The sequence below is a fragment of the Vigna unguiculata genome, chromosome 9, assembly GCF_037176805.1.
Source record: "Vigna unguiculata cultivar grain cowpea cultivar isolate G323 ecotype 2 chromosome 9, ASM3717680v1, whole genome shotgun sequence".
NCBI classification, from domain to species: Eukaryota; Viridiplantae; Streptophyta; class Magnoliopsida; order Fabales; family Fabaceae; genus Vigna; species Vigna unguiculata.
In genome coordinates, this window is record NC_140800.1 from 11,566,912 (window position 1) to 11,639,000 (window position 72,089).

A 72,089-nucleotide genomic window follows, 5' to 3' on the forward strand; every position below is an offset into this window, starting at 1 on the left:
GTAAAAACTTAAACCATTTAACTTTAATAAAAGAAGAGGGGGTGCGTGAATGAACTGTGGTGGTGCATGAAGTAGAAACTTAAACCTGCTAACTTTAATAAAAGAAGACGGGGTGCGTGAATGAACTATGGTACTGCAAGAAGTAAAAACTTAAACCTGCTAACACTTCCGAGAATGACAATGTTCACCGCTGAATTTTATTTTCCAGTGGAAAATCCACTCCTTTCTATTTCTTTCTATTTCATTATTTAATTGATTTGCATTGTAGAAAAATAGAGAAGTGTTTTTGTGATATGAAATTGTTTCAATTGTTTTTACCGGCATATAATCAACAATCAAGAGCCTCAACTCAGAATACCATACAAAATTCAAAAGGTTTGAAGATGGAAAAATGCATACCTATTTTGCAACTCTGGTTTTGATTCCAAATACTGTTGGTTTACCGATTGGTTCTCCTTTGTTGCAATTCCGAATTCAATGATTTCAATAAAAAAGTTGCATAGCCATGGTACCAAATAAAATGCAGAGGATATTTGATGATGAATTAACGTGTGTATGTGGTAACCTCCTGGTGTTTGTGTTAACTTAATTAGCAGATGGGGTGGGCAGTAATTGGAAGAAGTTGGGATAGAAGAAAAAAACTGTTCCCTCCAATCCACAGTTTTTATTTTCAATTTTAATTTTTAATTTTTAATTTATGAATTTATTAATTAATAAAACACGAAAATATATTTTTTAATTATACATATATAAAAAAAATATTTATTTAATGCTTAAAAAATTAAAAACTTTTGTTATTTATTTTTTATTTATTAATTTTTTAACAATTTATTATTTTTATCTTTTTTTATGTAACACTTATTTTTGAATATATATATATATATATATATATGTAATTTTATTTTACTTTATTATTTTATTTTATTTTTATTATTATTACTGTTATTTTATTTTATATTTTATATTTTTATATTTTTTATTTTTAAAACAACATGATTTGCCCGGACGAAATTGAGTGTTGACAGCTGCCCCACTTTTCTTAGATCTTACTAGATGATGCGAAAAATTAGTCATTTTCATATCATCAAAGTAAAATATAAGAAAAGACAGAAACACTAATTTCATCTGGGCTCTAGAAAGAAATCATATCAAAGCAAAACATTTAAGAAAAACAATGACCATTCCATCGAAGAGGGTCTTGATATGAAAGATCGATGACCAGTGCATTTGCAGAGGGACTCAATATGAAAGATCGATGACCAGTACCTTTCTAAAGGGCCTCGATATGAAAACATATAAAAGTCAATGACCATTGCTTTTGCTCTTGATATGAAAGATCGATGACCATTGCATTTGCAGGGGGCCTCAATATGAAAGATCGATGACCAATACCTTTGTAGAGGGCCTCGATATGAAAACATATAAAAATCAATGACCATTGCTTTTGCAAAGGGTTTTGATATGAAAGATCGATGACCAGTGCATTTGTAGAGGGCCTCGATATGAAAGATCGATGACCAGTACCTTTGTAGAGGGCCTCATATAAAAATCAATGACCATTGCTTTTGCAGAGGGTCTTGATATGAAAGATCAATGACCATTGCATTTGCAGATGGCCTCAATATGAAAGATCGATGACCAGTACCTTTGTAGAGGGCCTCGATATATATATATATATATATATATATATATATATATATATATATATATATATATATATATATAAAGTAAATTGAGAGTACGATATCCTAATTTACAAAATATGAATGCATGTTATGCATGAATCACCTAGAACCTTTGTCTCTTCATTTTTCTTTTCTTTTCATCCTCAATCATTCATTTTTCATCATCATTTTTCTTTCATTTTTCATTTCATTTTTTCATTTCATTTTTTCATTTTTTTAAGAAGACACATGTCTTTATAATTATTTGCTTTTATAGTCATCAAATTCAGTGCATGCTCATAATTTGTTTTTCTCATTATCAGCTCACACTCTATATCAGAATCACGAGGAATTAGGCAAATCTTTGCACGGAATGAGAGCACCGTATACCTTACATTCCCTTTCTTGATGCACAATACATCTCATGTATGTTTGAACCCATGGATAGGTGTTACACAGCTGATGCAATCTTGTGTCAGTAACATGTTTCAAAAAAACTTGTATCGAAAAAGGATTGCCTCACTTTAAAACTTTTGACTAAATTTAAGAACTGACTGAGTTTTTGCCCTTTTTTCTTTTCTCTCTTTCCTTTTTTCAATATGTGTCATCAACCAAATTTTTGTTTCTAAGTTATTCCCATGAACAAAATCTGACAGATATTTTTCAATCAGTGTGGACTTTAACTAGCTTGTAACGTGGCTCGGGCTTAAGGGTGTTGAAAGAAATAGATATTAAAGGCCCAAATAAAATATTAGTGGCTTTTACATTTTGTAACAAAGATCGTTTTGCAAGATTATCACCTCGGCTATCACCTAGGGTCTTGAACTTTTAAAGTTCTCTTCATTCTTAACTTTTCCTTCTCAAGTTCTTTTTTTCGCCATTACTTTATGATTTTCTTTGAATTTTCAACTTTTGGCTTTTTCTATTGAAATACTTTTTTCACTTTATTGAGTCCCTTTAATAGCCTTGCAATTCTTGACATGTTGATGATCCTTATTCAGGGGTATTTTTGGGAAACAAATTATTATTTTTTGGCTCAAAGAGGGTACAATGGAAACATATTTTTAAATCATTTTTTGGATAAGAAAAAGATGGCCACACATCATTTTAAATCTTGATTGCCCTATCCTCTTCAAAGAGTTAACTCAGTGACAAAAACAAATGGCATCAGACACATATCACTGTTTATTTTTGTTTGCGTGTATAACTCTCTTTTGCTTCTCCCTCTCTCTCTCTCTCTCTCTTTCTCTCTTTCTTTTTACTTTTTTTAACTCAGAACAACCTTTTTAGTCAAACAGGGCTATCAAAAATGTGCTCCAGCATACTATTTATATTCTTTTTTCTTTTGGCAAATCCTTTATCTTAGGGAAATATTCATGAATTGGGGGATTCAAACAACATGAGTGTAAAAAATGCTTCAAAATAGGAAGTATTTGATCCGCTACCCTCAATGCCACAAAACATAGACGAACCATATCTCCTCACTATGATTAACTCTCTCTTCACTTTCTTTCACCTCTTCTAGCGATGCACTATATTTGCAACTGCATAGTCAAACAATTTTGACTTGTGATCTTCTCTATTTATTTTGCTCACTTCCATGACACCCTTCAAGAACCACTTTGGGCTATACTGAATGACTTGTACTTCGTGATTTAAACCCATGGTATTTTATTTCAAAAAGCTCAGTGTGATGACAAAAGACACTTACAAAAGAACGTAAAACAAAATTACAAAGAAATAACAATCCAGTCTTGACTACAATAAAGCATAATACAATGAACCATAAGAACAATGTCAATATTTCCCAATCATTATCAGATCATTACGCATAGAACTTCTTTACCGCATCTGAGTTGACAAGTAGAGGTAACTCTTCCCCATCCATTTTTGTGAGAACTAGCGCACCACCTGAAAATGCCTTCTTCACTACGTATGGGCCTTCATAATTTGGAGTCCATTTCCCTCTGTGGTCTTTTTGTATAGGCAAAATCTTTTTCAAAACTAGATCACCTTTATGAAACTCTCTTGGACGAACCATTTTATCAAATGCCCTTTTCATCCTTCTTTGATACAATTGACCATTACAAGCTGCTGTTAAACTTTTTTCTTCAATTAAGTTAAGTTGGTCAAATCTAGCCTGTACCCATTCTGCTTCTTCTAACTGAGTTTCCACTAACACCCTTAGAGATGGGATTTCTACTTCAAAAGGTCACTAGAGTTATGGCCCACTTCAAGACATTCTCACAACAGTTGGTAAACAACACGATGTGAGAGTATCAAATGAAGCAAACAGACTCTAGCTGGGGTTCTCACAATGACAACTTGGGAAGTACATCCACTATGGCACTGTTACACAATCCCCTTCTAATTCTAAGCTACTCAGACCCGGGTATAGGGCCACGCTCATGTCATGTACAAAATATAAGGTGAGTGTGTGAAGGGAGAGAAAAAAATGCAAACCTAAACCCCCACCTACAAAAGAGATCCATACAAAAACATATTTTCTACCCTAAGGTTCAATATCCACAAATATGTCATAGACCAACAGGAATATATACATAAATCGAGAAAGGGAAAAACAAAACATCTAAATTTAACACATCGCTTTCGCATATTCGATTAAATAGGCTTAACTCTCTGTTGTCCTTAGTGAAGTCGCCATCTGTCGCAACCTAAATCGCGACGGGACGACGAATTAAAAATAAATTGATTTGGAAAAAGAGATTAGAAGTCGCCACCATAGTTTATTCTGGAAAACTATAGAAAACCATAAAAAATATAAAGTCCGCGAAAACTAAATTTAGGGTCCGGGAGTCGGTTACGCGTAGGGAAGGTATTAGCACCCTACAGCACCCGCCCAAAGGCAGTACCTTTAATTAAATTTGCAAAAGAGATATGTTTATTTTAAATATTTATTTTTCCCAAAAGTAAGAACATAAATTGAACAAATATACTTTTGAGTGAAAAGGACCCGACAAGGATTAACCTTGGTCCTACGTATTGTCATTAAAAATGAGAAATCAGGTCTACGTAGTTCTTTATAAAATTGTTTGCTTAAATGATTTAATTTTTGAAAGTTTTTTTTCGACATATTTGAAAAGGAATGTCGTGCGACGCGAGCGGCCGATTAGACATCAAACACATTTTTTTATAACTTATTTATTGATAAGAAAGAGAGTGTCATGTGACGTGAACGGTCAATTAGACACCAAAAACAGTTTTTAATGTTTTTGGATTTTAAAAGAAAGTGTCGTACGATGCGAGCGACGGATTAGACACCAAAACAATTTTTATATTTTTATATTTTTAAAAGAAGTGTCATGTGACGCGAACGGTCAATTAGACACTAAAAGAAAGAATAAAGAAAATATATTTTTATTTTTGAAAATTATTTTAATTTTTATTTCAATTTAAAATATTTTTATTATTTTTGAAAATGACGTGACTGAAATGTGAAATTTACTTAAAAAACGCAGAAACATGATACATAAAGAAAAACGCAGGATGCATAAAGTAAATGCGGGGTGCATTAAAGTAAAACGCGAGGTGCATAAAGTAAAGAAAACACATTATATCTAAGAAGAAAATAAAGGAGTTGGGGTGCGTGTTTATTGAAAATGCAGGTACGTAAAGTAAACTAAACTTAATGTAGGGGTGTGGGGTTATTACATTAGGGAGTGCATGAAGCAAATAAATAAGCAAAATCCAATATTAAAAGTAGGCGTGCATAAACTAAAATCTGGAGGTGTGTGAAGAAACAACTTAAATATGCTAACCTTAATTTAAACAGAGGTGGTGCGTGAATGAATTATGGTGGTGCATGAAGTAAAAACTTAAACCTGCTAACTTTAATAAAAGAAGAGGGGGTGCGTGAATAAACTGTGGTGGTGCATGAAGTAAAAACTTAAACCTGCTAACTTTAATAAAAGAAGAGGGGGTGCGTGAATGAACTATGGTAGTGCAAGAAATAAAAACTTAAACCTGCTAACTTTAATAAAAGAATAGGGGGTGCGTGAATGAACTATGGTGGTGCAAGAAGTAAAAACTTAAACAAACCCTAAAGCCATATATAAAAAACACAACCTCAACTCTTACTTCGTCTCCTACCTCCCGCGGCCACCACCCAAACACCATGATTGTCCCTGTTCGAGACCCACAAGCGGACCACCACCGGCGGTGAACGGCCAACAACGGTGGCAACCCCTAGTGCCATCAATGACGTTACCAACACCAACACCTTCTCACATCGCATCACCCCAGAATCCAACACTGGTTCAACCGTGGCTCACCATCTCTCTTGCCGCGACCACTACAGTAACGCTGGTGACCACCGCAAACCAACACTTACTAAAGCCGACACCAGCATTACACTTCCGAGAATGATAATGTTCACCGCTGAATTTTATTTTCCAGTGGCAAATCCACTCCTTTGTATTTCTTTCTATTTCATTATTTAATTGATTTGCATTGTAAAAAAACAGAGAAGTGTTTTTGTGACATGAAATTGTTTCAATTGTTTTTACCGGCATATAATCAACAATCAAGAGTCTCAACTTAGAATACCATACAACATTCAAAAGGTTTGAAGATGGAAAAATGCATACCTATTTTGCAACTCTGTTTTTGATTCCAAATATTGTTGGTTTACCGATTGGTTCTCCTTTGTTGCAATTCCGAATTCAATGATTTCAATAAAACAGTTGCATAGCCATGGTGCCAAAAAAAATGCAGAGGATATTTGATGATGAATTAACGTGTGTATGTGGTAACCTCCTGGTGTTTGTGTTAACTTAATTAGCAGATGGGGTAGGCAGCAGTTGGAAGAAGTTGGGATAGAGGAAAAAAATCGTTCCCTCCAATCCACAGTTTTTATTTTCAATTTTAATTTTTAATTTTTAATTTATGAATTTATTAATTAATAAAAAACGAAAATATATTTTTTAATTATACATATATAAAAAAATTATTTTACTTAACGCTTAAAAAATTAAAAACTTTTATTATTTAATTTTATTTATTATTTTTTTAACAATTTATTATTTTTATCTTTTTTATGTAACACTTGTTTTTGAATATATATATATATATATATATATTATTTTATTTTACTTTATTATTTTATTTTATTTTTATTATTATTACTGTTATTTTATTTTATACATTTTTTTATTTTTTATTTTTTATATTTTTATATTTTTTATTTTTAAAACAACATTATTTGCCCGGACGAAATTGGGTGTTGACATCTACCATCTCCACTACCAACAACTACTTCTGATGAAGCTCAAGATGAACAATTTGTGCCTCCAAACCAGGGACCAACTTCTGATGAAGGGCAAAATATGTCCAGTCAACAATTTGTGCCTCCAAACCAGGGACCAATTTCTGATGAAGGGCAAAATCTGTCCAGTCAACAATTTGTGCCTCCATCCCAGCCATCTACTTCTGCTCAATATGTGCCTCCAACCCAGCCATCTTCTTCTGCTCAATCTATCCTTGGAACCCAAACATCCATTTCTGATGTAGGTGCAAATGTGCCACCAACCATGATTTGTACATAAGGTTCAACTTCAACTGAACCAACTCCAACACATCCCACTACAACACCAATTCCACCAATTCCACCAATTCCACCATCACGTGGCAGACCTAATATAAGGCCAAAGCTTCAGCATAGGAGAGGTCGTGTTTGGAAACCATGAAAATTTGATGTTATTTGTATTTTGTATTTTGTTAGTGGACAAGAGATAATATGAATATGATGTATTTAGTTTCTTATGGTTGTATTTTGGAGAAACAACACTTGATGTATTTTGGAGCACAATTGTGGTATTTTGGAGAAACTCTGATGTTCTATTTTGGAGAAACTTATTGTGGTTGATATAAATATATATCACAAGTTTCCTTGTTTAATTCAAATCCTTTTCTATGTGATTCATTTGCACTATGTAATAGCCAACAAAAACATATAAATGAACATGTTTATATATAAAAGGCAAATACACAAAGTTCACTAATTTTGGAACTTTATATATCATATGAAAATCAAATACAACTTTGGTGTAGTATACAAAATCACACCATACCAGAACAAAACATACTACAAACAACCCCTTCACAACAATTTAGGGGCTTTTGATCACTACTGAAACTAAGAATACATTGACTACAACAAGAACACAAACAATTCCTATTAACCTCTTTATCCATTTCTCATACAACTTATTACTTTTCTCTAAACTAACAATCTTCCTCCTCTGTCTGATGATAACACCATCTCTGTCATCAACATCATCTTCTCCACACCACTTAAATCTTCACTTCCTCTCTGTGTGCTTTAAAATATGCTTTTGTTGTTGAAGTACAAAACAATATTCCCTTTAGCTTTTGTGAAAAATACCCGAGCAAGTGCAGCTTCTACAGAGGTGGGTTTACTTTTCTTTTATTTAGTTTTTAGCTCAAGAAATTTGACTTCAGTTTCATTTCATTCATGTGGTGCTCCAAGATTTAGTTAGGTTATATCTAGTTTGGAAGTTTTCCCTCCTTAGTTTCCTTTTCATGGATCAATCCATCTCCCTCCCACAGGTTTGACAACCATTAAACAAGTGTGATTCCAATTTTTACCTTAAATTGTCTTGTTACTAAACAAAGTTACTAATACATCAGAAGTGTTGGTGATGGTTGTATGATGATTCTACAAGCAAGTGATCTACCGTATATCTCTATATCAAGATCTGGTTATATAGATGTCTGGAGATTATCAGAACTTAAGGTAAGTTGTCCTATGTCCCTTGTTTTCATTGTCTATGGTATAAATTCGTGATTTATGTAACCAATACGCTTTTTTCTAATAACACTTATTCTTATTCTAATAACACCTAGGATTCGGTAACATATTTTACATTGCTTTTGATCAAATTGGCGAATAAGTTTTGTTTTTTACTTAATTTGAGTTGGATGATCTATATGTTACATGTTTAAATGCTAATTAATCTTGAAAACTAGTTTCTCTTATGATTGTAGCATAGTGTTCCCCACGTGTGTTAGATTTCGTTGCTTTTAATTTTATTTACCTGCAAAGTTTCCCATTAATGAAAACAGGAAGGGCATGACCAAGGGACTCAATATGAAGCACAGTTTCTGAACCAATCTCATCTTCAAGATCAAGATAGTGATATAGTTGGAGGAAGAGACGAGATAGGTGGAGGAACATGGTTGGCTTGTTCAAGAGATGGAAGAGTGGCTTTTCTCACCAATGTTTTGGAACTTCGTTCCCTCCCTGAGGCTAAAACCAGAGGAGATCTACCTGCATCATTTGCACACCTTCCAAATTCGTGGTCTCTGCTAACATAAATTCTACGAAAGTAAACCTTACCAAAGTAGGTGTGTGATAATTGATAATAACTACTCCATACTTAATGAAATATAACACCTTTATTGCGTATATGAAACATATTAAACAACAACAAACTACATGTGGCATAATTCATCCACAACTCCAACATGATATTTTTGTTATCTTTAATCAAATTATATGATGACTCAAGAACAATTAAGTAGTGACCTGGTCCAAAAAATTGGACATAATAACTTTTAGATTTTTAAATGTAGATCAATCATATATTAAGTGTTGACTTGTGAACAACATCTTGCACATAATTACTGATTTGTCATCTGTGTGGTAACCAATATTACTAAATTTTGGACCACATATGTATTCGCTGTTCACCTGTTATAAAATTTAGTTGCACTCAATCAAAATTAAGATGAACAACATCCAACTATCACTTAACATAAACCACTCAGAATTCCATAAATGAATGACTAAACCAAACAAGGAAATTGTCATCAATCACGTCAACAATGTCTAAACATAAAAACCAAATTTAGCAATACAAATCCAAATTACAACAAACATAAAATCTCTAAATCAACTACTTATGGCGCTTCCTCCGACTAAATGTTGCAAAAAGAGTTCTTATTGCCATACTCCTAACACGCAATCGAGTACCATCCCTTCGTCGCATATACATGTTGCTTTGTTCAGATTCTTGTGCTTCCTGATTTGGAAAATGAACTTCTTCCACATTACCCCTGTCACCAGAATTGCCAAATTCAATGCTGCCAGTGGGGTGGTTCGAATTAGGTGTTTGCGAATGAACAACACTTGCTTCACCAAACTCAGAAAACTTCATTTTGCCCTGCTGATGCTGGCGCTGGTTCTTCCTCTCAATCATCATTGCATTCAAGTCTTCAAGTTCTTTTTGCAATTCCCCTAGCACACTTTCTTGTTGTTCAACAGCTTTAATTAAGTCAACTATTTTAGTACCCTTAGTTTGACGTCCATATACTTCAAAACCTTCTTTAACGAAGGGATTGGTCAGCTCTTCTGCAGAGGCAACAACATCTACAACAACCTGAAACAATTCACAACAAACTTCAATCAATATAGATGACAGATTTAGGAAAAAAATCAAACAGATCATCACTTGTGACCAAATAGGTCATCACTTATACATCACACAAGTGTAATCAAGTTGGCAATGAAACCATATCAATTCAGTCATACCACACGCTTCCAAGAAATTCAACACAGATCATCACTTGTGACCAAACAAGTCATCACTCATACATCACACAAGTGTAATCAAGTTGGCAATGAAACCACATCAAAGAGATAATTTCAAATGAAATCACACTATCCATACTAAATCACCCCATAATCAACTATTGAGTGCTATCACATGAAAGATCAAAAAGATTGAGTCAAACCACATGATTGCAAAAAATGCAGCACAGCTCATCACTTGGATGCACACAAGTCATCATCAATAAATCATACAACTTTAATCCACTTGGGTTTGAAACCACATCAAAGAAATAACTACAAATGAACGCATATTACCCATACTACATCACCTGCATATTACCCATACATAATCACCCCATAATCAACTATTGAGTGCTATCACATGAAAGATCACAAAAATTCAGTCATACCACACGCTTCCATAAAATTCAACACAGATCATCACTTGTGACCAAACAGGTCATCACTCATACATCACACAAGTGTAATCAAGTTGGCAATGAAACAACATCTTAGGAATAATTACAAATTAACTCACATTATCCAAACAGAATCACCCAATAATCAATTATGGAATAAAGTAGTATGGAAGATCAAAAAGATTGAGTCAAACCACATGATTGCAAAAAATGCAGCACAACTCATCACTTGGATGCATACAAGTCATCATCAATAAATCATACAAGTTTAACCCACTTGGGTATGAAATCACATCAAAGAAATAACTACAAATGAACGCATATTACCCATACTTAATCACCCCATAATCAACTATTGACTGGTATGAATTCACAAAATTGAGTCAAACCACATTATTGCACAAAATGCAGCACATGTCATCACTTGTGAGCAAACAGGTCATCACAATAAAATAAGACAGATTTCATCAACCTAGTTAGAAAACTAGTATTCATGCACCTATCAAAGCACCAAAATCACAGAAAAGGAAAAATAACACAAACTTACCAACCACCGCCTGAATTGAACAACTGAAAGCACCAAAAACCCTAACTTCTCAAGCTTCGTCTTCGATTACAGTGTTGTGGTCATTCACTTGTACAAGATAGATGTTAAATTTGTCTTTAAACAATAACTAACTCGACTATGCCGGCGAAAACCAAAAAAAAAAAATCTCAGTTCCTTAACCAAAAAACCCACAACGACGACTTCGGAAAAAAATACCACAAACCTGTTGTCGTGGTGGAGAAATGCACAAAAATAAAACATACCTACGAACCACGAAGCTGAATCCAACAATGGAGATGAACAAAAACCCTAACTCTAGGAGGAACGTCTTCTCCCTTCGTCTTCTCTCTTCGTATGGAGTCACGTATTCTCCTTTCTTCCTTTCTCCCTTCGAGTGGGTTTTTCCTTTCTTTCTTTCTTTTCCCTTTTTTCGTTTTTGTTGTCTCTGCGCAACCCAATCTCCACACGAAAACCTAATTTTCAACCCTTTCAATTTTGACGCCCAAACCCACTCCCCAAAACGTGCTTCTGACCCGCTCAATATTCACGCCCAAACCCACTCTCCAAAACCTGCCATGTCTCAAGTAAAATGCTTCAAAAAAATTATTTTTAATTTCAAAAATAAATTCCACCTCTGCATGTCACGTCAGGGAGTGAAGTGTGGAGTCAAAATAAGGGGTCAGTATATCATTTTCCTTACTAAGATCGCACTTGCCAAGAAATATGCTCTTTAAGGTATACCAATTTCTTATAGCCTTTGTGTAATAATGGTACTCTAGCAATCTGATTAATTTTCATTTCCTTGAACGTATAGTTTATTTGAAATTAAAGTAGCCTTGGAAAATTTACAAAAGGATTGTGAATGGTTTGAAATCAACTAGACTGAATCAGAAACTAGAAGAAAAACATGAAATCAACTATACCTTTTTCACCATGTTTGCTTTCCCATTATGGACTATTATATATATATATATATATATATATATATATATATATATATATATATTTGCACATATTTTCATTCATAACATTCAACATTCGCACAAAAGAAAGATTAATCAAGAAAAGTGAGTTTTCCATAGCAACTTAAATAAGCACAAGCTTATTATAATTGTACATCTACACTTATGCTAAATATACTCAGGACCACTTTTCTTATGCAAAAGTTTAACTCTTGTTTAAAAGTTAGAAGAATAAAGATTTCCAACTCAAAATTTACTTCAGGAAAATTATATTAACGTACAATTTACTTCGTGGCATGTGAAACGAACTTTGTGAGGCTGTAGCAACTAAAGTCATTTCGATAAAATGTTTTTCTCGGTTTAAGCTTTGTTTCTTCTCTTAAAACCTTGCTGAGGCAAACAACTTATTGCTGATAAAGGAAGTGGTGTTACTGAGTCAACACTACAAAAAAAGTGAACATTTGTGACAATCAAAATTACAAGTTTTAGCGGTTAAAAACCGTCACAAATGAAATATCTGACGGTTTAAAAAACCGTCAAAATTACGCATGTCAAAAACAGTTTGTGACAAGAAATATCTAATCGCTGGTATTGTTGTCAAAAATGAAAAAGAAATTACTAGCGGTCAAAAACCGCTACAAAATTTGCTTCTATTTTTTGATATTTTATCATATTTTAACGGTTAAAAACCGTCACAAAATATATTAAATTTTGACGGTTAAAAACTGTCACAAAATATATATATCACATTTTTTACCGTTAAAAATCGTCCAAATATATTACATTTTGATGGTTAAAAACCGCCACAAATCAGATACATTTAAGGTCATCTATGCATTCCTTTTTTAGAACTTTATTAATCTCTTTTCACTATGTTACTATTTTCTTCCGATAAGTCCATGCATAAAAGGATAACCAACCACATGACCATTTGAGATTCTCATTTTATAACATTGTTGATGCTATCAAATTTGGACAGATCTTTCACACATGAATCAAAATTTCCTTATATAAAACTAACTAAAAAATAAAGATAATCACACAAAGGATCGTTTTGATATATATCGTATATAATGTGTACTTTACAACTGTTCCTACAGAGAACAATTAAGATAAGTTAGGCACAAGTGTTACCTTACCCATGTAGTCTGCTATCTCCTCAGTAGGTCTCTTCTCGACTGGCATATGTATGCTTGGACCCGTGAGGGGTTACCTGCAGAAGGGACTCCGAAGCTCAAGTCAGTAAAGGCTCTTAGAAAGTCAAAACAGGTGATTAAGGAAGTAATGAATGTGTACCTTTAATTCGTGGGGTCCATGCATATTTATAGATCATTAATTATGTTTGGCCACGTCATAGGCTGGGCCCTTGCTTGGGCTATAGGTGGGCCAGGGCCTTGGGCCCAAGCCCTTAGTTCGATTGTTGAAGATTGGTGACTTGTATAAGGGTGTTCTATTTTTCACTAAGTCCTCGATTGTTTTGTATAGAGTTGTCGGCCTGATCCAGTTACCTCTTGACAGCTTAGGCCGCTATAGTTTATTTTCGGTTTGTTAGATCAACGTCGCTTCTTAGTGGTTTTAGTCCGGGTGCCTTAGTATGTACATGGTGCTTACTATTATTCGGCTTAGGCCGACCAGGTGCGGTACAACAACTATTGTAGGATAATCATGTTATCTAACCTATACAAGAGGATAAGTATAAAGTGTGATTAAAGAACTTGATATAAGCTAACGAAATGAAATGATAACTTTCTTTCCTATATATGTCTATAAACAATAGATAGTGTTTAATCAACATAAAAAGAAGGCCAAATGCATTTAAATCTGAAGTGTTTTCCTATTTACATAGTGTTGGTTCATCGATTTCGCATCTCTACAAAAGCACATCTACTATGATATTCATGAATTTCTCTGTAAAGGTACTCATTAGTGGCCTCAAGCCAAGCAATCCTTTCCTTAAGACATCATCTGCATAAATAAATTGCTTTTAGTTTTCGTTACAAATATATTATCATGCAGAGCTAACACGTATGGTATGAATACTATATGATATATAGTATAACCAATAGATATATAGTATATCGGTGACAAAACTTACACTTCAATCAATAGTCCTAAAATCTTCATCTAAGTGAAATAATTCCAAATAAAACCTCTTTGGCTCGGTAAATTACCATGCAACTTTCACTTTTCAGTAAAAATGAAACAGTCAATTACTTTGTTTTTCCATCCTATTTTTTCTTAATCTTTTCTAAGCTTGACGAGATTTTATAAATTATGGATACAGGAAAATTAACCATCACCAATTAGAATGCTCATTCAATATTAAATTATCTATTAAATAATAAATTATCATCTGTCTCATGTTCCAACGTTGCTTCCATGGGAAGCCACCAACTTTTAAATCTTACATACAAATTCTCATTCCCCCTTGTTTATAGTAAAATTGGAAAGTGCCACAACTTAAACCCAAGCTTTCTACCTATTTCTCTGCCCCATCAAACTTCACAAATAACAGAAGAACTTAATCTTTTGTATGACTTACATGTTGTTCAGTTCTTGTTAATATGGTTAAATTTGGATTATGTTCTCTAAATACTATTTGTAGGCTTGAGCCTCGTAGAGTTTAAGATTTTTGAAATGGTTTGAATCACCACTTAGTGGTGAAATAGCATACATCTTGGCATATCATTGCCACATCATCAGTAAGCATGGTGATACAGACCTTACAGAAATACTTCAAACTTACAAGAAGAAAAAGTTAAAAGGCTAAGACCAAATTTAATCATATTTATGGGGACTAAAATCATATATATAACTCTTTATATTTATTATATTCAATGGATAAAGTAGCTCCTGCCTACTATAGCATTTTTCTTCAGGACATTATTTTTTGTCCTTTGTATTGTAGGTGGGTGGGTTGAACTAAATTTCATTAAAAGGGAGTGTATGACAACAAAGAGAGAAAGAATACCCCAAAAAATCAGAACTCCACAACTAGCATAATAATAAAATAAAAACAACACTCGATGAAATTTGTTACATGTTAATTATGACTCTAATTTCCTTTATGACAGCTAAAGAATTAATTGGAAAATATACCTTCCACATAGAACCTTGGCTATTTCAGCCCATTTGTTGCCATGTATACAATGAGCTTTAATAAGAGCTAATTCCTCCTCCAAAGTCTAGGGATCCTTCTTTATGTCTGGACTAAGATGATTGCACCATCTGTAAATGTTTGAAATTAATTTCATGATAATGAACATATATATATACCAAAGCCAATGCGTATGTATTTGGTGTTCATGAAGGATTTAGTAAGCAACAGAGTATATAATAATACCAGGAAAAATGAAAAGCAAAAATAACAAAGCTAGTACAACTTAATTGTTTAGTAGCCCATATACAAAGCTATGAGTTGCCAAATCTTATAATATTCTAAAAAGAGTTATTCTTTAAGCTTAGGTATAGTTTGATGAAAGGTTTTAGATTTAAAGGCTAAACATTCTAATAAGTCATATACAATGAAGCTTAGCATTTATCAATACAAAAGAATTAATTAAAAAAAGATAGAAGAATTTCTCACAAAGTTCAGTTAACCTTACTGTTCTCTGCATTGTTTTCCTATTCGACCAGGCAAAGACTGGGATATCAAAGACCATTTTGTAGATCCATGTATAGACACCAGTTCAATTATTTTATCATCCTCCTGCATGTCAACTAAGAGAAGTTAATTATGAATAGAATTGTTAGAAAGTAACAAAAATTGAAAAGGAAAGAACTATGTTTTAACCTCCTTTGTCCAATGTCCTTTAACAAGTTCAGGATTAAGAACTTTTTTCCATCTGTGAAGACATTGAACTTCTGATTTATCCGGAAAAAACTCAGCTGCATTCCACATTTGATAAATCAGTTTCATGAAATGAGCATAATGCTTTCAGAAAGAACTCGATACAAAAGATCTTGAATATATGATGATTATGGTCACATCACACAAAATAATTCCATTGGTTCACCAATATATCAATTATCCTTCACAAAAAATAATGCATTCAAACATTAAGGAAAGATGGAAATAGAGATTTAAGGACTTTAGTTTCCCTGGTTTAGTTCTGACTTAAGCTAATAAGTTCATCCTCAACCCTTTTTAAGGTATATTCTAGCTTTTTTATGCTTCGATGAGTATGCTATGCAAATGGAAAACTGTAGAAAGGTGCTCTGCAAAACTACATTTATTGGGTCATTGTGCAATTTATTACATTGAAAATGCATGAACATAATGGGATATACTCACGAGTCATCATTCTAGCTTCAGCAACACATCCCTGATTAGTTGTAGAAAACCTTCTCATCGCAGAAACACAGCAAACCACCTAGGAAATTGAAGAAGTTGAATCTAAGTACATATATGCACTATATGGTATGAAGACGTCTAGGACTCAAAAGCACATGATCTAGCTTTCTCTCATTTCTAGAGCCCGATAATCTCAAGTGTGAGAAATGTAAGATATATATCTAAATATTTATACAAATTCATAGACAATGATAAATATATAATGTTCTTACCACATCTGCAAAAATCAACATGTTGTTAGAACAGGACAATATTGAGTCCAACCAAACAAAAATAAACATTTTTAAAATTATCACTCTCCAAACAAATGTTACTTCTTTCCCAAAAAAAAAAAAATAATTGAATTAAAGTAATGGATCAACAAGATGTAATGCAATATGAGCCTGAAAAGCAAATTATAAGAAAAGAGATTTGCAAACAATATCAGTTGTTGTCATTATTGATGAGTTACATACTCACCAACCTTGATTTCCTGCAAAATGATTTAGTCCATAAAACTAATCATGCATTTTCACTTTCATATTTACATTTAAGCTTAATGAAAACACTGGTTCAAAACCATTACCTTCTTCATGTACTTTTCTACAAGCCAAGGCACTTGTGATTGACTCTTGAAGGCCACCAAAAGTTGTTCCCTTCCATACATGCCCAGTCACCAGCTGGAAAAGCCAAGTACATACTTCCTAACCTGATGTTGCAACCTCCATAATAACTTATGTCCCCCAACCCTGTAATTTTTAAACAACCCTTGAACTTAGATCCTTAAACTTAACTTTTTTAATACTTTTTGCTATCAGTGTTCAACTAACTTTGTTAATTTTAGATGTTTTAATACTGTCACTAATTTCAGTTTGATAATCAGCACTAAAATTGTTTCACCAAGCCCAAAACATGTGTCAGAAACATCTTCACTTTTTTAATTTCGGTTAACAACTCTAAAACCAACTTTGATTGTTAGGCAACTATTAGAAGAAGTTATAATCAACAATTTTCTTGTAGTGGAAATGGGCATGCTATAAAATCTTAAAGAACTTTCAATAGAAGGGCAAATGAACAAGAAACGAGATGCTAGGGACCAACCATCCATGATACGAAACAAGAACTGAGGAATGCCAGATGTGTCCCACCCGGTTGTTCAACAAAGAGCTGTTTTTGACACAATATAGGCACCTAGATACCTAGGCCACCCTTTACTCTCTAATGAACCTTCTTTGAAATCACTTAGAAACTTCTTCACTATTTCATCCACTTTCTCTTCTGTTAGGTTATGAGCATCACTCAACACTCCTCTTGCCCATGATTCCTTAGGGAAACTCTGAATTTGACATGATTAAACAACAAGACCTTAAGAAAATTAAAGGAAAGGAGATGCAATAATAAACTAATATATGTTATAGGAAAGTTTTGAATAAACTCAAGGTTAGATTGCATAACATATGGATTGGCTATTAATTAAGTATTCAGAAGAGAGGAAGTTATTGGCACAATTAGAGAGTTTATCCAAAAAAATAGGAAAAGAATTTATTGGCACAAGAAATTGGTGCCTACCTCTGCTAACTGCCCAAGAAAGGACGATACATTCATAATTGTTGGTGAATCAGATAATTGGAGGAGGGGCATGAGCGATTCTACAGTTATTTTAGTGCCATAGTAATTTATTTGCAAGCATTCTTTAGCTAACTCGTATGTTTGAGTCACTGTCTTTGTTCCTTGCTCATCTGGTACCAGCTAAAAACATGGTAATTCAGTTTCTGTTTACAAATCTTCTAATAACACATAACTACTCAAGTTCTTCATACATCCAAAAGATCTATTGAACGTTTTGATAATAACAAGAAAAATAGCCCACTCAATAACATTCCAAAAGAAGAGCCAATTCCAAAAATCTTAACTATTGTGAAAATGCTTTCATAATTCCTTAACTGTGTTGGGCTTAACAACAAATGCAAGTTCATGATATGAGAATTTCGCAAGCCTTTATAAGCTCTGCTTTTACTATTTCAATATTTCATGAAAAGTTGCAAAACTTTAGGCCCCTTTTAGACAACCTTCCATATCTATTAATTAGATTTCACAAAACGAGTAGAGTGTTACCCCACGATTCAGGATTACTTTACTGATTAAATCACTGTCTTTAATTACAACTCCACCAATTCCCGCATTGTTAACCTGCATGGAACAACATTTCATACTAAAATATGCTAATACAAAATTTACTAGATGTGAAAAACTGATTCCCTTCAAACCATCAAAAGAAATTATCCTAACTATGAGTAGATGTAAAAGGAATCTGTCAAATTGATTCAATGGCAACGGAAGCTTACTTAATACCAAATATTAACAAAAATAGAAAGAGCATAATCATCCCTTTGCCAAATGAAGAAAAGTAAAATAAAGGAGATATATAAAATGCTCAATCTCTTTTTAACCCCAGGTGGTTGGTTCCAGTATCCTAAAACTATAGTGGATGGAGATGACACCAAAATATGCAGAATTTGGCAAAGTGTCAGTTAAAACATATGTGTATTCCTTTGGGGTGGTTCTACTACAGCTAATAACAGGAATGAGACCTATAGATAAAAGACTTGGAGAAAGAACTCTTGTGGGATGGGTAACAATCTAAAGCCTATGAAATTTCAACTTAAGTATATTAATTCTTTAGTACAACCTCAACTCATCAAGGCATTTACATGATTCAAATAAATTAGTTACTCTGTGCCCACTCAAATATTGTTTCTTCCCTGTCATTATAGTTATTCACCAAACTCAAATATAGCAGGCATGCATTTAGCAGAAGAACTAATGTTAACCATCATAAAACTATAATCACTAATGCAGAATCGTGTTTTTACATTGCCTTATAGGCTTTGGTTATTGCGGAACCGAAGCCTATAAGGACGCGGTGACATTTTTGAAATTTTTCGAACTCTTTTGCCTCGGGTCCCAATCCAACTGAAGCCTATAAGGGCTTTTATGCTTCGGTTATCACTCAACTGAGGCCTATAACATGTCAGAGTTCTCCAAATTTTCAAAATTGCCATCGACGGCAGAGGCTTTGGCCTCAGGTAGGACCGAGGCCTATTCCACTTTATGCCTCGGTTATTAATTGAACCGATGCCATATCCCTTATTTAGGGTTCCAAATTCGCGAATCCAGCACTGCTCATCTTCATCCCAAACTCGAAGCTGTTGTCCCTCTCTACGCGAACTCCACCACACTCCATCGCACCATTGCGCCACCGTCCGCCACAAACACCACTGTTCTCCGACGAAGGTTGTCACTACTCTGTGCCACTTTGTTGCGACGTTGTGGCTATACGTCAACGGTGCAGGAAGGTGGGTTCGTTCCAGCAAGTTCGTGTTCGTGGCGGAGAAGAATGAGGTCCTACGCAGTTCAGGGGTTGTTGCCGCAATGGTCTGATGCGGTTGCTCCGATGAAGGTTCGAAGGTGCTGCTGTGGAGGAACTCTGGTTCGTTCCAGCGCCTCACTCGTGCTTTGGGGTTTCATGTTGGTGGCAGATGACTCGCGTTCTTCTGTTAGGCGCGATCTGGATTGCTTTTCTGTTGAAGATGGAGGCAGCGTAGTGATCTCTCACGATTAGGGTTTCAAACGATGGTGAGGTTTGTTGCAGTGGAGTTCGTGGCGAAATGGTGGTGAGGTTCGTTTGCGGCAAACGGTAGTGAGGTTCGCTACGGTGAATCTCTAAAAATTTAGAGACTCTATGGCCTCGGTTTCTAGGATAACCGAAGCATAAACGTGGATCTATGGCTTCAGGTCACACTCGAGGCCAAAAACCTTCACCTTTTGGCCTTGTCCCAATATGTTTCGATTCGAGAACCGGTGCAGAACATAAAAAACAACTACTACCAAAAGCCCTTCCTGCACTGGTGAATGCATGATAAACATTAAGAAAAAAATAAGTTATACAGTGTCATCGATCTAATCACAAACCACAATATGCACCAACTTTGTTCACTTTTACAATATTTGTGTTAGATATTAATTCAATGATGATCTGTGATGGAATGGTAGTGTATAATAGACTATATAACATTATAATTAAACAACTATTAAATTTAAGCAAAGCCATATTTACTCTAATTGAATATTACATTCTCTATAGAAAATAATACATTAAGACTTTGCAAGTATGTGAATAAAATGGGTGTTTAATTGGAATAGAAATTATGGCTAATTAATGCAGCATTTTGGTTTTGGCAAGGCCTGATATCTGGCTGAATCTTATGTTTGAATTAAAGTGTAAAGATGTATATGCATGCAGCAGAGAGAGCTATAAAAAACAGGGATTTGCGACACCAATTATTTAGGAAGCACCATAGAAGGCACAACAGAAGCAGAAGTCCATGAAAAGCAAGTTGTCCAATGGTTGGTAAGTTATAGATTTCAGCTCATTTCTTTGCTTTTAGCTCATTAAGTTATAGATTTTAACATATGTACAATTCACCGTAAATAATACTTTAATTGAATATTTGAATGCCTCTACTTTGTTTTTAATAACCTTTTCCTACTATTTGTTTATTTACGTTTTAGGTTACCAGGCTTTATAAAGACAAAGACCATGTTGAATTCGAATTCACTATAAATTGCCTGTAAAGATTGTTTTTCCAAGAAATTTCTTGGGCGGTGTTGTTCCTGGAGAGAATGCGACAGACTTATGATGCTTGGTTTAGGTGACATGGTATGACATTCTTACCCTCGATCTCTAACGATATGTGGATTTGTACGTAACTGTTTCTGAGTTTTAGACTCTCTTTTCAATTGTTTACTGTCATATGAAGTACTACTGTGTTGTTTTGGATTTACTGCGCTTAATATTGAACTATAGAAAGCTTCATGTTGTTTGATTTAAATCGGTTGTGCAAATTTTATATGTCGTGCACTTCTTTGTCTTATTTTCTTCATGCATCCTACCTTGCTAGGTTTTATGTATGTTATGTGGATTAACATGTATTATCATTATGATTTTGAACCCCTTTTCAGGGAAATATTATGTCATATCATATGCAAGAGCAATAAAATTGAAAAAAAAAGATATGGCTATTGTTCACTTTGTTGTATTGTACATGTTGTTGTAACCTCCTTCCCCTGAACCAATTTATATTGGACTAAAATTTGAAAGGGTGTTTAACTTCTCATGCTACAAGGTGGTTTGATTTCATTGACATTTATGTTGTAAGATTGCATTGAATGTGATATGTTAAATGCTTATGCTTTCTTTGTGCTCTAGTGCTTGTATTGTTAAACTATCAATTATTTGTTTACAATATCACCGTAGGCTGACCATGTTTTATAAATTTTTGTCTACTTTTATAGGCTATCCTATGAATGCTCCTGGCTTTAGTCCTCTACTTTGATTATCGCAAGAGCAGGGACATTGTAAATCTCTGAGTTACATTCCTCAAAGGGGCACAAGTACATATGGTATGCACTACCTGGGTATGCCATTGGTTTAGTAACTGCTTTGGCTACTGGTGTCTTGACTCACTCATCTCAACCTGCACTTCTTTATCATGTACTTCTGTTTTTCTTTTTATTCTTGTCATATACTGGTTTCATAGATACCTTTACTTTTTTTACATCATTTATTCTAGAACTTATGTTCTTGTCATATTTATTATGTTTGTGTGCTCATGAGTAGGGAAGACATTAAATACATCTTATTAAACACTTTAAGTTACTCAAGATCGTTTGGTTCAACTCACGCATGTTTTTCTTTATTATCAATCAGTTTGGCACTAGTTCTCTGCTCTAGCGTGTTCTATTCTTGATTTAGTTTTTTTGTTTGCTTTGGATTAGCTTGTTCCTGAGTAGATTATTGTATTTTAGTGCATTTCACTCTTCTTCCCTATTTGAATTGGTTTTATTTTTTCTTTTGCCTATTGTAGTTCTTCTGCAAGCCAATATATGATAGATTCTCTCATTTTCTGGACACTTTACTGTAATCTTTCAAGTTCCACATGTTATTATTGTTGATTCATTTTTTGAATCACCCTTCAATTACCATGTTGGCGTGAATGAATGGGTGAGAAAGTTAATGCTAGGTTGTTGCTTGAAAGCATATAGGAAACTAAGAAATCACCAATGAGACTCATTACTGTTGGTGGAGTAAGACTCATTGTTTCAACAAATTTCATCTAATAGTGAATAATATGTTTCAAAGAGTATTAGAAAGTATATTACTAATGTTTCAGTAAATTATTTTTATATTGACTTTCTTATCTCCCTAATGAAAGAAGCACTTTTAATTTATAAACAAACAAGGACAATTTATATGATTTTGTTGTTTGGAATTCGTCAAGTTTAGCTTAGTGCAAAGATGTTATGGCAATGATATACCTGCATGAACTATGAGTCATGGCATTGTCGTCTATATCTGGCTTCCTACTTGTACTTTTACATTCTGACAAGAACTGAATTATCTTAAATTGATGACAGATGACAAATTCATCAATGGAGTTTGATCCACAATATGATGCAGACAAGGGTCATCATGTTGTTTAGTGATGAATTTTGATAAACCTATGATGGTAAAAGAATGACATTTGGTATGTCTATTTTGGGTTGTAATACATTATAACATATGTTTACATTCTTTTTCTTGAAATCTTGTTGATGTAAGTGTAATGATACTTCTCTTTTTTTGCCTTAATTATATATTTGATTGAATTTCATTTGAAATAAGATTTAGAATTTTGGTTACAAAATTTTGGAAATTACAAAGACTTAGTAATCTTGGAAATTAATCAAATAATGAAAAAGATTGAGAAATTTAATGAAAATAGAGACCTACTACCTTTTTGACAGTTTTAATTGACAAAATCTATATTTTGTGGCGATTTTTAACCGTTAAAATATAATATATTTTGTAGTGATTTTTAACTGTTAAAATACGATATTTTTTGTAGCAGTTTTTAATTGTCAAAAAATGATATATTTTGTGTTGATTTTTAACCGTTAAAATATGATATATTTTGTGGCAGTTTTCAACCGTCAAAATATTATAAAATATAAAAAAATAAAGATAAATTTTGTAGCGATTTTTAACTACTAGTAATGTTTATTCTTTTTTGATAGTAATATCAGCGGTTAGATTTTTTTGTCACAAACCGTTTTTGAAATATGTAATTTTAATGATTTTTTAAACCGTCAGAAATTTTATTTGTAACGGTTTTTAACCGCTACAACTTGTAATTTTAACCGTCACAAATGTTTATTTTTTTTGTAGTATATCAACACCTTCCAAATGGTGTTAATGTCAAATTAACAGAAGGAATTACATTGAATTCTTTTAAATAAAATCAAGACCGAATTGAAGAGAAAAAAAAATTAAAAAATCACATTGAATAAATTTTGAAAAAATGTTAAAACCAAAATACAAATTAAATTTAAATTATAATACATTATTGAGTTGTATTTATATTGAGATGTAAAAATATCGAGATGTAAAAAATAAGAAGTAGCAAACTTAGTATTCACATGATTATTCATTAAATATATATTATAATTAATCTTAATTCAAACAAAGTTTTTTAATTAGATCATGAAATAAAAGTTAATATATTTAATGAATAATAACTTTTATTTAATGACATACATTTATTAGGTTATTTACCAATAAAAATTGCCTATCAACTCATCTCGATTTTACATAAATACTTATTTATAATTAACTCGTAACTAAATAGAATAATAGAAAGAAATATGATATTATTTCATGTGATTATTCAAAATAAAAACATTACATAAAAGAACTATTGAATCCCTCCTTTTATATTAGAAGGTATAAAATTATTTTTGGATTCATAAACACATTTATTAGGAAAAGGGTAAATTTGATACTTGGCATGATAACAAATGGCCTTAATGTTTTCCTATAACGCCTTCTTAGATATCCATCTACTGAGCATGTCAAAACATTCTTCGGGTTTGTACAATGGAGCTGTGTGGCCTGCAGCCTGAAATTATCAAAGCAAAAAATAATAGAACATTAAACTAGAAAAAATTTACACACAAAAATTTACATCATTCTCAAGTGCATGTTGTTGGATAAACTTTATGCTAGTAGTTGCATTTAATGGTGTTGGTAGAAGTGTCCTAAAAAGTGCAACGGTCAGGAGTGTATCTTGTAATGATTGTCACATGAACTATAGTTCATTAATTATGGTTTAAGTAGAGGTTATTGAATGCATGTAGTTGAAGGGCTATGTCTAGAGGCTTATAAGTAGACCATGTACTGCTCATTGTAAAACACAACAAGTTATAATATACAAAAGTGTTTTTCCATAAACTTGTTTGTCAACAAATTGGCATCAAAGCTTGAGAGCCTGAGTGCCTTAGTGAGTTAGAGAGAGTCTTTGAGAGTTAGAGTCTTTGATCGTGATGGCCAACTTAGCTAACAACATCTCCTTACTAAACTTATCGAAAGGCGTCAGTTATGATAACTGAAGTCTACAGATGAAGGCTCTCTTTGGTTCCTAGGAAGTATGGGATGTGTTCGAAAATGGGCACCAAGAACCAGAGGATATTGAAGAACAGATGATTTCCTAGCTTGCTACATTAAGAGCAGTGCTGGTAAAAGATAAAACAAATTTGTATGTGTTGTACCGAGCTAGAGGTCGTGAAGGTAGATGCCACGGAAGTCAGTCAAGCAACTCAGGATTTGAATGCTTCAAATGTCGAAAGTACAGTCATTTTGCTAAGGATTGCAACTCATGAATCAAATATTATAATTGTGGGAAGGTCAAACATTTCATAAAGGACTTTCGATCTAAGAGCAAGAAGGGAACAAACTTCCTCTCTAAGGACACTAAGGAAGAGGGGGCATTGATGATGTTGAGGAGTTCGGGTTTCGAGCCAAGTCCGAGTTGTTTTGAAAACATGCTTTGGTACTTTGATACAAGAGTAAGTAGTCACATGTTTAGGGATGAAAATATTTTTAAGGAGCTCACTAAAGTTGAGGCTAGACACGTAACGTTTGAGATGCATCCAAGGTAACGATAAAAGCCTAAGGTACAATCTAGTACCTACAGAAGAATAGCCTAATTGGAGAAATTAGATATGTGTTCTATGTACCCGATCTCAAGAGCAACATATTGAGCATGAGCCAACTTATTGAGAAAGGCTACTCAGTTATGATGAAAGACCGAGTACTATACTTGAAGGACAAGTCGAATCGTTTGATTGCCCAAGTTGAAATGAAGAAGAACAAGATGTACAAGCTGGACTTGAAGATAGTTGAAGAGCTGTGCTTGAAACTTGACATGGGGAAGAAGCTATGATGTGGCATTTTCAGTTTGGCCATTTGCATTTTGGTGGGCTAACCGAGTTGGTTAAGAAAGGGATGGTGTGGGTACTCCCAAGTATGAAGTTTATAAAAAATGTTTTATGAGGAATGCGTGCTCGGGAAACATCTGAGGACCTCATACCAGGGACTGTCGAGTACCACACAAAGGAACAACTTGGATTGGTTCAAAAAAATCTTTGTGGACCGATTACTGTTGAGTCTTTCAGTGGGAAAAGGTATTTTATTTCCTTCATAAATGATTTTTTAAGAAAAGCCTGAGTGCATTTTTTCAAGGAGAAATCTTAGTTGTTCGAAGTGTTTAAATGTTCAAAGCAATGATTTAGAAAGAGATGGACATGCGTATCAAATTCTTTAGGTCTGACCGAGGAGGCAAATTCATTTCATCTAAGCTTATGAAGTATTCTGAGGAACGATGGATAAAGAGATTTCTAACAGCACCATACTAGTCCCAACAAAATGGAGTTATTGAAAGGAAGAATCAAACCATCCTTGATATGGTTCGAACAATGTTGAGAAGAGAGAACATGCTTAAGGAGTTAGGGGCAGAAGCAACGTAATGTGTAAGACCCGAGAAAATTAATTAATTAAATAATTAATTAATTAATTAATACATGCGGGTAGTGGGAGCCTTTATGGCAATTAATGCTAGCTTATATGACATTGAATAGTGCTAGCTCAAATGTTTGAGAGTACTTGATTGTGTTGAGAGGACTTGGGTTTGAGTCTTGTGTATGCAAATTTTTTTGTTATTTTAATTGTTTTATTTTGATAAAATGTTGAATCATGATGAGTGATAATATAATCCTAGATTTATAGGAATCATCACAAAACATAAATTGGTGGAATTGGTTGTGCACTTACTTTGGAAATTGAATGGTTGTGTCATCGAACCTTGGCCTACGCAAAATAACTTTCCTTTTTGCCAAATTTCATTTTGGCATGAATGTGAAGGAATAGAGAAACCCTGCCCGTCTTAGAGGATAGATAAGAGGGTTGAGAAACCATTGATTAATGGTTATTGAATAGCCATTAATCATTTTTGTTAATCAATTTCGATTTTGTGGAGTAGAAGGTAATTAAGGGGTAGTAATGGTGAGAAAGAAGGGAATTGGAGGAGAGTAAAACATTGCATTTTTGGGTGGGTCTTGGGCAGAAGATTTCTAGAGCACTAGAGTTGCATTGCAGAAGGGATTGAGAGCTATTGATTGGAGAGGCAAGGGGAGGCTATTGGAGATCACAAAAGAACTCTTGAATTGTCAATTTTAAGCAAGGAATCCAAGTTCGGGGAGCTCGAACTCATTGATTTTTATGTTTTGGATATTGTATTTGAGTTTTATAAAGTATGGATTTGAGTTATTTTACGATGAAATAAATGTTTAATTTTCCCGCGTTTTGGGAAAGGACAATATAATAAATGAGGATTATTTATTATTTCTGTTTTATTTTATTAAAATTCGTAACATCCGCCGAGATGTTACACAATGTGTCATCTATGTGCAAATTAGGTGCCAACATGGTAAGTTAAACAACAAGACACCACAATAAGTCTTGAGTAGGAGGAAGTCAGATGTGTCTTATCTTAAAGTGTTTAGGAGCATTGCTTATGTCCGTGTTCCAACTTAACAAAGGACCAACCTTGAACATAAGAGCAAGAAGTATGTGTTTATTGGGTATAATGAAAAAACTAAAGCGTACAGGTTGTTCAACCCAATAACAAAGAAGTTCATGATGAACCGAGATGTTCAAACTGATTAAGAGAGTGAGTGAAACTAGAACATCTCGGAGGAGGAGTCTACTAGAAGTAGAAGCTCGAAAGTTGATACACCACCTACCGTGAGATATCATGAAATTTTTGATGAAAAGGATGAACCTCAAACACCTATAGCAAGAAGTTTGCAAGACATATACAACTCCACTAACGGAGTGCACATTGTATGTTTCTTAGCATATTCATAAGACATGAGCTTTGAGAAGGTCGTGCAAGACAAGAAGTGGCAAAAGGCAATGGATGAGGATATTGGGGCAATTGAACGCAACAACACATGGGAGCTAACCAATTTTCCTAAAGGAGCTTAGTCTATTGGCATAAAGTGGGTGTACAAGAAGAAGACGAATGTGGAAGGAGAAGTTGAGTGATATAAAGCTCGATTCTTAGTGAAGGGATACGAATAGAAGGAAGGGATAGACTATGACGAAGTATTCGCCCTAGTGACAAGGACGAAAACAATTAGACTGCTGATTTTCTTAATATCTTAACATAGATGGACGATCTTGCAAATGGATGTGAAGTCAGCATTTCTAGATGGAGTCTTGGAGGAGGAAGTATATACATAGAGCAACCATTCAGATACATGCGAAGAGGCAAAGAGAAGAAAATGTTGAGATTGAATAAGCCACTTTATTGTTTGAAGCAAGCTCTACGAGCATGGAATGAAAGAATTGACACTTACAAAAAGAATGGGTATAAGTAGAGTCCTTATGAACATGCTCTAGCTAATTGAAGGTTTTAAAAAAGTGATGAAGAAGGAGTTAAAGATGAATGGCTGGGGACTTATGAAGTATTTTCTTGGTTTGAAACTTGTTCAAGGAGAGGCAGGCATCTTTATGTCCCAGGAAAGGTATGATGTGGAGGTCTTTAAGAAGTTTAAGATGATAAGTTGTAACCCGGTTTCCACCCCTATGGAATTTGGTACAAAACTTTCTAAGTATGCAAATAGAGACCTAGTTGATGTGAGCAAATACTGAAGTCTGATTTGAAGTCTCATGTATCTTACAAATACTAGACCATATTTAATGCTAAGTGTTAGAATAACAAGTCGATATATGAAGGAGTCGAGGTATAGTCATTGGAAGGCACTAAAGCGAATTTTAAGGTATGTGAGAGGAATAATGTCTTTTGGCCTAATGTATACTAGGACAGATAATTACTAACTAGTTAGTTACTTGGACAATGATTGGTATGGAGATGTTGATGATCGGAAAAGCACCTCTGGATATATATTCTTCATGGGAAACAAAGTGTTCACCTGCCTTTCGAAGAAATAAACCATTTTAACATTGTCAACTTATGAAGTCGAGCACGTTGCAACATCCTAGAGAGTTTGCCATACAATTTACCTTAGAACCTTCTAAGCAAACTAGAGATGAAGTAAGAAAAGGGGATTGTCATTCAAGTTGATAACAAGTAGGCCATTGAATTGGTGAAAAACCCGGTCAATCATGAGAGAAGCAAGCATATTGATGTTCGATTTCACTTCATCGGAGAACAAGTAAAAGAAGGAAATGTGGAATTAGAGATATCGCAAGCCGAGAACAAGTTGTAAATATGTCCATGAAGCCACTACTAACCATTCTGTTCGAGAATAACAAGAGGATGCTTGGAATGAAGGATAAGAAAAACATTTAAGTTTATGGGGGTTTATTGTGTAAACTTAAATGTTAGTAGTTGCATTTAATGGTTTTAGTAGAAGTGTCTTAGAAAGTGCAGAGGTCAAGAGTGCATCTAGTAATGATTGTGGAATGCACTGGGAGTTCATTGATTATAGTTTAGGTAGTGGTTGTATTGAATGCATGTAGTTGAAGGACCTGTCTAAAGGCGTATAAATTGACCATGTACTGCTCATTGTAAAACACAACAAGTTATAGTATACAAAAGTCTTTTTCTAGACACTTGTTTGTCAACACATGTAATAATGAATTAGAACTTCGTACTGAAATTGGGGTAAGATGTTTGTATCAATGACTATCAATGACAAGTGGACTTAACCATTCAAAATTACCTAGCTCAAATAAGATATAATAAATTTAAGATCAAATTCAACTATATTATATTATTTATATGAGTGTACCATTGAAAGTTACCTAGATCAAATAAGATATGATAAATTTAATATTAAAACTAAGTTATACTACATTATTTGTGTGAAAGAGAATGAGATACTTGCCTTCACAGTTGTAAATGTCATGCGATTAGAGTAAGTCCTTGTGTATCTACATGTAGGAAACACAAACATTAAGTGTATAACTCAATTTTTTTTAATATAAATTAAGCATGGTTACGTATAACTACATTAGTGGAATATCGCCCACATTCTTGGTCTATAGGATATTGTTGGAAGACAACAACCTAATAGACAAGGTTCAAATTATTGTAAGAAAAAGATAAAGTTAGCAAACTACCCTGCAACTTGGCCATTTGAATTCCATGGCCTCCAATCGTCAACAATAGAGTAGTTTAAAGATCTTATCCATTCTTGAGTTCCCAAGAAAGGAGATGCCATGTCATGATCGCCACTATTATTTATCATAAGAAATTTGAGTTATAGTTAATTTATTGTATAGTCTTACCTTATGCAATACATAAGAGCGTAGAGAAGGAACATTGACCTGTATATTAGTGAACGATAGCCATTTCTACTAAGATTTGCGTGATATTCAACACTACTTAAGATATCATACTTGAAACGTGAATCACGATGACAACGAATCCATGTTCCTATACTTCCCTGCAACATATGCATTTGTAATTTTTTTATAATGTAGCATTGTTAGGTGCTAACAAAGTGTGTAAAGGAAAACCACTATGAAATCACCTTGTGAATATGAAGTGCAGTTTGAACATTATCATCATTTGCCCAATAAGCAGATAAGAATTCCGTATAAGTCTAATGGTGGAAAGGAAGCAAACATCAGTGTGTAAATACATAGAAAAGAAACAATAATTAGAGAACATTTATCATTCAATGAAGGCATGGACACTACCAGACATGTTACGGCTGGCAATTTGAGATCAGTTTTCAAGAAATGCTTTCTAGGAAATTTCTCAATTAAGGATCTTCTCAAAGGAGATACGATATGATCACTCTCACACCATGGCTCCAAAATATTGTAGATAGAAATTCTTGATACAAGCTGTGGCAGTGGAATTGTTAAATTGGATACAATTTTCTAAGATTTACAAGAAAACAAAAATTTAGAAACATAGATTCTACTCAAACCATAAGTAAAAGATAAATTTAGAAATTGCAACTATATGTCTAGATAGTTTTGAAAGTTAAGAAAACCTAACATAATCTTGAAAAATGTAAAAGTGACTCATCCATCATACATAAAATAGTAAAAGATGTGAAAAGTAATATAAATTTCTCCATACTTCAATATTTGAAGTTGCTACCTATATCCTACATTTAGTAAATTGTTACTGAAACAATCACTTAAATTATCATAACAAAACAATTTGCCTTTTCTATTTCCTCGAAAATTCTAAGTATGGTACCAAAGTTCCATTTGGTCACTAATAGGATATAGGTATCTTGCCCAACTACCTCAAAATTCCTAATGTTTCATAGTATTTTCAAAATGTTTCCTTAACCATGATCAATACAAATTTTCCTTCATCGATACCTGTTGATATTTTTACTCAAAAATTATATTTATTAAAACATTAAATGGAGACATTTTTTGTTCTCAAACTTATGGGAGATTATTGAACATGGTTTCATTACTAATACAAATATTTTTACACTAATAACTACTTAGAGGAACGAGTTGAAGAAAAATAACCATAAATACTTAAAAATCTTTTATTTTTACAAAAAAGAAGTGATTGATGGAGAAATAATCTCTTGAGCATTATCCAATGATGGAGAAATCGTACACTTTTCGCTTTAATGAAGATACATGTGTAAGATATGATAATAGAAGATGAGGGATAGGTGAAGTTAAAATGGAGAAAAGAAACATAAGCTTTTGTTGATATTTTCATGAAAGTCAAAGTTGATGATTCATAATTTGTCATCAACATTTGGTCATGTCTAACACCTAAATTTTGAAGTTATTAGACATGAAGAGAGGTTTACCATACAAATTTCCTGATCTAGTACAAACCTCAAGATGAACTTTAAGGATAGATGGAAGATATTGTTACACCTCCTTTACCAACACAACTAGATTCTTCACCTAGTTCTAAATGAATATGATCCCTTAGTGAATACATATAAAAAAATATGGCATTGCTTGAGCCAAAATGTTATCAAGAAGCAACAAAGCAAGAAAAGTGGATCAAGGAAATGATGAAAAAATGATGAAAACATTTAAGATGATCGACCTTGGCTAGTTGAATTACTTCCTCGACATAGAGAGGTAAGACAATAAAAAGAAGAAATCTTTACCTCTCAAAAGAAATATATTAAGACTTCCCTAAAGTAGTTTAAGATGTATGGTGAAAAATTGTTGTTACTCCACTAGTGACAAATGAAAAGATGCAAAACGATGATGGAGCACAAGAAGTTGATGCATCATGATAATGGTTACACTAATAGTAATTGGTTAACATGAATATTAGTTCAAGTTATAGCTTCTCACTTGGATTGGGATTTTTTTTCATAGGGATAAAAAAATATCAACAACTGAAGTAGATACATGACAACTGTAAAAACTACAAGTGAAGCAACAAGACGTAGAAGAATATACTTGATGAAATGGAAGAACAACCAGATGAATTTACTATAATATATTGTGATAAGAGGCCAACTATGACAATGAAAAATAATTCATTCCATCATGAAGAAATAAATCACATACTTATTAAATATCACTTCATCAAAGAGGTATAACCAAACATGCAAATTCAACTTGAGTACTACACGATAAAAGATCAAGTTGAAAACATATTCACCAAGACTCAATGTCAATTTAAACAACTAAGATATATACTTGAAATTATGCTGGAAACACAAGTAATATATAAAATCAAAAATTGTAACAATAAGATAATTATAAAAGTTAAGGAAATCTAGAATCATCTAGAAAATTGTAGAATTAGTGGTTGAAGCATATAAATAGGAAAAACCACTTAGTGTAACATACATGAAAGATCAATATATACACCTCCACATTATTCATTATTTCCAAAATTACCCTCTATAACTTATATCTCCTAAATTACTACTCACTCAACTAAAGATGTCTAACATAACAACTACCTTTTTTGTTTCTCTTAAAATTCTAACAAAAATAACAATTGACCTTATGGTTTCTTATTATTTCACTAGAAATTCTAGTCACCAAAATTTCATAAGAAAATAAGGAGAAGAAAAAATAGGGAATGCATACCTTATTGAATGATTCCATATCTCTGTAGCATAATATATTTTCGGAGTCCACATCGATGAAGTTTCCTTTACAATTCTTTTGTAATGACTATTCATAAATTAAGAGACTTCCTTAGTCTTTGATTTTTTTTTTGTTTATTAAATAAAATCCTTAAAAATAGAAATTCATGAATTAAAATAAAATAAAATCACCTCATATAATTCATCAGAAATAAGTGCCATTCCATGAGCAAAGGGGATTGCATAATTTGGCTCCGTTCTCGTTGTTATTGGATTCCCCAAAATGTATCCCTAAAGAAAAAACACTTCATTATTAGTAAAAGAGTTGTTATATAAAAATTCATTTGATGTCAACTTTTATTATTACAATCTAAACAAAAAGGTTTTTCATTTGTTATGCTATTATATTTCTAGCTTTTGCTAAGAATCTTATTTCGAGCTTCTTCATGTTGCATTTTATTATATTACCACAAAGAATACCATATTAAATAGGTCGTGCATAGAATTTTGTTATTATAAAAAATAAGTTAATAAGAATATATATATATAAACAAACAAAAATGTTCAAAATTTGTACTTTCTTAAAAATATTGACATTGATAAGATTTGGAGATTCTTCGTTACATTTAGTTGATTTGACATATTATATAAAAATGGAGTAATATTAATTTCTTTTTACCGATATTTTCTCTTTATGGATAACATTATACTTGAGTTAACCCATGCTTTTTGTCATTCATTTTTTTATAACATTTGTTGTCCTAATATTATTGATTCTATGAATTGTTTATTTTAATCTCAAACTTGTTTCATTTAAGTAAATTGTCATATTCCAGTAATCTCAGAGTGAGAAAAAAAGTTGTTTTAATTTATTTCTCCACTTTTGTAACTACCAGATATAGTATATTTTTCTTTTGAAATGATGTGTCTCTTCCAAGCAAACTTTGACTTATTGAATTTGGTTTATTTTTGTGATCACTAAAGTTAAAATTAAAACTTTCTCGTAATATGTGACTATTCAAAATATTCTACCATTAATCATGGTAATTTTAATATAGATATTTAATTGTAATAAAGATATTTTACATTGTGTATTTTAATATTTTAAGTTCTTTGTCTTATAGTATTTTAAAAAAATATTATACTAAAATTAATGTTAAATTATGATAGACACTTAAATTCAAATATCAGTATATTAAATAATATTTAAATAGATATTCTTGTTAAAGAATGATTGAATTTATCATTTGAAAACATCGTTTATTACATAAGGAAAAAACATACTACCGCTTTTATAATGAAAGTGTTTTCTTTCTAAAGTCATTCTTTTTAATATTTTTTATATCTTTATTGTTGATTATGAAGATATTGTAAATTTAAGTTTGAATCTTTATCATTTGAATCTTCATTTAAGTTTAAATTTTCCTAGTTAATTGTAATTGAGATAAGTTCTTAACTTTCTCATGACACTAAAATATTATCAAATAGAAATCCATTTTAGATACAAAACATAATTAATCACTGTATTAACTAACATAAATACCATTTTATAAATTAAACTATTAATATCTAAAATAGTTTCTATAAATAAAAAATTATAATTGGTTTGTGAATTAAAAATTTAAATTAATTCTAATTACTTATCCAAGTTTTAATTACTAAGAAATTAGTGTTTAAATTAATCTGTAATTTTAAATTATAGATAATTTAAAATCAATAATAGTGAATAGCTAAAATATTGGTAACTAGTATTAGATATCAATTTAAACTCTGAACTTAGTTAATGTAGTAACTAATTATTTTGATTTCTAAAATAATCATTATTTAATTATTCAACAACTCCATACAAAATACATACATTTTCTTTTCATTAATTATGAACGCACTTACATTAAAACTTTAATTTAAAACATATAGCATAAAACAATACTTTAAAATGCTAACCTGGAGATTTATACTTGGTTGAAACCCCTTTTCATTTCCTGAAAGTAATGAAATTTGCTAATAGATATACTTTCAACGAAACTATAGGAATTAAGGTGATGATATGATTTACATTCCAGCCCTCACCAACTGTAACGGTCTAATGATTGTTAATATGTGGTTCTATTTTTTTTTAATCATTTCGAAACTTTTTACCTTGTGCAATTTCTTGAACAATTGCTGGAAGTGGAATGCCAGCATATGAGTCACCAGCAATGTAAACTTCATTTGACAAAAAATTTGGATGATCAATTAACCACTACAAAAAATAAGCATGTCATTGACTAACAAATGTAGATGCAAACACAGCTAAAAACAAAAGAAAAATAAAGTATTTTGAAATAAAGAAATAAAATTTAGATGAATACCTTTCTTAAAAATTGATGGCCTTGACTAGCTAACAACGTGTCACTACTTTGAGCAGCAAGTTCCGTTCGGGCATAAGTAAAGCCTGTGAAAACAGGCAAGTCTACATATGTAATGCTACTAACCTACCAAGAAGACCAAAAAGTATATTAAAAACTGTATTTTAAAGCAGTATATATATATATATATATATATATATATATATATATATATATATATATATATATATATATATATATATATATATATATATATATATATTGGGAATAGTCTAAGTGTGAGTCAAATATATATATATATATATATATATATATATATATATATATATATATATTTATTGGGAATAGTCTAAGTGTGAGTCAAAGTCTCACATTGGATAGAAAAGACAAAGTTGAACACTATATAAGAATAAAGACCCATAATAGCATTGCCTTAAGGTTTTGGTGTAAAAGTGGTGTCTAAAGTTTTATATGTTTAAGACTAATGTCATATAACCATATAGCCAACCATGACTATAACTCATATGTATGAAAGAATATATAACCAACAGTGGTATCAGAGTCGATGGTTCGGAGTGATTGACCTGCATCACCCAAACTGATTAAACCTAGCTTTGCCTCTTTCTAAGTCAAAACTGAAAACAAATGAAATGCTGTTACCCATTTCAAGAAAAAGCCCAGTCAGAGCTGAGCAACCAGGACCACCGTTAAGCCAAAGCATGAGAGGATCTTCCTTGGGGTTGTTTTCTGATTGAATGAAGTAGTAAAATGTCTGCACATCCTCTGATTCTCCCACTCCCACGTACCTTTCATATCAATTGCTTTCAATCTCATAATTAAAACCATATTGGGTTGGTAGATAGCAAAAAGAGTTTAAAACTTACCCAGTTTCAAGAACAAAAGGAAGAGGTCCCTCGAATCCTGGAAGGAACTTCACTCTGGAGGCAGAAGATGCAGGTTGAAAGGAATAGTGCGATAAAAGAAGTAGGGAAAGTAGAAGTCCATAGTGAACCAGATCTGAAGAAATGAAACGTAAATTCAACTTTCCCATTTTGATGCTCTTATCTCAGCCTTTTCTCTTCACTTTTATAACTGGAACTAGCTTCTTCTATTTTCCTGGTGACCCGTACGTGGATTGAATTAGGCAGACAATAAATTAGGTGTCCATTAATTTCCATCGGTATCTTCTTCTATCATTGCAGGTGCATAAGCAGGTCCACGTGATAAATCTAATTAATTCCTAAAAGTTGGATTCTTCAAAATGTTAGTCCACAAGATTTTTTTATTTAGGGTTAAATATGTTTTTGGTCCCTTAACTTTCAGTGAATTTTGGAATTAGTCCATTTTGAAACTTTGGACCAATTTAGTCCTCCATCTTTTGAAATGCGTGAATTTAGTCCTTTTAATCAAATTTTGTTAAGTTTATTTGACATTTCAAGCGCGTTTCATAATAGTATTTGACTTAACATTAAAGCAAAAATGTGTCAAACAGTATAAACAACTCAAATACAATTCTGAAATGCGTACAAAACATCCAATAAACCTACCAAAATTTGATTAAAAGGACTAAATCCACGTATTTCGAAAGATCAAGGACTAAATTGGTCCAAAGTTTCAAAATGGACTAATTCCAAAATTTACTAAAAGTTAAGGGACCAAAAACATATTTAACCCTTTTATTTATCCAGTTTTCAGGTTTTTGATTTGATTTGATGTGTAGTTATTGAATTCGAAGACTTTAATAATTTTGACTTTGGTCCCTTCTATAAAAGGAGGTGGCACGTTTGGTAGTGGCACGTTTGGTAATTGTGGACAAAATCAGTCACTTCAGATATTAATTGAACATTTATATCGACTTCTATTACAAGATTTATTATTCGATATTTTGATTCAGCTGTGGATTTATTTTTAATTCATTATTTCAATAAATTTTTAATTATTTATTTTAATTTTTTATAATGATATAATATGATGATGGAAATAGTAAAATAAAAAAGTGTATCATGTAATGTGAAATTCTATTTAAATAGAATAATCTACTAAATAAAACATTGCATAATTATAGGAGCAAAAGAGTCATCAGATGAACAGTACCTAAAAGGATTTACCATTACAGTAATTCAGAAGTACTTAAAAGAAATTGAATCAAAAGGGGTTCAGCAGTTATACAAAAGTAAAACTCTTAGAGCAAGGAATGACAAAAGGCATTAAGGCCATAAAACTGCTCCTAAATGCCAAAGATAACAGGACCCACTACACCGCACCACTGCTACCATCAGGTCCACCTATAACATTTTTCCCATCTGCTCCCACCAACAAGGTGATCATCGCAAAAGAGAAAACAAGACAAGCACAACACGAAATAAAAGGGTAAGCTAGTGTAAAATATCTTTAACATATTATAGAGCATGTACAAGACAAGGCAAGTTATTAACAATTAAATAGTAAACACTCAGATCATGTGAGAGCAAACAAATGCAAGTTACTACGACTCGATATCCGGATCATACACTTGATATAGAATTCTAAAGGAAGTATGCACCTGTGTTGGTTTCTAAACTCTGCAAAGTCTAGACGCAAGGGGTTATCACCCAACCACACACAGGGTTAATCCTCTATTGTCTTGGGCCCAATATGTCCCAAGACTAGGACTTCCTACCACTCTCACCACATTAATCATTTTGCTCTATGTGAGCGTGAACAATTGTTAGAGTTCAGGATACCCTCCTTTATCTAGACATCTCTTATATCAAGGTATACACTAGGCATATATATATATATATATATATATATATATATATATCACCAAGAGTTTCCCATGAAACTCCCTTGCCAACACATTCCACATTCCAACAAATATATCATGTTTCTCATTTCATGCTCTCCACATGCACACAAATATTCAATCCAACAAAATCATAACTTATTTCATAATAATACTTCCATTCTAGTCTCATTCAAACATACATGTCAAGCATAGCCACATACTATGAGCAAGGAAGAGGATTAACACAAGCATGGAGCCACATCAACCAACACAACAACCTTTGTCAAGGATTCTCGCTTAAGCTAAAGGTCCTCGCCCAGGCAAAAGGGTTCCTTTCGCTCAAGCAACCCCTTCTCACCTAGGTGAGAGCTCAACAGTGGCCACTGTAAGGTTCCAGCGGGTTCTCGCTCAAGCAATAGCGTCTCGCCTAAGCGAGACTGCGCATCGCTCAAAAATTAAAACCAGTCGCCTAGGTGACAACTCGAGCTGGAATCCAAGGGTGAATCCCTGATACTCTCGCTTAGGCAAGGGTCACTCGCTTGGGCGAGATTAGCAGGTTTCTCACCTATTCGCACATACAGCTTCTTGTTCAATCAAACATACACACACAACAACCATTTTCATACAACCAATGACAACATTCAAGACCCAAAGACACAAGAACAGTCCAGAAATAATCAAAATACTTAAAAGAAACGTAAACCCTAGCTTCCCTTACCTTTTTGGATACTAACACAAAGAGCGGTAACCCAAGCAAGAGCAAGAGCAATAGAGTACTAGAGCAAGCTACAGAGCTGAAAACAAACATTCAGGTAATTGAGAATGAGCTATTAGAGAGAACCTACGACAAAGCTAGAGCCTTTAAACTGGAAAAGATGAAGAATGAAGTTGAATTTCAACTTAACGAAGAGGACGAAGCAGTTTAGCTAGCTGGAACGAAGGGGAACTTATGCCCTAGCAGAACCCTTTTTGGAGACAAGAGTGTTGGAGAGAAGGGAACAATTTTGCGAAAAGAGATAAGTGAAAATGAGAAGGTTGGGTAGGGTATTGGGGTCCTACAAGGGGGTTTGGCTTTGGGCCTACGAAAAGGCTAGGCCCAAGCACATACAAGCTGGAAAAAAAATGGGGCTTACAATATCTCCCCAACAACAAAAATTTTTCGTCCTCGAAAAATAAAACTTACCAGAAAAGATGTGGATATGAATTCCTCATGTCCTTCTCTAGCTCCCAAGTAGAATCACCCGTCCTTCGGTCCTAGATGACCTTAACAAGACTAGTGGTTCTTGTAACATCCCTAAGGAATATTACTTGATAATAAATAAATAAAAACAGAATTACAATAAAGTCCACATTTAATATAAACCATTTCCCAAAAACACGGGAAATTTAAAACTTTAATAGATAATAAGTAGTAAACCAAGAATCCAAAATTTCATGAAATGGAATTAAAAGCAATGGCTCTCGCCAAATTTACATGAGATCCTCAAAACAAAATCATCAACATATACTATATATATATACAAAATATCCCCTGCTAGCCCTCGCTCCGAGTCTATGCATCTCCTGACCCACCTGTCACATCATTTGCTCCCGGATAACAAGATATCCGATCATCGCTACACACACAGATAGGTGAGCTATGCACAATAAAATATAAACAGATGTATGTGAAATAAACATGCTTCCCAACCCAAAATAACATAATTAAGTTCATAATTCCCAAATCACCCAACCATGACCTCATAGTCCTTCATGAGTCATATGCATGAACTAGGTCTTGGGACTTTCCTGTGCTCCCATGAAATTAACTCATTCGTGGTCCAACCCTATGAGCCTATCCCGCTTATAGTCCTGCCCTACAAACTCCTCGCCTGTAGTATAAACATCCAAGTCTCACACTTGGACCCTGACACGCACGCAATGACCATACTATGGACTCCTCGCCCAATAGTAGCTGACGGGAACATAACAGTTCCTTGCCCATCGTGCGCCCGACACATGCAATCACCATACTAAGGACTCCTCGCCCAATAGTAGCCGACGGGAACTCAACCAGTTCCATGCCCATCATGTGTCCAACCACCGAGCACATCCCAGACCCCTTAATGGACTTAGTCCTTCAAGCCCAAACATCACACCACATGCATATACAGTCCATCCTTAAGATAAAGTAGTCAAATCACACCCACAAGCAATTACAACATGTCAAAATCACATAAACTCGCTTAAGCTAGGGACACTCGCCCAAGCTAAGCCCTCAGTCTCGCTTGGGCTAGCTCCCCTCGCCTAAGCGAGCCTAAAACAATAGCATCAACTCGTCATCTCGCTTAGGCGAGATCCTCCCGCCTGGGCGAGCCACACATTTGCCCAAAACCATGCCAACACCTCGCCTAGACGAGTCTTCAACAAAACACACAAGAAAACACTTCGAGGACTCACTTAGGCGAGCCACTCTCGCCTAGGTGAGAATGTCAGTCGCTCAAAACTTAAAACATCTCGCCTGGGCGAGATATCACGCTCAAAACTTCCAAGTTCTCCTCGCGACCTCGCTTAGGCGAGTGCCTCTCGCCTGAGCGAGAGACCATGTCGCTCAAACCTCTCCTGGGTCGCCTAGGCGAGAACCACGAATTAGAGCTCAACGTGAGACTCTACAATTCTCGCTTAGGCGAGGTGGACCCGCTTGGGCGAGATTTGCGAGTTTTTCGAGTCTGATCACGCACCCACTTCGCCAAAACCATACCAAAATACTCACCAAACGTTACCAACACAATGTAATGGAAAAAAACATTAGAACAAGCATTATCTCCAATTAAGCTACCAAAACACCATACTTAGGCTTCCACAACCATTCCATACCTAAAACCCTCATTCCCAAATCATATAATGCATTACAGGAGTATGTGCACAACATCAATTAATTAAGCTTTCTATCACCACACATAATGTACGAATTTCATGCCAACATGAATCAATTGAAAACTGAATTGACCTAAACCCATAACACATGTCAATCAATTTACGCGCATAAGGACAACTCCCCTAACCTGGATTGATTGCTCAACAATTGTGAAGGCAGAACCCCCCCTTGATTCCAAATCCTTTCTTGCTTCAACCCTTGCACCCCAAAACTCAGTTCACCCTCTCAAACTCGTGCTCCTCTCACAAGCCAATTCCCAGCACTGCCAAAACCCTTCCCTTTACCTAATTTTTGTTTTTATAGGTGCCTTTAAGATGGGTATTAAAAATAAGACGAAATTGGGCTTAGGGTGGGTTTTAATTCCTCTTAATATTAATTATTTGATAGTTTTCCAACCCTCTTGACTGCCCCCATTCTGCTAGGTTCTCTACCTTTTCACATTCACTCCAAACCAAGGTTACTTTTCACATTCACTCCAAACCAAGGTTAATAAAAATAAAGGTTAAGTTCTGTCTACCAAGGTTTGAACCCGTGACCTTCCACTCACAAAGCCAAGTACAACCACTATGCCAATTCACATTTGTTGATATACACAATCAACATAAGTTTACAATCCCAATCACCTACTCATACATATTGTTAAAAATCAATAACAAAACAATCACAGATAATTGGCATACATAGGACTCGAACCCAAGTCCTCTCACACAAACCAAAGTACTCTCAACCATTTGAGCTAACACTTTTCCACGTCACATTACACAACAATTAATGTCATAAAGACACCTTCTTCCTGCATTTATTAATTAATTAATTATTAAATTAATTAATTTTCCCAGGTCTTACAGTTCTTCCCTTCCGTTCCTTGACTTGGCGATCTTCTATTGCCACTGGTTGTTCCTCTAATTTGAGATTCTCCCTGACTTGCACATCCTCCGCCTCCAACACATGTGATGGGTCAAAAACATACTTTCGCAGTTGGGAGACATGGAACACGGAATGGAGGTTAGCCAACTAGGGTGGCAATGCAATCTCATAAGCTACAGGCCCCTCAAGATCTGATATGGACCCAAGAACTTAGGAGACAGCTTCCTTGAGCGGATAGCCCTCCCCACACCAGTGGCTCGGGTCACCCTCAAGAACACATGTTCCCCAGCCTCAAACTCTAAGGGTCTTCTCCTCCGGTCTGCATATGCCTTCTGCCGGCTCTGGGATGCTTGCAACGGTCTCTCACCAACTGCACCTTCTCTGTAGTTAGTTACAACAACTCAGGTCCTACCAAAACCGATTCACCATCCTGGTACCAACATAAGGGAGTCCTACACCTCCTCTCATACAAAGCCTCATAAGGCACCATCCCTATACTCGTCTGGTAACTGTTGTTATAGGTGAACTCCACCAGTGGTAACACTTCATCCCAACTGCCGAGATGGTCCAGAATACATGTCCTCAACAAGTCCTCCAAGGACTGAATCACCCTCTCAGACTGCCCATCCGTTTGAGGATGATAGGCAAAACTCATCCTCAGCCTGCTACCTAAAGCATCCCTCAGCGTCTGCCAGAACCTCAAAGTAAACTGAGGATCTCTACCAGACACTATGCTACAAGGCACCCCATGAAGTCTCATTATCTCTCTGATGTAGAGCTGAGCCAGCTTGGCCATAAATATGTTGAGATTCACTGCCAAAAAGTGAGCACTCTTCGTCAACTGGTCCACCATAACCCATATAGCATCATGTCCTCTCACAGTGCGAGGCAAGTGGGTAACAAAATCCATGGCTATGCTATCCCACTTCCACAATGGAATATCCAAGGGTTGGAGTGTTCCACTGAGTTTCTGATGTTCCACCTTCGACTTTTGACAAGTCAAACAAGCCCATACGAACTATGCAACTTCCTTCTTCATGCCTTGCCACCAAAAGTTTTCCTTGAGGTCTTGGTACATCTTAGTCATGCCAGGATGCAGACTAAGACGACTTTTGTGACCCTCCTCTAGAACCAACCTTCTTACCTCTGCATCATTAGGCACGCAAACTATGCCTTTGAATCTCAACATGCCATCACCACCCAAGGCAAACTCCTTTACCTGATCAGATCCAAGCAGCTCTTTTACCCTCTACAAGCTAGCATCCTCTGCGTGCTTCTCCTTAATCAAGCTTAGGAAGCCACTAAATATAGCTAAGGTGCTACACCTAATGAATTTTGGTTCCAACTCAACTTGTATCCTCATATCTCTGAAGCTCTCAAGCAATTCCAACTCTTTTATCATTAAGTGTGCCACATGCACCGTCTTCCTACTCAATGCGTCTGCCACCACATTCGCCTTCCCTGGGTGATAAAGGAGTTCAAAGTCGTAGGCCTTCAGAAACTCTATCCACCGCCCCTACCTCATGTTTAACTACTCTTGATCAAAGAGATACTTTAGGCTCTTGTGGTCACTAAACACACGGAACTGCGCACCATACAGGTAGTGCCTCCAAATCTTCAAAGCAAAGACCACCGCTGCTAGCTCTAGATCATGAGTAGGGTAGTTCTTCTCATGAACCTTCAACTGCCTTGAAGCATAAGCCACCACCTTCCTCTCTTGCATCAAGACACACCCAAGACCCTAATGAGAGGCATCGCAGTAAACCTCAAAGGGTTTACTCATATCCAGAATCACCAACACCGGAGCACTCGTTAATCTCTGTTTAAGCTCCTTGAAGCTCTCTTCACACCTATCAGTCCATGCAAATGGTTGGTCCTTCCTGGTTAGTTATGTTAGGTGTGCTACTATCTTGGAGAACCCCTCTATAAATCTCCTGTAGTAGCTAGCTAGACCCACGAAACTCTGAATCTCTGACACTGACTTGGGACACTCCCACTGTATCACGGCTTCCACCTTAGTTGGATCTACAACTATACCTTGAGCTGATATCACGTGCCTCAAGAACTGTACCTACCTCATCCAGAAGTCACACTTTGACAACTTAGCAAACAGTTGCTTCTCCCTCAGGATACCAAGCATTATCCTCAGATGCTCGGCATGCTCCTCATGCGTCTTGGAGTATATGAGAATGTCGTCTATGAAGACCACAACAAACTTATCTAAAAACGGCCAGAAGATCCGGTTCACGTAGTCCATGAACAAGGCTGGAGCATTGCTCACACCAAACAACATAACCACATACTCGTAGTGCCCATACCTGGATCTAAAAGCAATCTTCTCCACATCCTCTACTTTCACCAAAATCTGATGATAACCCGACCGAAGGTCAATCTTGGAGAACATCGATGCCCCATGTTGCTGATCCATCAAATCATTTATTCTTGGCAAGGGGTACTTGTTTTTGATAGTCAACTTGTTCAGCTGCCTGTTGTCCACACACAACCTTGAGCTACCATCTTTCTTCTTTACTAACAAAACAGGTGCTCCCCACGGCGAAACACTCGGCCGTATAAACTGCTTCTCCAGTAGCTCCTCAATCTGCTTCTTTAACTCCACCAACTCCGTAGGAGCCATGCGGTAAGGAGATATCAACATAGGACCAACCCCTGGTACCAAGTCTATGGAGAACTCGACTTCACTCCTCGGGGGCAAACCTGGTACCTCTTCAGGGAACACATCCTTTGAGTTTTGCGCCGTCCCGGATTTCCTTCACAACCCTATTGGAAGACAACAACTTAGACTCCTCTGAGTTAGAGAATATCAGCTTCTTCTCCCAATAGTCGATGAGAACGCGATTGGCGGAGAGCCAATCCATTCCCAAGATTACATCTAGCCCTTGCAGAGGGAGGCATATGACATTGACTTTATACATGCGTCTCTCCACCTCCACTGGACATCTAGTGCACATGGTAGATGTCCTAACCAACCCAGATGTCGGAGTAGACACCACAAAATCGAATTGTAACTCACTAACCGACAGACCCAACTCTTGTACACAAGACTCTAACACAAAAGAGTGTGTCGCTCCATAATCATATAGCACATATCAGGTTTTACCCACAATCAAACAACATCCAACAACTAGATTACCTGAGCCTGTCGCCTCCGCTCCGGTCACAGTATACACTCTACCTGTTGCTTGGGGTCTGTTGCCCCCTCTTCCCTAACGAGTCTGAACTAGGGTCTGAGCCGAGGGCCTCACCGTAGTCCCTCTAGAAGAGGGGCAATCCTTAACCAAATGCCCCGTCTTCCCACAACCATGACATCTTTGCGTACTAGCCAACTACGGACATGCACTCCTCAAGTGTGGTCCATGACACTGATAACATCTAGGCACTGACGATTGTTGAGAAGTGAAACCCCTAGCCACCTGAGGTTGCGGCCTAGAATAGGATTTCTTCCTCTCTTCCCCTCTAGGTTTGGACCCAGATGATCCGTTGGCCCTCTGCTGCTGCTGAACTTGCTGAGCTTCTACCTCAGCCTTCATCCGCTCCATAACACGAGCTCTTTCCACCAAAGCTACAAAATCCTTGATGGAGAGCGGCGCCACCATCAACTTGATGTCTCCCCGTGGTCCATTCTCAAACTTTTTGCATCGCCAGTCCTCATCCAGTGGCATGGTATAGAAGCGCCCTAAGTGCTTGAATCTCTTTGCATATTCAGCCACTGATTTGTTTCCTTGCGTCAACTAGAGGAATTCTACCTCCTTTGCGTATCTCACGCGATTTGGGAAGTACTCTGAAAGAAACTTTCTCTTGAAGGCTTCCCATGTGATATCCTCATGCTGGGTCATCAATGCTCAACATCCCCTGTGAGCATGTAGACTGTGAAAGCAAGCATGCTCTCACCCGGGCATCTCTTGGCATCAAAGATGCGCTCCATATCCTTCATCCATTGGTGCACCTAATCGAGACTGACTTTGCCATCAAACTTGGCAGGTTGGTGCTTCAAGAAATTTTCCAAACTCCATTCAGGGGGTGGAGGTTGGGGATGAGGACCATACACCGGAGCACCAGTCGCATTCTCCCCTAACTGGCGGAGAGCATGCATATGCTACCTTTAGGCAACCTCAGAAGCCTGTCTCGCAACCTTCATTTGTTGCATCATTAGGTGTTGTTGCTCAAGGGAGGCCTCTTGGCGTTGCATCGCCGCCTCCTATTGTTGCAACATGGCATTGCTTTGTTATGTCAAAGCTGCAGCCACAGCCTCGATTGCCCTTACAGGATCTTGCCCGTCGCCTTGAGGGGGTAGATGAGGAGCTATGCGTGGAGGTGCCATACCACTGGACACACAGAAAGAACCAGTAGAGAACTTAGTCAGACTAGAAACTCATCTAAACATGATAAGAAAGGCATGACGAAAGCTAAGTAAGCACACAGCCCACAGAAACTAAGGAACGATGGCTCTGATGCCATAAAAATGTGACATCCCATTTAAATAGAATAATCTACTAAATAAAACATCACATAATTATAGGAATAAAAGAGTCATCAAATGAACAGTACCCATAAGGATTTACCATTACAGTCACACAAAAAGTACTTAAAAGAAATTGAGGCATATCAAACATACATGTCTCTAACAAAACATAATCAAAAGGGGTTCAGCAATTATACAAAAGCAAAACTCCTAGAGCAAGGAATGACAAAAGGCATTAAGGCCATACAACTGCTCCTAAATGCCAAAGATAACAGGACCCACTACACCGCACCGCTGCTACCATCAGGTCCACCTTCAACAATTATCCCATCTGCTCCCACCAACAAGGTGATCATCGCAAAAGAGAAAACAAGACAAGCACAACATGAAAATAAAAGGGTAAGCTAGTATAAAATATCTTTAACATATTATAGAGCATGTACAAGGCAAGGCAAGTTATTAATAATTAAATAGTAAACACTCAGATCATGTGAGAGCAAACAAATGCAAGTTACTACGACTCGATATCCGAATCATACACTTGATATAGAATTCTAAAGGAAATATGCACCTGTGTTGGTTTTTAAACTCTGCAGAGTCTAGACGCAAGGGGTTATCACCCAACCACACACAGGGTTAATCCTCTATTGTCTTGGGCCCAATATGTCTCAAGACTAGGACCTTCTGCCACTCTCACCACATTAATCATTCTGCTCTATGTTAGCGTGAACAATTATTAGAGTTCAGGATAACCTCCTTTATCTAGACATCTCCTACATCAAGGTATACATTAGGCATATATATATATATATATATATATATATATATATATATATATATATATATATCACCAAGTGTTTCCCATGAAACTCCCTTACCAACACATTCCACATGCCTTGTAAATCACCCAATTCTCATGTAATTCCTCCAACAAATATATCATGTTTCTCATTTCATGCTCTCCACATGCATACCAATATTCAAGCCAACAAAATCATAACTTATTTCATAATAATACTTTCATTCCAGTCCCATTCAAACATACATGTCAAGCATAGCCACATACTATGAGTAAGGAAGAGAATTAACACAAGCATAGAGCCACATCAACCAACACAACAACCCCTGTCAAGGATTCTCGCCCAAGCTAAAGGTCCTCAGCTAGGCGAATGGGTTCTTTTCGCTCAGGCGACCCCTTCTCGCCTAGGCGAGAGCTATGCCTCGCTCAGGCGACAACGTTTCGCCTAAGCGAGACTACGCCTCGCTCAAAATTAAAATCAGTCGCCTAGGCGACAACTCGAGTTGGAATCCAGGGGTAAGTCCCTACTACTCTCGTTTAGGCGAAGGTCAGTCGCTTGGGTGAGATTAGTAGGTTTCTCACCTGTTCGCACATGCAGCTTCTCGTTCAATCAAACATACACATGCAACAACCATTTTCATACAACGAACAACAACATTCAAGACCCAAAGACACAAGAACAGTCCAAAAATAATCAAAATACTTAAAAGAAACGTAAACCATATCTTCCCTTACCTTTTTGGATATTAACATAGAGAGTGGTAACCCAAGCAAGAATAAGAGCAATAGAGTACTGAAGCAAGCTACAAAGCTCAAAACAAACATTCACAGAGTTGAGAATGAGGTACTAGAGAGAAACAATTTTTGGAGCAGAACCCTTTTTGGAGACAAGAGTGCTAGAGAGAGGGGAACAATTTTCTGAAAAGAGATAAGTGAAAATGAGAAGGTTGGGCAGGGTATTGGGGTCCTACAGGGGGGTTTGGCCTTGGGCCTACAAAAAGGCCAGGCCCAAGCACATACAAGCTGGAAAAAAAATAGGGCTTAGTGTAACATCCCATTTAATAAAATAATTTAATTAAATTAAACATTACGATGGATAATACAAGACATAGTCATGGAGTATAAATGCTACTCCTTACAGGTATCCAATGTACTTAAAATGAAAACACTAAGGCACACCACGATGCGAATAACAAGACAGAGTAAAAGATTGACAATATTCAAAATAAATGATACAAGAGTAAGACAATACAGCGGCTACAGCCCTAAAGGAAAACTTAGAGAAACAAGATCTGATCCAAGACGAGCTAAGCAGCGGAACCTCCATCACCTTGTTGACTACGAGGAGTTCTCGCATGTGCTCGTATCAATAAATTGATGATCATCGCAAAAAGAGAAAGCCACACACAGAGAACATACAACAAGCAAAAAGGGTAAGTTAGAGTGGAAAAATGTTTTATCATACAATGGCATACCATTTTAAAGTAAGAGATACATACATCAACAAATCATGTAATAACTCGCAAACAATACACTAAGACTCAAGACATGACTTATCTGAATACATATAATTAGTCGGATTCAGCAAATGCTTGCACTTGTGGTGGCCTCTACTGCTCTACCGAGCTAATTGTCAACTGGTCACCCACCAAAGCTTCAAAAAATGAAAAAATGGAGTATGGAGAAGATGATGGTGGTTGAAAAACCTAAAATTTGCCTCCTATACGTGGTCACATCAAATCTGCCACACAAAATTACAAAAATGTCATTCTGCCACTTAGAATTACAAAAATGCCACTATGGGCTGAAAATGTTGGCCCAATGACGTGGACGGGCTGACTGACATGGCACAGTCATGGCAATGATGTGGAAATCACGTGGCAACTCTCTCTTGACCTTAAGATAAATTTCCAAGCTCCAAAGTTGCTTCACCCAACTACCTAAAAATAATTAAAAATGAAAATTAGGCCAAATAAGGTGAAATTAACCCAAATTCGAAATAGTGGCCCAATAAAGCCCAATGGATGAAAACACATTAAAGATAAACAATTGAGCACTAAACAACTATCAAATGGGTACACAAAAGTTAGTGGAATGGAGGAAAATAAGGACTCATCACCAACTGTTTCCATAAAGTGGACCATAGTCATAGTGACCTTGATCTTTAGGTATTAGGGAACTATCCTTGTTACCGCATATACTTTTCCTTAGAACTTTAACTGTCAAATCTCTGTTATGGCACAAAAGGGATACTATTTGTGTCATTTATCCTCGCCTTTCTTGTGTATAGTAATAAATTCATCACACTTTTTGTCATCACATCATAAAAAGAAAGGAAAAAAATGCCTCCTAAGGCATAAACATACATTTCATTTGCATATCATGTGAATACGTGCCCTTCAATGCACTATATCAATATTCTACTAGGCAATGGTTGAATTCAAGTTCTCCTTAGGGATATCGACCCTTTGCTAGGCAATGATCGAATCTGGGGTTCTCCTAGGGATATTGACCCTCTACTGAGCAATGGTCGAATTTAGGTTCTCCTTAAGGTTATTGGCACTTTGTTAGGCAATGGTCGAATCTAGGTTCTCCTTTTGGATAACAACTTTGTCCTTGTAAATGACAGAATCCATGTTTTCTCTTTTGGATAGGGACCTTCTACATGGTAATGGGCGTTGAGTTCTTTCCGATAAAGACTCTCTCCTTGGGAATGGTCAAGTTTATCTTTAAATCCGTTTAATTATTTTTTCTTGCTTTTTTCTATATTTCCTTTTGAAACTCGGACGACATTAATGTTTCTATCTATACTTATCCTTTACTACGATAATATGAAAATGTCAAACTTTTATATTATCTAGTAAAATCTAAATAAAGAGGGGGCAGATATCAACACCCAATTTCATTCAGGTAAATAAATTTGTTTTCAAAAAATAAAAAATATAAAAACAAATTTGAACATGCTTTTAAGTAATGGTAAAAATTTGTTTCTAATTATTAGAAGAAATATTCTTCATAATAATTAGAATAAGTATGCTTGATATTATGTTTGATTTGATTCCTGTAATATGCTGCTATCATGACAAATTTCTTTATATTGTTCAATATAATTAAGGTCAGGATTACATTGGGATTGCAATGTGTGTATATAAATACATAGTCTATCATAAGAAAGGAGATTGAAATAAGAAAAAAGATTCATTACACTTGTCTGTTTTTTTCTTCTCACAACTAACACAAACACACATCCTTTTTACCTCATTTGAGAGAGAAAAAAAATCATGGAGAATAAGGCAGAAAAAAAAGAGAGGAGAAAAGATAGTAGTAATGTAGTGAATGAAAGAGTAAGATTGATAAAGAAGAATTTAAAAGGTATGGCATTGCCAGTTTTTTTCTTTTGATTTATGCATCCCCTATTTTCACTATATTTTGTTTTAATATTCCATGCATTGTTTTTACACTTAACTTTGGCCTTCTCTTTATGGACATTAGTTCTACTATTCACAAACATCTTATTCCAAAAATCATAAAAAAATAATTTTCCTCATTTCTTTTAGTGTTTGTCCAGCCGCTCATGTTGCGTGACATCTATTTTCAAATATCTTTTTCTATAAAATATAAAAAACAATATAAAGAACTAAAAAAAATAGTTTTCTCTATTTACTTTTAGTGTCTGTTAAGTCGCTCCCATCGTGTGACACTCATTTTCAAATAATTAAGAATACCTAAAAAACGTAAAAGGATTTTCAAAATTATAAAAAAAATCAAATTAACTTTTTTTAAAGGTTCATTTAGAACTACATGATGCCTGATTCTTTATTGAGAATAGAGAAACATATGAATGATGTCAATCCTTATCAAGTTCACCAAACAAAAATTAAAGCATTTCTCAAATAATTTTTTCATAAAGAACTTCGTAACCTTTATTATCCATTGTGAATGAAGATACGTAAGAGTGAACATGCCAAAAATAAATAAAAAAAATTGTTTCTCTTCGAACAATGTTTTATTATTTTTGAGGAAATTAAATATTTTGAAAATCATACAAATTTTTGCACATTTAATGAAAGGTACTATCTTATAAGAGTTGGATTCTTCAAAATTTTATTGCACAATATTTTTTACTTACAAAGTTTTTAGCTTTTTGACTGGATTTTTAGTTGTTGTTATTGAATTGGAAGCATTCAATACCTTTGTGACTTTATTCTCAAAGCTAATGTTGATTTATTATAACTTGAATCTACTCGATCGGAAACATTTGAGTCTGATATATTCAAAGAAAATATTTAAAATATTTGAAACTAACGACATTCTTAAAGATATTGCTATTACTAGTTCAAATATAATGATATAATAATTTATTATTTCTAAAAAAACATTTGAGTAATTTTTTTAACATATTTATATTTATTTATCCATTAGTTCAAGAAGTCTATAAATACAATCTACTACCATAAGAAGTACTTATTCAAGTCCTTTTATCACTCATCATACAATTATATGTAATACTTTCTAAATTCTTGCACACTTGAGTGTCAAATCATCTCCTACAGATGAATTATCTTTTTCCTCTTCAGAACTTAGAGCTATCTCACTACAAGGCAATAATTTAACTCTTGAGAGTCTTATATATTCAGTGCAAGATTGAGGTTGATATTCTCTAGCAAAGTGTTGTAATTGCTGAGTGAATTGTACAAATTCTTATTGTTTAGAGTGGAACCAATTTTTCTTGAAGGAAAGTTGACATTGGATGTAGGATCAGTTGGTGATCTGAACCAATACAAATTCAATTTAAATTATAGTATATTATTATGTTGTATTTAGATTGAGATGTAGAAAATAAGAAGTAGAAAAATTAGTATTCACATGATTCATCATTAAATCTATATTATCATTAATCTTAATTCAAACAAGTTTTTTAATTAGATCATAAAATAAAAGTTAATAACTTTTCTTTAATGACAAATACATTTATTAGGTTATTTATGAATAAAAATTCTCTATCAAGTCATCTCGATTTTATACAATACTCATTTATAATTAACTCGTAACTAAATATAATAATGGAAAGAAATATCTGTTGACATGAGAAGCCAAGGTGATTTGCTTCTTGAAGATTTGATGAAGATTAAATGAAGCACTTTTTGAACTATCTTGAAGCCATTACCATTGGAATGAAGCCTACATTGATGAAGGAAATGAGATTTGATGTTAACCATGTTGATCAAGGCTAGAACGTGTGCTCTCCATTTAGTTACATCTTTTAGAAAGTGTATTTTAAAGTTGTAATTCATGTTGTAGACCTTATAGCATTAATTAGATGTTTTTGGTCTTAGGTGTGTCTTTTAATCTGTTGAATGGTTTTTCAACAGGTTAAAATGTCTCTTTTAATCTATTGAATGTTTTTTAATAGGTTAAAAGGTTGTCTGTAGTACTCTTAAACTGCAACAAATTCAATCAGTTGATTTAGTTTTTTAATCAACTGATTTCATTTAAGTCAAGTGAAATCAACCGATTGATTTGAAAATCAACATGTTGAATTTCGTAACAGTTTGACTATAAAAGCTGTGATTTTTGAAAGAGAGGTTTGTTGATCATTTTAGAGTGTGATTTTGTTCTGCACTATTTCAAGGCAAACCAAGCTAAAAGCTTCAAGAATTGATCCAAGATCAATCTTTAACAGCTGCAACACCTATGATCACTAAGGAGAGAGTTTCCACAAGTTTCCAGAACCAAATCGTGCTCTAAAATGATCAGACCTCTCTTTCGAAAATCACAGCTTTTATAGTCAAACTAGTACGAAATTGAACAAGTTGATTTTCAAATCAATCGGTTGATTTCACTTGACTTAAGTGAAATCAGTCGATTAAAAACTAAATCAACTGATTGAATTTGTTGCATTTAAGACTATTGCAGCCAACCTTTCAACTTGTTAAAAAGCCATTCAACAGATTAAAAGAGACATTTTAACCTGTTGAAAAACCATTCAACAGATTAAAAACACAACAAAGACCAAACTACATCTAATTAATGCTTTAAGGTCTACAACATGAATTACAAACTACAAGTACACTTTCTTAATGATGTAACTACATGGAGAGCACACATTCTAGCCTTGATCACCATGGATATCATCAAATCTTCTTTCCTTCATCAATGTAGGCTTCATTCCAATGGTTATGGCTTCAAGATAGTTCAAAAGAGCTTCATTCAATCTTCATCAAATCTTCAAGAAGCAAACCACCTTGGCTTCTCATGTCAACAATCTCCCCCTAATTTGATGAAGCCAACCTCTATTCCATCTATCTTCTTCTATCTTCCATTGCAAAAATGCTTCTTCTATTTGTTGGAGACCAATTAATGAAGTAACACCTTAGCTTGAAGCTTGAGAACCTAAAAAACATTTTACAGTAGCAATACACACAAGCTAGCAAGTATACAACTGTGATCATGCTCCCCCTATCAATTATATGGGTTCAAATTCAGATTTGATTATTGATTCCAATTTTAATTCTTACTTTAATGTGATCAATTATCCATTTTCCAATTTTTTCAATTTTTCTCCCCCTTCGGATTCATCAAACAGAACAAATGCATAAAGATAACAAGCATTGCATTTCAATTTATTAATACTGGAAGGGAATACAGCCAACAAAAACTGAAAACAAAAAACAGATGCATAAAGCTGATAGAATCAGCTGACTAAAATGAAAAACAACCAACTGAAACAGATAGAACTCAAACTGAAAAATCATAAACATAAGGATGCAATGCATGATCCTAAACAATCACCACACTCAGTCATCCTGAGGGTCATTTCTGGTCTGGAATGAGTGGAGCCTATCATGGATATCATGGATTTGGCCATCCAATGCATTGAACCTCTCATTGCAATAGTTGTGATATTCATGTTGAGACACATTAAGCTCATGCAGCTGGTTCAACACCATCCTTTCAAAATGTGAGTACACAGGGCCTCTATCCTCTGGAGGGTTGTAGGGAATCAAGTCCATAGGTCCTGGTTCTTCCTCTTGATTTGCACCACTTGGACTAGCTTCATGGTCATGTGCACCACCAACAACACTTCAGCAGTTGTCCATCCATTTCCCACTTTGATAAACCCCATTTTGTGCAGATTTTGGTTGGAGGTATGGTTCAATAGTCCAGTTGACTCCTCTAGCTCATCCTCTACATCAATACCAAAGTATTCAATGAATTTAGACACCAAAACCACATATGGAAGCCTAAAATTGGTGAGCCTCTTGGCCTTGAGCATGTGATCACGAAACACATAGATCCAATCCACTTGAATGTTGTGTTGGATGCAGTACATGAGTATCAAATCTCCCTCATGCAATGTTGAATGGTTGCTACCACATGGAACAAGGATTTTTGTGACAATCATACCAAGTAACCTTTGATCCACCTTGAGACCACCAACATGGAAGTGTTTGATTTCAGCATTAGGATTTCTCAAGCATTGGCCATAGTATTGCATCTTGTTGAATTCTGGAATAGCCCCAGTTTCACCTTTTCTCACTTGCACACCCCTTGGTTTGAGTCCAACCACATCTTTCCAAGCTCTCTTGTTGATCTCCATTTGAACACCCTTGATGCTGGACAGTAAGACATCATTTTTGAACTCCAAGTTGGTGAAAAACACCTTCACCAAGTCTGGATATATTTTCCCTGAAAGTTCAAGGAAGAACTTCAGCTTTTGATGCTTTAGTTGTTAGAATAGGCTCTCAAAGCCTTCAACCCTTAGCCAAGAGAACCTCAACACCTTAGGGATGTTGATTTGCTTCCTATTCATTTCAATGAGGAACACCTAAATGTTGTCCTCATGATCCTCAAACCATGCTTCAATTCTCCCATGGCTTTTATGATTTGGAGACCTTGGAGTAGGAGGAGTGAAGTGCTCATCATCAGATTGGGTAGCTCTTTGGGAACGATGAGGCATGATGAGTGTTGGTGTGGCTGTTTCTAAGAGATGTATGATGCAAATGCAGCAATACAAGTGCAGTATTTATAATTCAACAAACTGATTTTCAAAAACAGTTGATTAAATGGTGCAAATTTTTCTAATTAATTCGTTTTATGTTACCCTAATCAATTTAATGTAGTCTAAAACAATATCTCGTGCATTCATGATGTTTTCAATGTGTTTTTATGAGAGAATCAATCAGTTCAGATCATTGAGCTACATGCACATTGGAATTGTACACTAGAATGCTTTTTGGTCAAATAATTCAGTAAAAGTAACACATGGCTGATGAAATGGGCAGTTAAGAGCAGATAGTACTTGACAAAAAGATGCTTTCTTTGACTGAGTTAGCTTAACAATTCAATTCGTGAGTAAAAGCATAGTTTAAGTAAAATCAACACATTGAAAAACAGAATGAGTCGACTAAAACAACATCAGAGCATTAGAGATTAAAAACAAAATCTGGTTAAGTGAAATCAGCTGACTGATTTTGAAAATCAATCGATATCGTGAAATTGAACTTCATTTTTCAAGATTCAGTTTTAATGAAACCAACATATTGAATTATGAAAATAGTAGATTAAAAATCATAGCAGATCAATTTTTCATCATCTAGTGGCAGTTTAAGTGAAATAAACATGTTGAAATACAGAAACAACAGGTTGACAGATCATGAATTATGCAAACAGAGGCAGATTTAAGTGAAATCAACACGTTGAAATGCAAAATCAACAGGTTGACTATGACAGTTTTTTAATTTTTGCATACTGCAGCAGATTTTTATGAAACCAATGCATAAGTACATAAGATTAAGATGCTACAAACACATTAGACCACATTCTTGATGTCTAAAATGCCTAGTTCAGTTCTTAGCTTGTTAAACCTATCTCTAGCCAATGGTTTTGTAAAGAAATCCGCCAATTGATTTTCAGTTTTAACAAATTTGATTTCACAATCTCCCTTTTGAACATGATCACGAATGAAATGAAGCCTAATCTTTATATGCTTGGTTTTAGAATGTTGTATTGGATTCTTGGTTAAGTTGATTGCACTAGTATTATCACAATACAAAGGTACCTTGCTTAGCCTTATAACATAGTCCAAAAGTTGATGTTTCAACCATATGATTTGTGCACAGCCATGTCCAGCAGCAATATATTCAACTTCAGTTGTGGAAAGTGTCACACAAGCTTGCTTTTTGCTATTCCATGAGATTATACTTGATCCAAGCAAATGGCAAGTACCACTTGTGCTTTTCCTATCCAATTTTCACCCTGCATGGTCTGAATCTGAAAAGTCACTAAGAGATATGTTAGAATCACATGGATACCATAAACCAACATTGGTTGTTCCTTTAAGGTACTTTAGAATCCTTTTTGCAGCCTTAAAGTGTGATTCCTTAGGATTTGCTTGAAATCTAGCACATAAGCATACTCCAAATTGAATATCTGGCCTACTTGCTGTAAGATAGAGCCAAGACCCAATCAACCCTCTATATTTGGTTAAATCTACTGGTTGGCTAGCCTCATCTGCATCCATAAGGCAATTTGTTGCAATTGGAGTGGTAGCTTCCTTACAATCCTCCATTTTGAACTTTTTCAACAAGTCAAAACAATATTTTGATTGATTTAAAAATGTTCCATGCTTGAGTTGCTTGACTTGTAGCCCTAGAAAGTAGGCAAGCTTACCCATCATGGACATCTCAAATTCTCCCTACATAGTTGCAACAAACTCTTCACACAATGTGTCATTATTTGAACCAAAGATGATATCATCAACATACACTTGAACAAGTATAACATCATTATCATGTTTTCTAATGAAGAGTGTTTTATCTACTGGACCTCTAGCATAACCTTTTGATAAGATAAAATTGCTTAGTCTTTCATACCATTGCCTTGGTGCTTGTTTCAAACCATATAAGGCCTTTTTCAATTTAAAAACATGGTTAGGATAGAGATGATCCTCAAATCCAGGAGGTTGGAGGTTGTAATACATACACTTCTTCATTTAGAAAACCATTCAAGAATGCACTTTTCACATCCATTTGATGCAATTTAAAGTTACACATGCAAACATATGCTAAGAGTAATCTCACAGCTTCTAGCCTAGCTACAAGTACATAAGTTTCATCAAAATCAATGCCTTCTTCTTGATTATAACCTTTAGCAACTAGTCTAGCTTTGTTTCTTACTATATTACCATCTTCATCCATTTTGTTTCTAAAAACCCATTTGGTTCCAATTATATTCATATCATTAGTTTTAGGCACTAGAAACCACACATCATTTCTTGTGAATTGATTGAGTTCATCTTGCATAACCACAATCGAATTACTATCATTCAAAGCATCATTCACATTCTTAGGTTCAATTTGAGATACAAATGCAACATGTTCACAAAATACAATCCTACGTCTAGTAGATACTCCCTATTTGATATCACCTATGATGTTGTCCTTTGATAAACCTCTAGGCTGGATCTAATCCTTGGGCAATTTGTTGTCTGCAACTTTTTTAGTCGACTGTTTTTCCTTTTCAGCCAACTGATTTCCTGCAGCAATGGACTTTTCTGCAGCAGAAATCTGCTCTTGTAGTTGATATTCTTCATCTGCATTCTTTGACACTTGGTCTTGCAATTTTGGGTTAGTTTCATCAAATACAACATGCATAGACTCTTCAATACTCATCAGTCTCTCATTATAGACTCTATATGCATGACTTTGTGTAGCATAGCCTATAAAAACACCTTCATCCACTTTTGTATCAAATTTGCCAAGACTTTTTTTGCCATTATTTAAGATGAAGCACTTACATCCAAATACTCTAAGGTGACTTAAAACTGGCCTTCTCCCTTTGAAAAGCTCATAAAGGGTTTTCTTCAAAATTGGCGTAATCAACACTCTATTTAAGACATAGCAAACAATGTTGACTGCATCAGCCCAAAAGTACTTAGGTAGTGAGTTTTCATTCAACATAGTTCTAGCTAATTCCTCAAGTGATATGTTTTTCCTCTCAACAACACCATTTTGTTGTGGGGTTCTTGGTGCAGAAAAATTATGGTTGATACCATGCTTTTCACAAAAGTGTTCAAACTTTTCATTTTGAAATTCCCCACCATGATCACTTCGAATAGACACTATTTTGGAACTCTTTTTCATTTTCAAGCATCTTGACAAGTCTTTTGAAAGCTTGAAAAGTGTCATTTTTGGCAGCTAAAAACAAAGTCCATGTGTACCTAGAGAAATCATCAACAATGACTACTGCATAAAGATTGCCACCAAGACTCATGGTTCGAGATGGACCAAATAGATCCATGTGAAGCATTTCTAAAGGTCTTTCAGCTGAAACAACATTTTTGGATTTAAAAGAGGCCTTAGTTTGTTTTCCTTTTTGACATGCTTCACACACTCTATCCTTCTCAAACTTGAGTTTTGGTAGTCCTTCAACCAGCTGTTTTCTATTCAGCCGATTGAAATGCTGCATGTGTATGTGACAAAGTCTTCTATGCCATAACCAAGTATCATACTCTTTTGTAAGCAAACAATGGATGCTAAATGATGCATGATGCAAGTCAAGTAGATATATATATTATTGACTCTTTTGCCTATCAAAACAATACTACCATGTGCATCATATATCAAACAACTATTTGGTTCAAACATGACTTTAAAGCCTTTATCACATAGTTGACTTATACTTACCAAATTGTGTTTGAGTCCTTCAACCAGCAACACATTCTTGATGTTGAAACAGGATCCATTGCCTATGACTCCATTTGTAAGGATTCTTCCTTTGTTGTTGTCTCCATAGGTTACAAACCCTTCCTCCTTCAACTCCAACTTTGCAAATTTGGTTTTATCTCCTGTCATATGTCTTGAACAACCACTATCAAGGTACCACAAATGTTTCTTATCACCTTTCATGACTTGGCTTGAGGAAGATGACTCATAACTAGCCATGAGACATAAGTTGGCTTCTTCACTCTCATCTTGTGAGGAACTACTTGTTGTTGAATCATCATTGTCCTCCGATGCAATGTATGCACGTTTCTCCTTTACCTTCTTCTCCTTTTTCCTATCAACACTCTTCTCCTTTCCTTTGTTAGCATTTGGACATTCAATTTTGATATGTCCTTATTTTCCACAGTTATAACATGTAAAATTAGAAGAGTTTGATTCATTGTGTTTGGAAGTATACCTTTTGGGATTACCTTTGATACCTTTGCTTTTGAGATACTTACCAAACCTTTTAACAAGGAGATTCAAGTTCTCACTTTCACTTGATTAAGCCATCTCATCCTCGAGTTCATCATTTTTCTTGGTGCTACTCTTCAAGGCTATGTTCTTGACCTTTTTCTCACTTGACTCAAGCTCATTAAGCCTTTGCATCTCAATCTCATGCTCCCTAAGCTTTCCAACCAATGCAGCTATAGTCAAAGTGGATAGATCTCTTGTTTTTGAGATAGTCGTGACCTTTGGTTGCCAAGATCTATCAAGACACTTTAACACCTTGATGTTTAACTCTTCCTTGTCAAATTCCTTACCCAAGCCTGTGAGATGGTTGACTATGTGAGTGAATCTCTTTTGCACATCCGCTATGGATTCTCCTTGTTTCATCTTGAATAACTCATATTCTTGAATCAAGGCATACTTTCTTGCTCTTTTAACATCATTGGTTCCTTCATGAGTCACTTCAAGAACCTCCCACATTTCCTTGGCACTCTTGCATTTTAAAACACGAAAAAACTCATCCATGTTGAGAGATGAACTGAGGATATTCTTTGCATTGGAATCATATTGGGCTTTCCTCCTTTCTTCCTCATTCCATTGAGTCCATGGCTTATTAACCTGCACATCATCAACAATATGCTTATGAGTATATGGTCCATTTATGATTGCATCCCATATCCCTTGATCTATTGACTCAATAAATATTTTCCTCATAATTTTCCAAAACTGGTAATTAATGCCACTAAACATAGGGGGTCTATGAATTGAGGCACCTTCACCAAAGGGTAACTTGTTTTCAGCCATTTCAAGTAGTTCAAAACAGATTTAGGACCTTACTTAATCAAATTTCAAGTACCTTGCTCTAGATACCAATTGTTAGTTTTGAAATGGTTGAAAAGCCAAGAAGGGGGGGTTGAATTGGCTAGTTAAAAATTTAGGCTATCTTTGCAAGCTAAAAATCACCTTTAATTGAATCAAATAGATCAGCAAGTTAGGATGCAAACAGTACTGAACTATACACTTTCAATTTATCAAAAAAAATAGTTAACAAATTGATTTTACTAAACAGATTCTGTTTTGGTATAATCAATCGATTGAAACTGAAAAATAGTCGACTGAAATATTGGGAAAAATGCAGAAATGTGAATTTGAATTTTAAATCAGAAACAATGCTCAAGAATGATCAAGACCAGTTCCAAATGATTATACAAACATGCTCACTGCTTCTGATGCTATGAAAACATGCAAGAACATGAAAAAGATGATTAAAGCACAAGTTCTTAAAACTTTAAAATGAAAATGCAAGAGAGAAAGGTTAGAGAAGAGAGGACACCACAAATTTTTATACTGGTTCACTCAAACCTGAGCTACATCCAGTTTGTCAAGGCAACCTTAGCTTGACTTTGAACTATTTCAAAAGTTTTACAAAGTATTCCACCCTTACACTTCCAAAATATGCAAAACACCACAAAAGACTCTTGAATCACACAAGAATCACACCAGCACAACAAGAACCCTCTTGCAGACCTGGAAAACCACCAGGCACACACACAAAGCTTGAGAAAGATCAAACCTCAGTGGTAGTACAGCCTTGTCTACCACAAACCACTTTCTCCAAGCTTCAAACCAAGCCAAAAGCTTCAAGAATTGATCCAAGATCAATCTTCAACAACTACAACACCTATGATCACGAAGAAGAGAGTTTCCACAAGTTTCCATAACCAAATCGTGCTCTAAAATGATCAAAAGACCTCTCTTTCGAAAATCACAGCTTTTATAGTCAAACTATTACGAAATTCAACAGGTTGATTTTCAAATCAATCGGTTGATTTCACTTGACTTAAGGTCATGGCTATCTTCAAAACAAGAGATCTATCCACTTTGACTATAACTGCATTATTTGGAAAGCTTAGGGAGCATGAGATTGAGATGCAAAGGCTTAATGAGCTTGAGTCAAGTGAGAAAAAGGTAAAGAACATAGCCTTGAAGACAAGCACCAAGAAGAATGAGGAACCCGAGGATGAGGTGGTTGAATCAAGTGAAAGTGAGAACTTGAATCTCCTTGTCAAGAGGTTTGGTAAGTATCTCAAAAGGAAAGGTATCAAAGGTAATCCCAAGAGGTATACTTCCAAACACAATGAATCAAACTCTTCTAATTTTACATGTTATAACTGTGGAAAACAAGGGCATATCAAAATTGAATGTCCAAATGCTAACAAAGAAAATGAGAAGAATGTTGATAGAAAAAAGGAGAAGAAGCCAAAGGAGAAACGTGTATACATTGCATAGGAGGACAATGATGATTCAACAACAAGTAGTTCCTCACAAGATGAGAGTGAAGAAGCCAACTTATGCCTCATGGCTGGTTATGAGTCATCCTCCTCAAGCCAAGTAAGTTCTCCAGACATAAATAACTATAATCAATTGTTGCATGATTTTGAAGAGTTGCAAAATAAAGCAAACAAGATTTCTGCATTAAACAATCGATTGAAAGGCTTAAACAACTGGTTGGAAAACAGAGTTAGCCAACTGGAAAAAGAAACAGCTAATTTAAAAACTGATTTTGAGCATTTAGAAATGATTTACAGTAATACAACAGATTGTTTTAGAAATCAACCGGCTGAAAAACCCTGTGAAAACTGCACAGTTTTGAAAAATCAAGTGAAATACCTTATAAAGACATGTGCAAGGTTCACAAGAGGGGAAGAAAAATCAAGTGAAATACCTTATAAAGACATGTGTTTGGCAAAGTTGGACTTGGTTTTAATCCTTCTTTTCAAAAGAAAACCAAGAAGTTTTCTAGTTTCTTTTCAACAAGTATGCCAAGTGACATGCCATTCATTTCATGCGACTACTATATGCAAATAGGCTATGTTATTAAGAACTGTCATGCTAGAAAATATGATGTTCCTAAAGGAATTATGAAATGGATCCCAAAAGGATCTAGAAAGGCATAACGATGATGGACCTAATCTATCAAAGGGTACCAAGTAATCCAAATCTGTTTTGCAGGTCATGGAAGGTTATAAGAAAGATTTGTGGTACCTTGATAGTGGTTGTTTGAGACATATGATAGGAGATAAAACCAAATTTGCAAAGTTGGAGTTGAAGGAGGAAAGGTTTGTAACCTATGGAGACAACAACAAAGGAAGAATCCTTAGAAATGGAGTCATAGGCAATGGATCCTCTTTCAACATCAAGAATGTGCTGCTGGTAGAAGGACTCAAACACAATTTGATAAGTATAAGTCAACTATGTGATAAAGGCTTTAAAGTCATGTTTGAACCAAATAGTTATTTGATATATGATGCACATGGTAGTATTGTTTTGATAGGGAAAATGTTGTTTCATCTGAAAGACCTTTAGAGATGCTTCACATGGATCTATTTAGTCCATCTCGAAGCATGAGCCTTGGTGGCAATATTTATGCATTAGTCATTGTTGATGATTTCTCTAGGTACACATGGACTTTGTTCTTAGCTGCCAAAAATGACACTTTTCATGCCTTTAAAAGACTTGCCAAGATGCTTGAAAATGAAAAGAGTTCCAAGATAATGTCTATTTGAAGTGACCATGGTGGGGAATTCCAAAATGAAAAGTTTGAACACTTTTTGTGAAAAGCATGGCATTAACCATAATTTTTCTGCACCAAGAACCCCACAACAAAATGTTGTTGTTGAAAGGAAAAACAGGTCACTTGAGGAACTAACTAGAACTATGTTGAATGAAAACTCACTACCTAAGTATTTTTGGGCTGATGCAATCAACACTGCTAGCTATGTTTTAAATAGAGTGTTGATTAGGCCAATTTTGAAGAAAACCCCCTATGAGAGAGAAGGCCTGTTTTAAGTCACCTAAAAGTATTTGGATGTAAGTGCTTCATCTTAAATAATGGCAAAAGAAAGTCTTGGCAAATTTGATCAAAAGCGGATGAAGGTGTTTTTCTAGGCTATGCTACACAAAGTCATGCATATAGAGTTTATAATAAGAGATTGATGACTGTTGAAGAGTCTATGCATGTTGTATTTGATGAAACTAACCCAAAGGTGCAAGATGAAGTGTCAAAGAATGCAGATGAGGAAGATCTACTGTAGGAGCATATTTATGCTGCAGAAAAGTCCACTGCTGTAGGAAATCAAACAGCTGAAAAGGAAAAGTAGTCGACTGAAAAAGCTAAAGATAACAACTTGCCCAAGGATTGGATCTAGCCTAGAGGTTTATCAAAGGATAACATCATAATGATATCAAACAGAGAGTATCTACTAGACGTAGGATTGTATTTTGTGAACATGTTGCTTTTGTATCTCAAATTAAACCTAAGAATGTGAATGGTGCTTTGAATGATAGTAATTGGATTATGGCTATGCAATATGAACTCAATCAATTCACAAGAAGTGATGTGTGATTTCTAGTGCATAAAATTGATGATATGAATATAATTGGAACTAAATGGGTTTTTAGAAACAAAATGGATGAAGATGGTAATATTGTAAGAAACAAAGCTAGACTAGTTACTAAAGGTTATAATAAAGAAGAAGGCATTGATTTTGATGAAATTTATGCACCTTCAGCTAGGCTAGAAGTTGTGAGATTACTCTTAGCATATGCTTGCATGTGTAACTTTAAATTGCATCAAATGGATGTGAAAAGTGCATTCTTGAATGGTTTCCTAAATGAAGAAATGTATGTATCACAACCTCCTAAATTTGAGGATCATCTCTATCCTAACCATGTTTTCAAATTGAAAAAGGCCTTATATGGTTTGATACAAGCACCAAGACAATGGTATGAAAGGCTAAACAATTTTCTCTTATCAAAAGGTTATGCTAGAGGTGCAGTGGATAAAACACTTGTCATTAGAAAATATGATAATGATGTTATACTTGCTCAAGTGTGTGTTGATGATATCATCTTTGGTTCAAATAATAACACATTATGTGAAGAGTTTATTGCAGCTATGCAGGGAGAATTTGAGATGTCCATGATGGGTGAGCTTACGTACTTTCTTGGTCTGCAACTCAAGCAACTCAAGCATGGAACATTTTTAAACCAATCAAAATATTGTTTTAACTTGTTGAAAAAGTTCAAAATGAAGGATTGCAAGGAAGTTGCCACTCCAATTACAATAAATTGACTTATGGATGCATATGAGGCTGGCCAACCAGTGGATTCAACCAAATATAGAGGGTTGATTGGGTCTTTGCTCTATCTTATAGCAAGTAGACCAGATATTCAATTTGGAGTATGCTTATGTGCTAGGTTTCAAGCAAATCCAAAGGAATCACACTTTAAGGCTGCAAAAAGGATTCTAAAGTACCTCAAAGGAACAACCAATGTTGGTTTATGGTATCCATGTGATTCTAACATATCTCTTAGTGGCTTTTCAGATTCAGACCATGCAGGGTGAAAATTGGATAGGAAAAGCACAAGTGGTACTTGCCATTTGCTTGGATCAAGTATAATCTCATGGAATAGCAAAAAGCAAGCTTGTGTGGCACTTTCCACAGCTGAAGCTGAATATATTGCTATTGGACATGGTTATGCATAAATCATATGGTTGAAACATCAACTTTTGGACTATGGTGTAAGGCTAAGCAAGGTACCTTTGTATTGTGATAACACTAGTGCCATCAACTTAACCAAGAATCCAATACAAGATTCTAAAACCAAGCATATAGAGATTAGGCATCATTTCATATGTGATCATGGAAAGAACAAATTAGTAAGGGTAAAGTAAGGGTAAAGTATAGAGATTAGTCAACAAAATAGTAAGGGTAAAGTAACCCAAAGTCGTTTCCCAACGAACATGGAATTGATTTTTAACAAATTAGTTCTTATAAAACTATACAAAGCGGTTAGTCAAACAAAATAAAAAATATAGGGGATTCAGATAAACAAAGATAGAAACAAAATTTAAAAGATAAAAAGAAATAAAAACAATAGAAAAGAAAATAGATTGATTCCATTGCCTTTTCAAAATAGATTCATCATCGGTTATCTAAAGATTATTGCTCAATTAATTATTGTTGTAGATTTCCAAATTAATCAATGTAAAGTCTCAATTAATTTGTTGGCGTTCTCACTTTTAACCAAAGTACATTCTCAATTAAAAGTGAGAACTTTTAGATTATCCATAGTAAATTTAATCAAAGTACAGTCTCAATCAAATTTTACTATGCCTAATCATGTCTATTCTTTTATCTCCTCACCAAATAAAAAGCTTAATTAATCAAAGTAAAGTCTCGATTAATTTTCATTAGAGTAAATACCTTTAACCAAAGTAAAGTCTCAATTATTGGTAAAAACTCATTTAATCACATGAAAGTTTCTAAATAAAATCAAAGTAAAGTCTCAATTAAATTTAAAAACCTTTGACTCATATGATCAATATGCATATAGATTTAAAATCATTATTTTTTATGTGATTCAAAGATAAAAGACATAGATAAATTAAAACCTCAACAATAATAAAAAGAACAAAGAAATTAATTCATTCTAACCTCAGAATCCATAATGAAATTACAATGGAATCAACCCAAGAAGTTTAGCAATTCATGGAATACAAAATAAAAAGAAGAATAGAGAGAAGAAAAGAGAGAGAAAGGAAACGAAATTAGGCACCCCTAAGGGTTCCAAAACTCTGAAATCCCGAGCTTTTCTTCTACTTCTCCCTTGGTCTCTTTATATAGGAATTGGACTGGGCTTTTTTGTTGCTAAAATCTCTCAAATATCTTTTGAAATAAAGATAAATATAAATATTTAAAAATACTTGGAGAGATATAGACTATTTGACAAATATAATTGGTTGATAATATCAATATCTAATATAATTAAATTAATTAATTACTTAAAGATATATGATAAATTATCACCAATTAATATTTGTATTAATTTTCCAAATCAACCCTTTGCAATCTCCTTAAATTATCTTCTAAATAATCCAATATCTTCAAGATATATTTGTTTGTTGTGGAACTAAAAAGATTCAAGAAGATCTTGTCATATTTAAAAAGATTTGGTAGTTATTATCTTTTAATATTTTATGATATAATTAAATAAGATAATTATTTAAAAATATCAAATAAAATATCTAAAGATATATTTTCCCAAATTATCTTCTATCATAAAGATAAAGAAAACCGCAAGGTCCAATTTTTCTTTCCTCTCTTCTTGGTTTAGCCAAACTTCTTCACTTTTTCAAGCTTTTCTTGCCGTCTTCATGTAATGCTTGGCCTAAATTTTTGTGTTTTTGATAATTTCTTATTCTTTGATTTATCTTTAAGGTGTCATGAAGCTTTAATCAATTTATTTCCACACCTCTAAATGAGCTTAAAACTTAACTTCAGCTGCATCAACAAACGTTAAAATATCCAAAAATAATTTATGCAGCTAAAAATCACTTTTTAAGACATTTTTATCACACAAGCTCAAACAACCTAATTATCAGAATTATCAATTAGATCACTCTTTAGGCACACAAATTCAATTAAATACCCATAATTAAACATTAAATGAGGGCAAAAATACGCACTCATCATACCCACACACTTATCCTTTTGCACTCCTGGGCAAAATCAAACAATTTCAAAACTTAATCTGAGGTATTTTATTTCACATCAACATTGGATCAAAGGAATGAACATCACTGGAGACAAATCAATACTCTAGAGATCAAATTATCATGTATATACAAACAGAAAGGTTCTATTTTTCACACATGAGTTAATCTTTTGAATTCACAAGACAATCAATTATGAAAGAAAGCACTCAAGTTAAATGTGTATTTTCTCACCAAAATTCTCTCAAGTGTTTTGGCTTGTGTTTTCACTCAAAATACTCATGTAAGTAAACTCTCATGATACTTAACAAGACTCTAATATTCACAAACTTTCAGAAAATATGCATTCAAAGATCATGAGGACTTTTCACAGGTTATAATGGGGCTAAGGCAAAGGTAGGAAAAATTTTAAGATTTTTGGGTTTTTGAAATTAAAATATAGAAAGAATAATGGAGCATAATTTCAAAAACAACTCTTTTTCGTTTTTGCTCTTTGTTGCTCTCTCTCTCTTTTTTTTTTAGAAAGCAATTATTTTTTTCATTTCAACACTTTTTCATCAACAATTTTTCCTTTTGCCATTTTTATTAATTTGTGGGTGAGGTACTCACCCACACACTTTATTCCTCAACCATTTCTGAACACAATCCATTAGCTCCTTCTTTCTTCCTAAGGTAGAATATAGTCTTTTTCTTTTCAAGGTTATGCAATAGGCTTAAAACAAGAAAAAGAGGTTTAAAGCTCAAAGGGGCTACCAATGGATTAATATCAAGGTGGGCTTATTTGGCCAAGTAGCTAAAAACAAGAAATGCCTCAGTCATATCAAATCATGCATATTCACCTAAGATGCAAAACAAAAGACTCAAGCTAAACATTTGAGTATAAACAAACATGAGCAAGTCACTCAAGAAAAAAATAGGAATGACATATGGCAATTCATCCTTTACATTAAGGCTCAAGACTCATAAGGTCAAATTCTTTCACAAAAGATTTAATCAAGAAATTCTCAAATGAACTCAATTAGCAAATCATAGAAACAATCCACTCATATCAACATGACTTTTATTTTTCTAGAATTATGATCATCCCTATTACTGAATCAAATCCTAAAAATCCAATATGTTTTATTGAAAATAGGGAAATATTTTTTGTGGATTTCTTATGAGACATATTGTTTAAAAGTTTCACTTAGTAAAAAGTTAATACTTTCACAATTTTCTCAAAAAGAAATCACAATTTTTTTTTCTTTTTAAATGAAAACAAAAACAAAAAATTGAAAAACATAAAAAAGAAAAAAAAAATCCTAGCTACAGTTTGTCTCCCCCTCACTTATTTCAAAAAAAAAACTGTCCTTGATGGACTTATTTTGGGGAGGAAACGAAATTTTTTTTGATTTCTGGCTCAATCTGGCCATATGTCAAAATTTATTTTCTTTAATTTTATAAAGTACAAGTCAGCTTGTACCATTTTTTTAATTTTTACTTTTTGAAGTTTATGAAAACTAAAAACAAAAAAACATATTTTTGAAATTTTTTTATATTTTTTATTAAAATCAAAAACAAAAAACAAATATGCATGCAATTTAAATTTTTTATCAACAATGCTTTCAAAAGAATTTGAATCTAACCTGTTTACCTGTTGCAGCAACCTTTCTTCTTTTTCTGCAGCCATGTCAACAAAGATAACCACTGAAAACTTATTTGCATCATTCACATCAATAAACTTGATGTGTGGAGTGTGTGGCTTCAACTCAACTTGAGCATCATCAGGTGCATTCGGATGGTTAAGTGGATCATCAGTAATCCTCATAATCTCATCTTCTGAGCAAAAATTGTCACCTAGTGTTGTTGACTCTACTGCTTCATCATTAACCAAGCCAGTTGCAATAGTAGATGCTTCAGCTGCATCTTCGAATATTGTTGGCTCTTCAACTGCACTTGGTTCCTCCATTGTATTGTTCTCACAACTTTGCTCTTGAAAATGATCACTTGTACTCATATCCTCATCAATGGGTACAACTTTATACTCACATTGAGCAGCATCAACATATCCATCAGTAGATATATTAGTGTGAGAATCTTCAATTTCTTCATCAGCAACATCTTTAGCAAAATTGATATGTCCATCAGTAGACATATTACTATGAAAATCATTATATCCATCAGTAGATATATCAATGTGATGTGATTCCGCTATTGGTTTTTCAGACTGATTCTGTAGGCTTTGTGTGGCGGCATTCATCATCTCTTTCTGATCTGTCTGATTCATCTTCATCATTTCAGTCATCATTTTCATCATATCTTCCAAAGTGACCTTTCTCACTGCCTCATTCATTATCTGACTCAAATCTTCAGACATTTGTTCAGCTCTGATGGCCAACTTCAGAAGCACATCTTTGATTTCATGACGAAGTTCGTTAAAATCTGGATTTTCAGGAAATCTCTGATGGGGTTGAGGGGTGGTATTAACAGTTACAAGTAATTCTATGAAGTTGTTCTTACTTGCATCCCTCAACATATCAGATAGTATTTGCTTATTTTCGTACCACTCTTGCTCAATATTTCTGCATCTTTGATCAACTCGCAACCTTTCATCCATGGACTCTAATTTCTCTATAACTTCACCCATTAGTATCATAACTTCTTTGTAGGATGGTCCATTGGTTGCTTCAACTTCTTGTGGCGGTATATATTGTTGCTGAACACTATTTGGAACATATGGTTGCTGAGGTGGACACTTAGAATACGGTTGTTGCTCATATCCCAAAAAAGATGATCTAGGATATAGATCATTAAATTGTCGTAAAGTTAACCCACTTATATCAGGTGCAGAAGTAGGTGTGACAATTTGTTGTTGATAATCATATGAATCACGTGGTTGTTGTGGATAGTAATCATAATTCACTTGAAAATCACACTGTTGATTATTTTCATATGAAAAATTATTTTGCATTTTTAAAAGAGGTTTTCTGAAAAGAGATAAGTTAAAAGCTTGTTGAGTAGACTTCCAGGAAAGAGAGGTGCGTCTCAATGGACAACTTAAGTATCTTATCTTTCCTTAGCCAAAGTTTTTCCCAACTAGTTTCACAAATTTCCCAACAAAATTCCTCAAACAAAAATTATGCATAAAAAAAAACTAAATAAAATAAAATAAAATAACTAAAGAAAATAAAAAAAAAATGTTAGAAAAAAAAATTGAGAAAAGAAAATGTTAGTGATAAACAAAAAAAATAAAATAAAAATTAAAAATAGAATTAAAAAATAAAATCAAAAGAATAAAAATAAAAATAAGAACTAAAATGATAAAAATTCTAACCGTGTTCCCCGGCAGCGGCGCCAAATTTGATAACGCTGTCGTTGACGCGTTCAAATTAATACTACTTATCTATAACAACTTCAGTATTGTTAAGAAAGTAGTCAACAAAATAGTAAGGGTAAAGTAACCCAAAGTCGTCTCCCAACGAACATGGAATTGATTTTTAACAAATTAGTTCTTATAAAACTATACAAAGCGGTTAGTCAAACAAAATAAAAAATATAGGGGATTCAGATAAACAAAGATAGAAACAAAATTTAAAAGATAAAAAGAAATAAAAACAATAGAAAAGAAAATAGATTGATTCCATTGCCTTTTCAAAATAGATTCATCATCGGTTATCTAAAGATTATTGCTCAATTAATTATTGTTGTAGATTTCCAAATTAATCAATGTAAAGTCTCAATTAATTTGTTGGCGTTCTCACTTTTAACCAAAGTACATTCTCAATTAAAAGTGAGAACTTTTAGATTATCCATAGTAAATTTAATCAAAGTACAGTCTCAATCAAATTTTACTATGCCTAATCATGTCTATTCTTTTATCTCCTCACCAAATAAAAAGCTTAATTAATCAAAGTAAAGTCTCGATTAATTTTCATTAGAGTAAATACCTTTAACCAAAGTAAAGTCTCAATTATTGGTAAAAACTCATTTAATCACATGAAAGTTTCTAAATAAAATCAAAGTAAAGTCTCAATTAAATTTAAAAACCTTTGACTCATATGATCAATATGCATATAGATTTAAAATCATTATTTTTTATGTGATTCAAAGATAAAAGACATAGATAAATTAAAACCTCAACAATAATAAAAAGAACAAAGAAATTAATTCATTCTAACCTCAGAATCCATAATGAAATTACAATGGAATCAACCCAAGAAGTTTAGCAATTCATGGAATACAAAATAAAAAGAAGAATAGAGAGAAGAAAAGAGAGAGAAAGGAAACGAAATTAGGCACCCCTAAGGGTTCCAAAACTCTGAAATCCCGAGCTTTTCTTCTACTTCTCCCTTGGTCTCTTTATATAGGAATTGGACTGGGCTTTTTTGTTGCTAAAATCTCTCAAATATCTTTTGAAATAAAGATAAATATAAATATTTAAAAATACTTGGAGAGATATAGACTATTTGACAAATATAATTGGTTGATAATATCAATATCTAATATAATTAAATTAATTAATTACTTAAAGATATATGATAAATTATCACCAATTAATATTTGTATTAATTTTCCAAATCAACCCTTTGCAATCTCCTTAAATTATCTTCTAAATAATCCAATATCTTCAAGATATATTTGTTTGTTGTGGAACTAAAAAGATTCAAGAAGATCTTGTCATATTTAAAAAGATTTGGTAGTTATTATCTTTTAATATTTTATGATATAATTAAATAAGATAATTATTTAAAAATATCAAATAAAATATCTAAAGATATATTTTCCCAAATTATCTTCTATCATAAAGATAAAGAAAACCGCAAGGTCCAATTTTTCTTTCCTCTCTTCTTGGTTTAGCCAAACTTCTTCACTTTTTCAAGCTTTTCTTGCCGTCTTCATGTAATGCTTGGCCTAAATTTTTGTGTTTTTGATAATTTCTTATTCTTTGATTTATCTTTAAGGTGTCATGAAGCTTTAATCAATTTATTTCCACACCTCTAAATGAGCTTAAAACTTAACTTCAGCTGCATCAACAAACGTTAAAATATCCAAAAATAATTTATGCAGCTAAAAATCACTTTTTAAGACATTTTTATCACACAAGCTCAAACAACCTAATTATCAGAATTATCAATTAGATCACTCTTTAGGCACACAAATTCAATTAAATACCCATAATTAAA

At 34.2% G+C, this 72,089-nt stretch overlaps 3 protein-coding genes and 1 long non-coding RNA gene across 9 annotated transcripts; 1 reads left to right on the forward strand and 3 right to left on the reverse strand.

Annotated features, from left to right (window-relative positions):
* Positions 1-12,285: 12,285 nt before the first annotated feature.
* Positions 12,286-20,764, reverse strand: LOC114164107 (transcription factor MYB3R-5-like). 6 transcript variants are annotated; one of them, XM_085667000.1, is made up of 9 exons: positions 18,634-20,764; positions 18,088-18,267; positions 17,620-17,854; positions 17,105-17,267; positions 16,480-16,558; positions 15,979-16,073; positions 15,791-15,894; positions 15,285-15,413; positions 12,286-13,398 (listed from the first exon to the last, which is right to left on the reverse strand). In XM_085667000.1, the coding sequence occupies exons 4-8, from the start codon at positions 17,183-17,185 to the stop codon at positions 15,371-15,373; spliced, it is 402 nt and encodes a 133-aa protein (XP_085523126.1). In that variant the 5' UTR covers positions 17,186-17,267; positions 17,620-17,854; positions 18,088-18,267; positions 18,634-20,764; the 3' UTR covers positions 12,286-13,398; positions 15,285-15,370. The 6 variants fall into 6 exon arrangements, 5 of the variants coding, with proteins under 5 accessions (XP_085523126.1, XP_085523125.1, XP_085523128.1 ...); XR_003599487.2 differs by lacking the exon at positions 12,286-13,398 and adding an exon at positions 13,920-14,150 and having other exon boundaries at positions 18,088-18,257; XM_085666999.1 differs by lacking the exon at positions 12,286-13,398 and adding an exon at positions 13,920-14,150.
* Positions 20,765-20,774: 10 nt separating this feature from the next.
* LOC114164108 (uncharacterized) lies at positions 20,775-23,198 on the forward strand. Its single transcript, XR_003599492.2, has 4 exons — positions 20,775-20,929; positions 21,091-21,238; positions 21,874-21,981; positions 22,996-23,198. It is a non-coding gene; the product is annotated as an uncharacterized LOC114164108 (long non-coding RNA).
* Positions 23,199-24,247: 1,049 nt separating this feature from the next.
* Positions 24,248-36,468, reverse strand: LOC114196279 (serine carboxypeptidase-like 13). Its single transcript, XM_085666606.1, has 13 exons — positions 36,209-36,468; positions 35,968-36,130; positions 35,328-35,450; positions 35,116-35,218; positions 34,921-34,958; positions 33,169-33,267; positions 32,978-33,064; positions 30,626-30,775; positions 30,457-30,528; positions 30,251-30,369; positions 30,044-30,157; positions 29,809-29,854; positions 24,248-24,515 (listed from the first exon to the last, which is right to left on the reverse strand). Exons 1-13 carry the CDS (start codon positions 36,373-36,375, stop codon positions 24,432-24,434), a joined length of 1,365 nt encoding a protein of 454 aa, XP_085522732.1. The 5' UTR covers positions 36,376-36,468; the 3' UTR covers positions 24,248-24,431.
* Positions 36,469-44,601: 8,133 nt separating this feature from the next.
* Positions 44,602-45,555, reverse strand: LOC114163447 (uncharacterized). Its single transcript, XM_028047757.1, has 3 exons — positions 45,307-45,555; positions 45,105-45,219; positions 44,602-44,939 (listed from the first exon to the last, which is right to left on the reverse strand). The coding sequence occupies exons 1-3, from the start codon at positions 45,553-45,555 to the stop codon at positions 44,602-44,604; spliced, it is 702 nt and encodes a 233-aa protein (XP_027903558.1).
* Between the last annotated feature and the right edge of the window lie 26,534 nt (positions 45,556-72,089).

What these genes read in the sequence shown, in the direction of transcription:
- LOC114164107 (XM_085667000.1), bottom strand. Translation starts at nt 17,185, where the DNA reads ATGTATGGAAGGGAACAACTTTTGGTGGCCTTCAAGAGTCAATCACAA. An exon ending in TGAAGCTAGAATGATGACTC is followed by an intron (nt 16,074 to 16,479) that starts GTGAGTATATCC and finishes TGTGGAATGCAG; the next exon opens with CTGAGTTTTTTCCGGATAAA. An exon ending in GGAAAACAATGCAGAGAACA is followed by an intron (nt 15,414 to 15,790) that starts GTAAGGTTAACT and finishes AAACATTTACAG; the next exon opens with ATGGTGCAATCATCTTAGTC.
- LOC114196279 (XM_085666606.1), bottom strand. Translation starts at nt 36,375, where the DNA reads ATGGGAAAGTTGAATTTACGTTTCATTTCTTCAGATCTGGTTCACTAT. An exon ending in CTGCACTTCATATTCACAAG is followed by an intron (nt 30,370 to 30,456) that starts GTGATTTCATAG and finishes CATATGTTGCAG; the next exon opens with GGAAGTATAGGAACATGGAT. An exon ending in TCAAATGGCCAAGTTGCAGG is followed by an intron (nt 29,855 to 30,043) that starts GTAGTTTGCTAA and finishes TCCTACATGTAG; the next exon opens with ATACACAAGGACTTACTCTA.
- LOC114163447 (XM_028047757.1), bottom strand. Translation starts at nt 45,555, where the DNA reads ATGCCACTGGATGAGGACTGGCGATGCAAAAAGTTTGAGAATGGACCA. An exon ending in ATTCTAGGCCGCAACCTCAG is followed by an intron (nt 45,220 to 45,306) that starts GTGGCTAGGGGT and finishes GCATGTCCGTAG; the next exon opens with TTGGCTAGTACGCAAAGATG. An exon ending in TCAGACCCTAGTTCAGACTC is followed by an intron (nt 44,940 to 45,104) that starts GTTAGGGAAGAG and finishes CTTTTGTGTTAG; the next exon opens with AGTCTTGTGTACAAGAGTTG.